General features: G+C 25.3%; 3 protein-coding genes across 3 annotated transcripts; 2 read left to right on the top strand and 1 right to left on the bottom strand.

Moving 5' to 3' along the window:
* The first annotated feature begins 17,293 nt into the window (after positions 1-17,293).
* Positions 17,294-24,130, top strand: LOC145828687 (lysosomal protective protein-like). Its single transcript, XM_082936442.1, has 10 exons — positions 17,294-17,364; positions 17,656-17,764; positions 18,229-18,357; positions 19,034-19,195; positions 19,563-19,745; positions 21,143-21,274; positions 21,468-21,586; positions 22,006-22,075; positions 22,575-22,664; positions 23,924-24,130. The coding sequence occupies exons 1-10, from the start codon at positions 17,294-17,296 to the stop codon at positions 24,128-24,130; spliced, it is 1,272 nt and encodes a 423-aa protein (XP_082792568.1).
* A 1,203-nt stretch (positions 24,131-25,333) lies between these two features.
* Positions 25,334-35,852, top strand: LOC145829270 (heparanase-like). Its single transcript, XM_082937019.1, has 13 exons — positions 25,334-25,520; positions 26,732-26,841; positions 27,335-27,453; positions 27,509-27,658; positions 30,626-30,796; positions 31,218-31,392; positions 31,557-31,604; positions 31,841-31,916; positions 32,329-32,456; positions 32,909-33,020; positions 33,662-33,795; positions 33,954-34,100; positions 35,642-35,852. The coding sequence occupies exons 1-13, from the start codon at positions 25,407-25,409 to the stop codon at positions 35,805-35,807; spliced, it is 1,650 nt and encodes a 549-aa protein (XP_082793145.1). The 5' UTR covers positions 25,334-25,406; the 3' UTR covers positions 35,808-35,852.
* A 3,877-nt stretch (positions 35,853-39,729) lies between these two features.
* On the bottom strand, positions 39,730-44,695 carry LOC145849839 (E3 ubiquitin-protein ligase COP1-like). The gene is made up of 5 exons (XM_082954916.1): positions 44,440-44,695; positions 41,664-42,717; positions 41,158-41,403; positions 40,592-40,758; positions 39,730-40,445 (listed from the first exon to the last, which is right to left on the bottom strand). The coding sequence occupies exons 1-5, from the start codon at positions 44,632-44,634 to the stop codon at positions 40,230-40,232; spliced, it is 1,878 nt and encodes a 625-aa protein (XP_082811042.1). The 5' UTR covers positions 44,635-44,695; the 3' UTR covers positions 39,730-40,229.
* Positions 44,696-72,089: the final 27,394 nt, after the last annotated feature.

Here is a 72,089-nt window from a genome sequence, read left to right on the forward strand (position 1 = left end):
CTGTATTACCACAATCTATGTCATAGTACTGTTGTTATGTAATCACAACTTTATTTTTTAAGTTATTCTAGTTTTGAAATATCTAGATTACGAAAAAAAAAATAGTTTGTACATATGTGCTTTTTGACATTAAAAAACCAGACGCGGTTAATGATAGTAGTTTTTGAACTAGTTTTAAACCAAAAAAATGTGTCATTGCCTTAAGGTTTTCTAATACATTTTGAGTATACTAAATATTTTTCTTATGTACAGCAAAAAAAAAACTAAAAGATAAATTAATAAAAAAAAGAAAAAAAAATTAAATTAAATAATTATTAAAATTAAAAAAAAAAAAAAAAAATTTAACCAGTGCAAAAATGTCTCCGTTCAAAGTTGTCTGCTCGTACAAAAGTGTCTTCGTGCAAATTTATCCCCTCTTGCAAAAGTATCTTCGTGCAATTTTGTGCTCTCGTGCAATTTGGTACGCTCGTGCAAATTTGATAGCTACCCAAACTACCTATACTTAAAATATTTGATTTCCATGTGAGTACATGATAATCAAAAATTACTTTTTTTAAATCTAGTAGTGTAAGCTCAAAAACAAAATACTGATTTCAAAACATAATTTACAAAATATACCTTAATTAATTACAACAAGTGTTTCATTTTATTAAAAAATTGACTTTAATATAGTTTTATTTTTTAGTCTAACTTAGTAACTTTTCAAAAAACAAATGGAATTATCATGAGTAATAGTTTATAATACATAACATAGTTTTTTACAAACAATTTATGATCCCAAATAGCATATATGTCAGGTTATGAAACGGTGAGAGGGGTTCCATTCATCTATGACCTATGTCGTTCTTAAATGAGAAAAGTATGAATAAAAATATGTAATTTACTTAAAAATAGTAATCCTAAGTTTTTTTAAAAGTATATCTTAAGTAAACAAATGGAATTTTTTTGTTTAAGTTTTACGTCAGGGTCAAATATTCAATAGCAAGCTACAATTAGTAAAATAGTAAGCTAAAAAGCAAAAATTTTATGACTGTCCAAAGTTAAATAGTAAGCTGAAATAACTGTTGCAAGCAAACTTATGTTAAAAAAATCTCTTGTGCTAAGAAAACCGAAAAAAGGAAAAAAAAACTTTTTTTTATGAGTGCAAAATTTGTTTGCTTTCTTTTATTACAGTATTACAGACAAGTATTCAAAATAAAAAAAGTATGTTTTAAAATATAAGTAAATGCTTTGTTGTTATTATTATCATTCATTATTATTGTTTTTTTTTTCTTATGAAGTGCACAAATGTTACAGTACTTATTTTTATATTTTCATTTATAAAAGTTAAGTTCACTTATGGTAGAATTCACTTTTTTAAAGTTATTAAACAATTATACAATAGTTGATTTGTCTATTAAAACATAAAAATATCTTTACTGTTCAAGTAAAGTTATTAAATAAATAAGAAAGTTTACACATTTACCACTAAATACTGATAAAACTTTACGTAAAAATATTTCAGCGAATTACATTTTTAATTTCTTTATAGAAGTTAACATGTTTGCTATTAGTAATATTTATCTCTATTTATAAATTAATTTAAAGTTATATATATATATATATATATAAAATTAAGTTATTTAACTTAATAAATTAAATTTTTCACACTGAGCCCACCTTGAGGGCTTTATTAATAAAAAGGTTTATTTAAAGATGCAAAACTCAAATAGTCACGAAACTCGAGTCCTTTGAGTTTTGCATCTTTAAATAAACCTTTTTATTATATAAATATACTTTAGTTCTTATGTTATTCGACAAGCTTTTAAGTAAATTTCAAAACACAAAATTCAGTTAATTTTCGTTCAGCTTTCTTTTTTTTTTTTTTTTCATTTCGTAAAATTGGTTGTTTTATTACTAAAGATTTAAATACTTAGATGATAAAAAAATTATGTGTAATAGCTCGTAAGAAATTTTATAAGCATGTGGTGTACGGCTCGATAAGCGAAAGGTTCCTTTGTCCACCAGGTCCATAGACCAAACTTTTTGAGCGCTTTTTTATCGTTCAATAAACAATATCATCATTAACTAATTAAACTATATGAACTATCGTTATTCATAATAAAGTTTAATATAAATCAAACATTTTATTATTCATTATTAAAAAAAGAGGTATTTGTTGTACTTATAATGGTAAAAAAATACTAGCAGATTACTCATGTTGAATTATTTAAGAACTTTTACAAGCTTTGTTCCTTGAAGTCTCGCACGTTTTTTATTGCTTTTAACGTAGTTTAACAAGACTTTTAATTTATTAAGAAAACTTTCAAGCTATCTCATTCTTTACTTGCTTTTGAATATTACAGAATATTGTAAGTTGTTTTTTTGAACGTTACATAAAACTTAAAATAAATAATGTATTTAAATTTATTAAAAACACAACTAATGTAATAATCAATGATAAAAAAATCATTACTTTAAACAAGGTGCAACTTCATTTTTGTAAGCAAATACTTCAGAGCATAGATGGGATCCGACCTTAAGTTCAAGGCCAAAAATAAGATCAATGAAAAGGGGATTAACCGAAGGAATTTAAAATCTGTCTTCAAAATGCACATGACTTCAGATATTGAAATACATAGTTAAATTTCTATATAAAGGTTTTTTCAGAAATGAGTACAGCCAAAGTAAAAAACATGTAAGATATTCAATGATTAGTTTTTTTGGCTAAAATTGACATATCTTGTTTTAACTATAAAATTTTACTTGAACATGGGTTTAAATTAACATCTTTTTTTTTTTAGTTTGATTATAATAATTAAAAACATGCTTTAAACTTTTGTATATTAATGATTTTTCTTAATTTACTTTAAAATTGTTTTCATCTGACTAAAGTTGTGTGTAAGAGTTTTTTTTTTGTAGTTTATAATTTTTAAATAACAAAATCTCATTTGAATAAATATAACTGCTTAATTATTAGAAATATTACAAATTTCAATAAACTTGTATAAAAAAATTTGTTCAATCAACAACTTGTAATCAAATAAAATAGGTTTATATTAAAATGTTAGTAGTTATATTGCCTAAAGTTTATAAAAATTTAAAAAACATTGTTCTAAAAAATACCTTTACTAAAATGATGACTAAGTTTAGGCATTTTAAACTTAACTTACATTTTATATTTGAGACAAATAATCATAACTAAAAAGCAGATTAAATTTTACAAAGAAATAGATGAATTTTTAGAAAGTTTCATAAAAATAAGTTTATTAAGGTTTAACAACCTTTTTTTTACAATAGTTAAGGCCCAAGAGGGGTAAAATAGTTTTTTTAAAAATTGTTTGATTTTAAGTTTTCAGTTTGGCTAGAAGTTATTTTTACTAGTTTTTAACATTTAAGGGAACTAAGTCAGAGACTTCATTCAGTTCTTATTAAAATCAGTGGCACAAATTAAAAAGAAAATTGAAGTAAACTATTTCATTGAAAATATTAATCGACACAAAGTTTATAAGCAATTATTCTTAAACCAGGGTTGCAGCTTTACCTGGAAAGCTGGAAAAACCTTGAAAAACCTGGAATTCAACAATTTAGGCAAAAATAGCCTGGAGTTTGAGAAATTTTGAAAAAGACCTGGAATTTTGATCAAAAAATCTGAAAAAACCTGGAATTTTTAATAAATTTAATATTTTCAGTACTAAAATTTCAATTTCACACAAAAAATCTATCATATAAATAAGATTTTTTTGTCATCATCAAAACAATTTTTATTAAAAAACACATTTAAAGTAACTAAACAGCATCTTTTAAATGTTTTTGTACTATTTAATACAGTTTCTTTTAATAAAATTAACATAAAACTAAAGATAGACCCAAAAATGTTTACTTTTAAAAACCTGGAAGAAATTTGGAAAACCTGGAAAAATTTTTAAAAAAACGAGTGTCAACCCTGTTAAACATTCTCAGTCTAACATTAACTTATCAACAAACAGCCCTGTTCTGAGCTTAAAAAAATTGAGTAAATTTACTTACAAAAAACCATATAATTTTTTTTTACTTGTTGGTTTTAAAATGTATATTTTTTTAATGTTTTGTATTACTTTTACAATTTATATTTTGATATAAAGGAAGAACTTTTCCTAAAAGTTTGAATTTATTTTCTTGAGAAATAAGTAGAGAAATAATTTTATTACATTTGTTTAATCTAAATTAATTTTTTTTCAATTATTTGACAAATGGAAAAAAAAAACTTCTTCATAACAAGTTTTTACCAGAAACTTTTTACTAAACTAAACCTCAAAGTTATACTTAATTACAATTTAAGTGTTCAATGAAAAATATTTTATATTGTTTAATTTGAGTCTTAATTCAAGAGCTTATGTAAACTTTTGTTTAAAAAGAGTATTGAACCCTTTTTCTTGTCACCTTAACATAAGATCTTATATAAAACCTAAGTATAAAATGCTAGTAAGTTTTCATAAGCCACCAAATATTTAATTAACTTTTGATAAATTATAACAGCATATACAAGTACCTGAAACAAAATTTTACTTCTTTACATATTTTTATAATTTAAAATGTTTTCTTAAAATGATATACCTCAAGTTTTAAGAAACCTTACTTATAAAGTTAAACATTTTTTTAAAACTAGAATTATAAAAATACTAAAAAAAGACTGATAACTAGAAAAGATAAATAGTACATTTTTTTTAACTTTTCTACAAAGGTTTCAATACTATTAATGAAATAGTATTATTTAAAATGACAAAAGGTTTCCTACATATCTTTTTTTTAGTAAATCTGTTTTATTTTCTTTTTTATTTTAGCTTAAATAAATAACCAGTTAGATGGTTAGATAAAAAAATAGTGTAATACATTTAATCAGGCTCAAAAACTCTAAAGGTTACTACTTTTTAAGCTAATTAGCTTAATATGAGACTAGTTAGTTAAGTTTAGAATAAGTAAAAAACTTATTTTTGGGTAATAATAAGTATTTAAAAATTTATATTTATATATTCATATATTTTAAAATTTTTAAATATCCTTTTGAAAACCAAGTATCCAAGTATACCAGTAATGAAATGTACTATTTTTAATTTTGATATATTTCTTTTTCAACCATTAACTATGGAAATATTTGTTGAAGAAGATTTCGAAGAAGAAGGTTTTGTAGAAGAAGATCATGCAGAAACTGAACCTAATAAGAAATACGAGAGGAAATATCGTAAAGAATAAGAAACAGACCCACAACTTAAAAGTAATTTTTGACACAGTTATTTTCTAAATTGTAGTGTTGTTCATACATGTTTATTGGTTCTTAAAATGAAGTATTGTAAAAAACTGATTTGCCTGGCCAATAACCAATAAATTTTCAGGTATAGTTGATCAGAAAAGTTATTAATTCAATAATAGAGTACTGTTTTATCAATTAACTTAGGCCCATATTGTTAAGCTTGAAATATTTTTTAAAAGAAATGCTTTATTGAACTAAAGGTTTCAACTAGTTAATGAAATATAAACATTTTTGTTACCAATTTTAAGTATAAACCTTTTCACATCCAATTTTCTCAAAAGTTTGATCAATGTTTTTTTTCTTCTCTTAAGAATATTTTAAGCAATTTACATCAAATTTTCTAGAAATTTTATTCTAAATTAATTAATTTTACAAAAAACTATCATACATGTTTTTAGTAAATAAAAAAAACTGGTGATTTAAATTAAAGTAAAAGATTTTGCTTTTTTCAAAAATAAAATACTCCTGCATTCAATCTTTTTAGAATTTAATAATTGACTTTTTGTGAAAATTTGAAGAAGATTGCTTCAAAATGAAAGTGGACCCCTTATTCCCTTGATAATCAGTTGCAAGGTCTATTTTTGTGAAGGTAATTAACAAAAACTTTTTAAAAACATACTTAATTTTGTGTTTTAACATATAAACATGACATCTTTTATACTGGATTCAGCCATGGCATGGTGTAAAAAGTGTAAAGTTCAGTTACTCCGAAAGAAATATACACTAAAAATGCACGCAAAAACCAATAAGCACCTATTGCGTGAATTATTACCACAATGTTCTGAAAAAGATGATGATTTCATTACATATGAAAAAATACAGAAACACAAAATAGAAGTAAGACTTGCCTTGTACCAAGCATTGCACAATAACATGAATGCTTCTATCCACTTGCTTGATGTTTTTAAAGCAACTGGTAACACTTCAAACAGTTGTACACTTCGACGTACAAAATGTACCTCTATCACAGTCAATGTACTTGCTCCTATATTTAGAAAATTTATTATAATTGACATGATTTTACAGCAGTGCTCTTTCTACTTAGACGAAAGCACTGATATTTCAGGAAGTAGCTTTTTGGGTAAATAAAAAATTATAAATATAAATTGTATAATATTCAATGTGCTTTAAGTATGAAATGCCTAAGTATTTCTATACTATCACAATTATAATCATAATTAAAATTTTGATTATTTTGTATATGTTATATCATATGTTAAGTTATTTTAATTTTTTTAAATGTACAGACTTAACAAGTATTGTCTTTAAGTATTTGCAAATTTGTTAGCTATTAACTGATGCTAATTTTACTCCAATTAAATTACTCATCACAATGATTTACCAATTTGTACTGCAATAAAAATAAGAATTCAAAATGAACTTGAAAAATATAGACAAACTGTTTTTTGTCAAAGTTTACCTAGAGTTTTGTTAAATCATTTTGTTTGTATGTTTCACAAATTAAAAAAAAAAAGTTTTTTATGTAAAAATTTCTTTGATAAACTTAAAAAGTCTCTAGTTTAACATTACTTTGTTTATTAGAATTAGTTGTTTTTGTTATTCAAGCTGAGTTTTTTAGCACAGTATCAGTTTTCAGTAGTTATTAAAATTTTGAATGTCAAAAATAAAACAGTTTCAGCATTTTTTTTTTCAGTGCAAAATATAAATTTTACTAAACTAATTTAATTGTTTTAAAAATTCTGCTTTTTTTAGTGAGATAAAAAAAAAGATTAAAGAGTTTTAAGTTTCACACTGTTGATTGATAACAAGTGTTAGTGTTTGCTACATAAGTAACACTACCCAAGAAGCTAATTCAACTATTCTACATTTAGAAAAGGTTGAAAACAAAACCGGTGCTTAAATAGCTCAGGGTTTTAAAAATGTTTTAAAGTTTACAACATTAAAATGCAAAATGTAGTTACGATTTGTAAGTTTTTGTAACATACTTCTTTTGTAGTTAAATATTTTTTAACTAAACTTTTAAGTCAAATTATTTATAAACAATTATTTTATATTTCCTATTTAAAAATATGAAGTTGAAGGAGTAGTTATTTAAGTAAGAAAAATATTAAATTTATAACTTTTTGAAAATATTTTAGTTCAGTTTCTTAGTCTTAAAAGTATTTACTAACCAAATTGATAAATTTTTAAAGATATTGCATAACTTTTACTGTACTATACACTTTTTTAAAGTTTTGTAACCATTCTTTCCATTAAAAAACCAGTTGAAGTGTGTTGATTTGTTAACACACAGAAACATATGTTGGTACAATAAAGGAAGATTACTGTATAATTTTTTTTTTTAAATCAATATTGATGATAAATTTTTAAGGTTTTATATATAAATTTTCTATTTCAATATGATTACTTAAAAAAACCACTTAAAACAGTAGAGATTGATAGTACTGTAATTTTTTTTTAATTAGCTCTAGTTTTTTATTACTTAAAATAGTTTTCTAATCAATAAAACTATGTTTTTTTTTTAAGAATTTTTGTACTAGACCATGAATACTGGATGGGTTAATTGAAGAATGAATTGATATTAAGAAATTAATAAAATAAAATTTTAAAGTTAAACCTTTTTTTGTAGACTTTTAAATGAACTATAAATTTTTTTTAACTGTTCTATAACTAAATTTTGACAGATAGATGGTTAAAGTTGGAGAACACAATAATATTCTTAAGGGAAAAGAAATATAAATGACCTACTAAAAAACTCACCATTTTCATTTTCAAGCAAACACAGTCAAGATTCTGAAGAACTTACTTACACAACTGTTGAAAACTTCAATTTAAACCAGTTTAATCACACTAGAATTTACCATTACACAAAGGTGTAAAGCAGGGTTTCCAAAAATGGGCGATATCGCCCCCCTGGGGGCGATTCTGGTATGTCGGGGGGCGATAAATAGTAAAGGGGCGAAAGGGTGGGCGAAAACTAGTAAGGGGGCGAAAAGGGGGCGATTTTAAAATTTTTTACAGACATATAGTTTTCACTTTTTAGCTTGCTTTTTTCTTATTTTAGCCTGCTATCAAATATTTGACCCTGAGGTAAAACTTAAACAAATAAAGTCCATTTCGTTTACGTGAAATTTCTAGAAAAATCAAAAAGTTTAGGACTCCTCTTTTCAAGTAATTTACATATTTTTATTCATATCTTTTCTCATTTATGATCATAACTGCTTTGTAAAAATCTATGTTATCGATTATAAACTTTCACCCTATGATATTTCCAATTGTTTCTTGAAAAGTCACTTGGTTAGAAAAAAAAAACTATATTAAAGTCAATTTTGCAATAGAATAAAAAAGTTGTAATAAATTAAGATAAATTTTGTAAGTTTTGTTTTTGAGCTTGCACTACTAAATTTAAAAAAAGTAGCTTTTGATTATCATGTATTCACATGTTTCTTATTTATGTTTGATAATTCTTAAAGAAGTGAAATGGTTATAAAAAGGAAACTGTCTAGAAAAGTTTTTGGCTGTTTTTAATTCAGTTATTGATTATTTTCTTAAAAGGATAAGGTATTGGCAGACAATCTTGTTAAAAGAAAAATAAAAGAAATGAAAATGCTTATATGTTAGACTTATATGGTAAGTTTTACCATCTGAACAAAAATTTACAAGGTAAAAACTTGAACCTTGTGAAAGTCATAAGTAAGGTAACCAGTTTTAGAAACCAACTTGAACTGTATGGAAAAAATTTCAAAAATAATCAGTTTGCAAGTTTGGAAAACTGAAAACTTTAAATAAGTGAAGGTGATGTAGAAGAGCTTTCATCTCATCTGAAACAGTTTAAAGGTGACATTGATAAACGGTTTAATTACATTTTTTGATTAAATGTCACGAAGTGGATTATGGATCCCTTCGAAGCAGTAAGTCAAAAACTGAAGTCTTTTTGAAGTAAACGTTTACTTATAGGAAACCTTCTCAGACTTACAAACTAACCTTGAACTTAAAGTATATTTTTCGAAAGAACGATAAAAAAGCTTTTTGACTCAACAAAAACTAAGGCAAAATTTTACCATCATTTGGGAGGAAGTTAGATTGCTGTATATAGCTTTTCCTTGTAGGTTGTTGAGAAACCTTACAGTTCAGTTATCAACATCTTTAGCAAAAGATCTTATCTAGATATTTGTAATTTGTGATTTTTTGGGATATTTCTTATTTAACCTCATTTTTATTGTATTTAAGTATGCTTTTTTTAATAAAAATCTATTACTTTATTTATTCTACAACAGGTTTGCTTAATGCCTAATGAATATAAATGATGGTAGACTTCCTCTTTAGTTCGCACTTTTTACCAAAAAAAAGTACTTTCTTAAATTTGACTTAAATAAAGTCTGTTACTAACTAATTAGTATTAAAACAACAATATTTATAATACTTTATTGCTTATACAGATTTATTGTTTTAGATGAATGATTATTTTATGTTTTAGTTGCTTTTATGTTTATTCATAACATTATTGCATTATAATATATTGAAATCTTCCACTTGTATAAAAAATTATCATGTTTTCTTGAGTTCCCACTTTTTGGTTTTGTTCAAAGTGTGAACTTAAGCGGAAGTCTACTGTATTAATTAAGTGGTTTATGATTTTAAAGTTAGTACTAGTTTTGCTTTGACCTGGTTAACTTTGTAGTTTATATTTGTCGTTTTACATCACACAAAAAATATTTAATAAAATAGTGATTTAAACATTTATTTGAAAGTAATTTATTTGACAGATTTTGTTATTACTTGTTGAATCTGCATAAATAAAAAAAAATTGATAACCATTAAAGTTTTTATTTCAAAAAAGATTAATTTGGCTTTAAAAGAGTATAAATATGAGGTCTCTATTTGAAATGACTTCAATTTTTAACTTAAAAGATTTTAAAGTTAGTTTTACTTTCTAAGCTGAGTTGTTATTCTAAAAAAATGTATATTTTAAGGAGATTGAAACAATTATTACAACTATTTTTTGTTTTATCTTAGTTCATAATATTTTGAAAGTTAAAATGTGTTGTTTATTTTAACAATTTAATCCTAGCTTTAAATTTTTCACTATTTTCCTCTGTTAAATTATTAGAGGCTGATAGCTAGATTAAAAATTCATTTCTGAACTGAATTAAATAAGCCATCAAAAAGACCGCTACAGTTACAAAACAAATTTTTAACCTAATAAAAAGTTTTTTAATTGATTATTTTCTATTCACAGAAATAACCGTAAAACCTCTAGTTCGTTTTTTAGTTAGTTTTCTTTAGTTAGAAAATAAAATTGTTAGAGTTAAGGTTTAATTTTTTAAAGGTTATTTCAAATAAAACACTATTTAATGGTATTCTACTATAAAACGTATAGTTAAAAAAGATTAAAATTGAATTTAAACTTTACAACTAACTTGCTTATAATATCTCTAAGTGTTAAAAATAATAATTTTACTGTATTAACAGAAGCTATTAATGAAACCAGTTTTCATGCGAGACAATCGACCAGCAGGTCAATCTTCCTCAAACTAGATCAGCAATGATGTTTTAATACTTATTCCATAATGTGTCAGATAAACTATTTATTCTTTTGTAGTTTTTTTAATCTCTGGTATAGAAATTTTTAAATGTGCTTGTTTATAAAATAGTTTAAGTATATTGTGCGGCTTAAATAAGTAAATGACTTCTAAATTTCCGAAATTCGTTATATGAGAGATTATTATAATGTCAGGTTTCAATTAAGATTTTAGATGGGTAACTTACGGTCCAGATACAGTCAAATTTCGGCCCACTAAATAACTTGAAAACTACTTGTGCAACACAATTAAAATTTAGTTTTTTGATAATTAATATTTTGAAAAACGCTTTCGTTTTGGTTTTTAGTTTACAGTAATACTTCCTTGATCACAATAGTACTAATCAATTTATTACTATTTTGCTCGAGTTTTTTAATTTTCTTGTATGTTAATTTTTAAATTACGCAGCCCGCAAGTACATTTTTTAGCAATTCAAAACTAGAAAGGATTTTTTAGTAAATATGACTTGCTGACTACAAAAGTTGTCTACCACTAACCTATGGATTCATTAGTTTCAAAAATATACATATTTAAAGAGAATTGATTACAGAATACATAGGCTTTTTTATTTAATTAAGTATCTTAATACACTTTACTGGGCTTAAAAAAAAACAACTGTAAATTAATTTCTCAAGCCCTGAAACTACTTTTACCACAGCCCAAAAGTGCATGCATAAAAAGTACCAGACTAAATTACATTTCGAACACAACTTTTTCGGCTAAAAAGTGCGTAGTCTAGAATAAAATAACTTTATTTTATAAAATACTGGGGGGCGATTTATTTTCAAATTTCTCAAAAGGGGGCGATTTCGTAAATTAGTTTGGGAAACCCTGGTGTAAAGCAAGAGGTTTGCAGTTTCTTAATTAAAAAAATATTTTAAATGCTTAAGATTTAGACGAAAAATGTCATGGTTTTATACATGTCTTGTTGCTTATAAAAAATAGTTGTTGCATCCAAAATATTATATATTCTAAATTCAATGCAATTTTAATTATAATGTTAATTGTTAAATAACATTTTTCAAAGCCAGAGTATATTTGAAGCACTATAGTAATTTCTTCTTAATGTTTTTTGAGATGAGTTTTCGAAAAATATAACTTGATAAATCTTTTTTATACTAACATAGTTTAGTAAATATTTATATTTTTATCACATAATTGTTTTTGTAACAACTTTATCATTTAAATAAAATAATTTTTAAGGATAAACTGTTGTGTTTAATCCGTTAAGAAAATGTTGTACTTTTTATCTGGTTTTAAGAGTTATAGTCTCATCAAAAACTTTAGTAAATATAAAAGCTATTTAATTTAAATGTATTAAGAAGAATTTTATTTTTTATTTTATTAGATCGTTTAAATTTATTTTATTTTTGAACAAAGAAGTAGGTTTCTGGTGTTTTTTTTTTATGGTCATGTTTATAAAAAAATCAAACATATAAAAAATTCTTCTGTAGTAGTTAACTTTAAAAAAGTTTTATGTTGAAGGGGTGAAAGTCTCAATCAAAAATTCCTTCTTGTGTTATTTTTCTCAATTTTGAATGCTACTTTTAACTTCTGGAAATAAATTAAGTGTCTTAAAATAAAAGTTACTATTTAAAGCAGTTTTTTTTAATTGCTTTAAAAGTTTCTTTACATTTTAAGTCAACTTTATATCTACAAAAAACTATTACTGATGTTTATGTTTCTCCTTATTTTTAACAAACTATAACTACTTAAATTTTGTTTGTTTAAACATAAATTGATTTTTAAATGTTCAACTTTGATTGATTTTCATAATTAATTAAAATAAACCGATTTCTAACAAGCTTATAGTTAATAAAATGCTTTTAAAAGCTTAGTTTTTTAATTTATTTTGAAACTGGATGGTAGTAAACTATTTATAACATGTAACTTGATTTTTTTTATCTCCGAAAAAAAAGTAATTAACAAAAAAGAACTTATACATACTATATGAAGAAAAATTTTGTGTACCAAATTAAAGATTTATAGGTTTTAGAAACATATATTTGTTTCAATTTGTTTGTAAAAAGTATTTTAGTATTAACTTTGCACAATCATACTTATTTTGTTCTTGAATTTAAGTTATACTTATTCCTAAGAATATTTTCTCAATCTATGATATGTTTTTATTTTATAAGCTGTATGCTTAAAACAATGTTTAGTAGCCTAATAATTTATTTGCTTCATTTGAATACATTTATAAATCTTATGTGTATTGAAATACTTTAAAAAAAAATTGAGCGTATTATTTAAAAATTGTATATAAAGTCATGAAATTTTTTTTCAAAGTATTTATTTGTTTATGTTTCAAGTAAAATGTATTCAATTTAGTATGTTCAAGAAATTTTTGCTTAAAAGCTAAAAATTTTTAATTTCTTTATTAGTTTTTACTTTATACAACTATTATGAGTTTCATCTTAATGTTTTAAACTAGGACATTTTTTACTTTACCATGCCAATCCCCTACAAAAAGACACGCGTCGCCATTGTTTTTAATAGAACGAAACAGTTGATTTTAAATTAAGAAAATTAGATATAAACTGTTTTTTTCATAACTATCCTGTTTTATGTTTAATTTTTTTTTTCATTTGAAAATCAAGCTGTATTTTAATTTTGCACTTCAGTAGTTTATACACAACAAATTTTTTCACCAATTACAACTTTTAAAATTATTCTACTTACTTTGATTAAGTTTGATAATAAAATTACAGTTTAAGAGTTTTTGATTTTTTAAACTGGTTTGTTTTATGAAACCTTTTAAATTTTGTACCCTAAGAAAATTTTTCTATAGTTTAAATTTTAGTTTAAAGTATAAAAAAAGCATGAAATTTTAAAAGCTGTAATGTACATGTTTTTCATTTATATGATAAACAAAACACATTACAAAACTTGGCAAAAAATTAAAATAATGCTTTTATTAAATAATTTTTTTTGGCTATCTAAATAATAGTCTGTATAAGTTTACTTAAAAACTGAAGTTTTCAAAAGTTGAACTATTTAAATTTTTTTCTGTTAATACAAACATCTATAACATTTCTTATTTTTATGTTTACCAAGCTTCTTTTTTTTTATAAATTTTTTTTTAAACTATTTGTAGTACTTAAACAAAAATTCTTTAAGCTTAAATATTTTTTTTTAATTATTGCCATATTTTACATCCAAAATGATTCATATAAAATTTCACTTAATTAATTAAAATAATTCTAAATGATTTCATCTGCATTTTAAAATCTTAGTTTTTTATTAAGCTAAGCATTAAGTTGTAATTAATTTATTAAGACTTTTGAGCTTATTTTAATATTTTTGAAATTAAAAATATGCTATAAAACCTCATAAAACTGTTTCCTTTAAGTGGAAATTTCTACGTGTCTGTTTGTGTTCTGTTCAAAAAAAAATGTACTCAAAAATAAACATATTTTTAAGATTGTTAATAAACATTCTTCACAAATCGTTTACTAAAAAAATTAAAATTAATCACTATATTTACAATAATTTTTTTGTATTTTACTTTATTAAAAAGCTAGTTATGTCATGTAATAAAGAATTAGATAATTTTAGTTTTCTATTTATTAAATCACTGCTTAACACGTCAAAATTTTTTTATAAACTTTTTTTTTGTTTCCTAAAATCAGTAATTTACATGTAGATAGAACTTCTATTCTAATATTTTATTAAAGCTTTATTTGACTACTTTCTCCTTACTCAATTTACTCTAGCAACTTTTGCTTTCTTCAAGCATGACGAGCTTATAGTACTTAAATTATGGCATCTCTGCTTCAGAGTATAAATAAACTAAAAATACTGAAAAGCCTTTACATTTTTAACAAATTTTAGTGATTGTGCTTTTTGTTTATTTTATTCTTTAATTTAATGATTAAAAAACTCATAAACATATTTGTAATTTTTCATGGTTTAGTTAATTACTTAATATTTGCATAGCTCGTAATAATTATAGATATCAATAACAACAACACTTATAGCTGCATAATATTATTGAGTTCGTTTTTATTATTGATAGATTACTGGTGATTACTGTTTTTACTAACTTGTTAAGTTGTTAAACATATTTTACGTATTTAGAATTAAAACATTTATAATAACTTTGTTAGAAATTATCAATAATAAAATACAAGCGGGTTAAGTACATGACTAAAATAACGAGTGTTGTATTTTAGCTACTTGTACAAGAAGTATTTGCTGTGTATAAGTTGTAAAAATTATGTATTATATTTGCCGGCCTGCTCAGACCCTAAAAATCCTCTTTGTTTTTAAAAGCTGGTCTGCTTAAATTGTTAAAAAGTTGCACGATCAATTTTAAAATTTTGTAGAAAATATTCACATAAAAACTTTTTGACAAGTTTTGTTTTAAAGTATTACATAGAACTAGATATAATCAAAGGTTACTTTAAACATAAACTACGTTAATGTCATAACACTTAACTGTTTATTGTGCTTCTAGTATTTTATAGATCTTATTATACTTTTTTATAAAAGCTCTTATGTTACAAAAGATTTTAAAATAATATTTTATCGTAAAAACTCGGCTACTTTCGTTACGCAATTAAAAGCCTCAATAAACAAAACCAATTTTATTTATGATTACAAACTCATTTATACTTTTTCGTCACAAAATAAATGTTGTGTGTTAATATTTTTGAAAATTAGGATTTCCTAGTAGCGAATAAGATCTCTTGTACGTTTATCAAAAAGAACAGCCAAAAGTAAACAGTGAAACGAAAAGAAATAAAACTAACACTTTAGAGTTGTATTGTCTTACATTCTTGATATTCTTTATTTCAAAAAAAGAAGAATATAATGTAGTTATAACGAAGTATATTTGAAACTACTAAACAAATCTTTACTAAAATAAATTATCCATTAGTACATAAACCCAGTCCTATTCTTTAACAAAAACTTATTAAATTATTTATAAAATGAATTTATTTATGGTAAAGAATTAAGAAAAGAACTAAACTTAAAGGCAGGCCTTGCTAATACAAACAATTATTTTACAGTTTAAATTAAAAGAAAATACTTACTTCTTATTATTAATACAAGTTTTTAAATTTTTAATTTTAATTTTTAAACTTATTTTAATTATATCCATTTAAACTAACAAAATTTTATAATAATTAGCGAACTACACCCATGGTATAGTAAACCTCATAAACATTGAGATATTCATTTTGGGGGATTTATAAAACCGTATTTAAACGGAAGACTGCAATACCTGTTTTTCTTAAGAAACATGGCTAGCACTAACAATTTTAAGGTCATGTCTGATTTTATGAAAAATTATAATAATGATTTTGGAATTGTAGAAAATTATAAAGGAGCTTGATAGTTTTTTTTTCCGAATATTTTTACTAAAATAATGTTTTTGTTGCTAACATTTCTTTATTCATTTATAAAGGTCAAATTTTCTTAACGGTTTACTTTTACAAAAGTTGCATAAATCAAGTAGGGAAAAGTTTAATTATTTATTTACTTAAACGCCATGTCAACTCTAAAACAAATAAACTTTAATCACACTAGTTGGTTAAATAAAAACATGTTTATAAAAATAAAGCAAACATTGAGCGCATTTATTTATTAATGTTTTATAACCAACTATCATAAGGTTTAAACTTTATTTCAACAATTTTTAGCTTAGAGTAGTGTTAGAAACTTTGCTTGGTAAAACATCTGTTTTCGAAAATAAGTTTGCATATATTTTTATAATTTAAAAAATACCAAACAGTCTATTTAGAAGTTCTAATGTAATAGTTGAGGTTGTCATTTTTTAATTGTAAAATTTTTTTCTAGCCAGAAGTTTATTGAGCTATACAAACTAATTTACGATATACGTGTTTGTATTATATTGTATTATAAAGTAATTAATATAAATCTGCTGTTTATGCCAAGTTTAGAAGTCTGAAGGTGTTGCCAATTCAAAAAGTTTTGTAATCTGTTATTCAGTTAACCCAAAGTACAACATTATTATTTTACTTTAATATAGTTAAAAAGTAAGTTATCTTAATGCTTTCGGAAATATTTCTTAAATTTTCCGTTGCATATACATTATATGAAACATTTTTTATTAGGAAAATATATATTTGAACACTTTTTTGATAGTTAAAACTTAACGTAGAAAGTTCTGTAGAAACCTATTGTTTTTAGAGTTTAGAAATTTTTGTTTTTAAATTTCAAAGAACATTTAACTTTATCAATTTTACAGCAAAAATTACAAAAAAATGGAACATATAATGACATTAATGCGAATTTTCAAAAACAAGACTGAGTTGTTTTATGAGTAAACTATTTTGCTTTTACCGAAAATATTTTGCAGGTATCTTTAAGCGTTGACATAATGAAAATGTTATATAGAAACTCACTTGCAACGCTACTTTTCTTTTTTCTTTTTGGTCTTTCACATAGTCTTAATTCAAAGCATCAGATCACCAGTTTACCAGGTTTATCAAATTTTCCAACAGAATACAATATGTATTCCGGTCACCTTGGTATCGGTAATTCTAGTTTATCTATCAGTGAAAATGGATCTTTATTTTACTGGTTACTTTATCTGTTTTGGAAGTTTTTAGTAAACATAACTGAAATTACGACTTTAAAAAATGTTTTGGTATACTATTTTCTAAGTTGAACCAATAAATAGAACCTAACAAAACTAGTTAAAAAACAAGTAAAAATAAAACATAATTCAAGTTAAAGTAAAAGGTAAAATTAGTCAAAAAAAAACCATGCTTATTTATAGAGTTTTTTTTTAATATCATTAGTATAACTTTTTGTTTTCAATTAAAATTGGTTGCCACAATTTTCAAACTTATCAATTGATATTTGTTGCAGGTTTGTAGAATGCACAGACAATTCGTCACAGAACCTAATAATTTGGTTCAATGGCGGACCGGGTTGTAGTTCTTTGTTTGGACTTGTTGAAGAGCACGGACCATTTCTCGTTAGACATAAGTTGTAAAACATTTTAAATGTTTATAAATGCATATATAGTAAAAATATAAAAACATTTTTATACTGACACTAAAAAATAAAATACATTGTCTAATTTTAAGTATATTGTAAACTTCAAAATGAATTTCATATAATTTTTTTTTTTTTAAATTGAATAAGTTTTTACTTACAACATTTTGTTACTACTCAAACTTTTTAAATATCAATAGTATTTGAAGCAGCTAGATATTTTCTAAATCCTTTGAATAGTTATGTAACTGTTAGTATTTTATTAGTTTATGGACAAAGTTTGTCATTAACAGTTGTTTAAACTTAATACAGCAATTATACCAAAAATTGCCAGGAAATACTAAAAAAACCTGAAATAAACTTTAAAACTATCTTAAAACAATATTCTTTGCCTTTCAACACATTTGGGTTTCTTCTATTACGGCTTGAACAAACCTGTTACAGTTAGATGAGAACCAAGTGCTTAACGAAAATCCCCACTCATGGAACAAGATCGGTCACGTGTTGTACCTGGAATCTCCCGGAGAAGTCGGATATTCGACATTCACCGGCGGTTATTGGTCAGACGACCAGGTATGAATTTTTAAATGCTCATGAATCTTAAACAACTTTATTTTTATGAAAACGATCATAAATAAATTTCAAAGTGTAATATGTTTAAAAAATAAGTAATAAATGAAAACTATTTTGATATTCAAAACTGAAATAAATGTTTATATTTTAAAAACAACGTTGTTGGAAATTAAATTCTATATATTACTTTGAATGCACTAAACTGCCAAACTTTTTCGGTAAACACCGACCCTAAAAATTGAATGTTGTTGTATCATTAAAACGTAACCAATGAGATATAAAACCTAGTTAATTAAACCAATGATTTTCAACTTACCATTTCTATGCGTCATCTAAAAACGGTTAAATGACAATTCAGTTTTGGACAATTCAAACTCCTAGAAAAATGTCTATAAGGCATAAATTCAAATAGTAATATACATGAAAAATAAATGAAAAACGTATGTAGGTTTAATTAATAGATATATGATAGTAAAATTACTCAGAAATTATTATATTTCAAAATTTGTTTTAGTTAATTAAGTGTTGGTGTAACAAAAAAAAAGTTTAAATAAGAAATTTTGAATTCAAAAGAATTGAGTGTATTAACTTTTATAATTATAAACAATTTTGCTGAAAATATCAAAAGAAAACTCTGTCGATATCAGTTTCACTTTTAAACCTAAAATTTTTAAAGAGTGCAAAAGAGAATCATCTTGCTATAGAAAAGTTTTTAAAGCTGTATCCGCGATTCAAGACATCAAATATCTTCATCACTGGAGAGAGTTATGCGGGTATTTACATTCCGACGCTCATGTCAAGACTTCAAAAAGAGTCTTCGGTTGCCCAAATGGTTAAGGTTATTAAGTGCTAGTAATGATAGTTTATAGGTTAACTTTTTTATTTAATGACTTTTATCGATATTAAGTAAACTTTAAAAAAACATTTTTTTACAAAACAAGTTTTGGTGGTAGTTGTTAATGTTTTAACTTAGTTCTAACAGTACCTACTGAAAACACTAAATATAAATTTACCATATAAACTTTTATCTTTTAGTTGTTTCAATTAAAACAGATTGTATTATAATTAATTATAAAATAAAATTCTATTAAAGTTTCTTTTTAAATTAACATTATCTAAAAACTGTTTCTTGCCTATAAAAAAGTTCACTACTGTAAAGAGTGTTTTAAAATCTCTTAGTTAACCGAGTAAACAAAAACTCTCAGGGCATAGCGTTGCACAACCCACTTTTATCCAAGCCGCTTTCATACAAGTTCGCATTCGATTATGCGTACTTCCACGGGCTGATCAACTACCCGGTTTGGAGGAACCTCACAGTGAATGAGTGCCACGACTACAATGAATTTTTTTACAACTTTAAAGAATGGGCGCTCAAATGTTCGAAGGATGTTAGTAGTTTTTAGTTTGTATTGTTTTAAGACACACAGTTTAGGTTTAAAATTTGGAAAATTGCTGAAAAAAAAAAGCGTTATACTACCGTGATAAGTCAGGTATAAAAATAGGAGGATGCCTATTAAAATAGTTCAACATTAAAAAAAAAAAGGAAAAGGATTGAAAAAATTGAACGAACATTATGTAAATAATTAATGTTATTAGTTTATATAGTTTATACTGGTGTTTCTCAAAGTTTTTACAATAACGCTATATTTTTTTGTTCGCAAAAAGTATTTCTATTTGGTGTAGTGTTTTAAGCATATAAACTTATGTAGATTTTCAATCTGTAATATTTATGTAAACAGACCTATTTATTAGCTTTTAGATTTTTCATATGAAATATTAAACCTAACTATATAACTTTTTTTACAATGAAAATGTGTTTAATAATCTTATGTAACTTAATTTTTACACTCGTTAACTTAAGACATATTTTCAAGCAGAAAAAAAATATTTACTAAAAAAGAAAACAGTTTTACTAATGATACTCTAATACCTTTTAAAAAATCGTAGGTTATTTTAAAGAAAAAACAAATTATACTGTTTAATGAGTTTGTAGTTTTAGCTTTCTCCTTAATGCTCAAACTTGTAAAAATAAGTACTTTCTAGCACTTTAAACATTGCATTTAGAGATAACTTTCGTCGTTTATTTAGATAAAAAATTATATAATCTTATTTATTGAGAACTATAAATAATATAATCAAAATCCTAACGTATAGTAAGACCTTTCCGTCATTAAGTTATAACTTTTGTACTTAAGCTATTTTGAGCTATATACAAAAATAAATAAAATATATGTTTCCAAAAAATGTAGGCTATCAAATTTTCACAATTGTAAAAATGTACCTGTACCATGTGTCGGCAGCATTTTATTAGTGACGGGGTAGTTTATATAAAAAAAACAGCTCGCGTGCCGCAGTGTATAGAAAAATTCTTCCAAGGGTGGCAGTTATTTAAAATAGTTGTAGTAATCAACTAAAAAGTACTATCTCAATACAGTATTGTGATAAAGCATGCAATAATAAAGTACTAATAATTTCTATTTATCAAAACTTTTTTTTAGTTGAGAAAAAAGTTTGTTTTTAGCTGAAATTTTGGATTTGCGGGCTGAATATGGCCGCAGTTTGCCGATCCCTTGCTATAGATTTGTTTCTAACACGATGAATCGTATGAACAGAAAAAAAAAATTAAAGCTGTAGTTAACTTATGGGCAATATTATTTTTTTATCAGTAGAATCTAAGAAATACTTATAAATACATTAAATAAGCGTTATACAACTTTAAAAAAAATGTATTAGTTATACAGCTTTAGAGTATACAACTTAAATCTACTTATAAAATTTTTTACAGGTAAATATCTATATTGATAAAGTATATCAGTCAGGAATAAATATGTACAACTATCTTGATAAGTGCACCGGAATAAGTCATGAATTTGATGCTAATTTTGATTATGGATCATTTCTTTTTGAATCAGTTTTAGTAAGTTTTTAAACACTCTACTTAGTTTAAAAGTTTTTTTTTTCATATTAGAAAAAATTATTCAGTTTTTTAAATATCTAGTACAAACTAAAAAAATCTCAAAGGCAAGCCTACTTTCATATTATTAAAAAAGCTTAGGAATCGTTTACAAACTATGTTAATAAAAATTAAAAAATAAAACAATACTTTTCAGAAATCAAGCGTTCCTTGCGTTGAACTGTTACATATGGAAGAATATTTTAACCGCTTGGATGTGCGAAGAGCACTTGGTGTAGAAGGATTGCCTAGCAACCACACTTGGGAGGGATGCAGGTTGAAAATTGTTTAAACTATTTGCGATTAAGTGAACAAACTGAAATGCTATTAAGTTATGAATTTTATAGGCATTGAAAAACCCTAAATAGTTGCCAAGAGTCAACTTTTTACTTTGTTTACTTTTTGTTCTACTTGTAAAATGGTCGGTAATGATAACTAGTTAGAAAAAAAGGTGTTATTGGTGTTGTTTAATAGTATACTTATACTTATCTGTTTATTAGTACAACTTGTAACATTTAGCTTTTATTTAATTACAATTTTTAACTATAATTAAAGTTTTCGAATAGAATTTAATCGAAAAAACTAAATTTTAAAACTTATTGAATCTCTTTAGTATGCTTATACTAATGTAAAGCTTTGGGAAAAGAAAAAAAACTGCACATCATCTAATACCTTTAAAAATTTCTTTTTAACAGTGATATTAATTATGAAAGAAACTATGATAGGGCTGTTACTAAAGAAGTTAAAGAAACTATTACTAATACGGTTAGTAAAAAACTATTTATTAGTATATAAAAACAGTCAATTGTTGAAATTGTAAATATATAGTTTTTATTTAAAATTTTGAGTAGTTTGTTACAGCTCAGAGCTCTTATAATTCATTGATTGTAACAAAAGCTCAACTTCAGTTGGATCGTAAACCTCAATAAAATGATAACTACAAATATCTTAGCTTTAGCTTTTTTTACAATATTGAATACATAATAGTTGTTTTTCTAAACTTTACATTTAACAATTAAAAACAAAGAATTCTGCTACATATAACTTTACTTCAGTTCTTTTCAAATAGTTTGAAAACTTTAAAGTTTGTTGTATTTTTTTACTAAGAAAAATATTAATAAGTCGTAAAACTTTTTAAATCTGGAAAGCATCTCTAAACTTTGTCTTATGCGCATATAACAAGTAAAATTTATACTAATAGCATTTACTGGTTATATAATATTACAATCGAAAAGTTTTCTTACAAAATTTCAATTTGATACAGGATACTAATGTTCTTTTACTATTCGGAGAGTTGGATTTAGTTTGCGATTTTCTTCACGGTGAAGGTTTCATAGAAGAACTAAATTTAAAGGTAAGTCTAGTAAGTTACACAAACTAACAGTGGATCCCGAACTGAATATAAAAAAGAACTTATTGTAAAAAAAATCTTTGAGAGCTTATGGCAAAAAAGCTAATATTTTAGCGCATTTAGATTTTCAGAACAAGTAAAAATTTCTACCTACAAAAAAATTTATCCTAGTTAGCGTAAGGCAGTTTAAAGGGTTTTTGCTTAGATCAAACTTCAGTATATTTAAAAATAAAAAGTCTCCATATACAAAAACTCGTTACACACAGTCAAAGAAAAAACTATTTAAAACCTTATTTCAAATAAAATTACTTTAGTTTTCTAACTTTGAAAAAAAATAATTAGAATTTTGTTATAAAAGTTTAATCAATAGTTTTAGCAAAATTTTTCCTTTTCAATTTGGAATAAAATGTATTTATTGTATGTTTGTTGTCTTAATTTAGTAAATTTTCAAAGGCTATGATATTTTTCGCATTCATAACAACATGTAATACACATCCTTTAAACCTAGGATTTAGTTTATTCCAATAAGTTTAAAAATTGTGCTGAAATATGCAGAAAATAAAAATTCTGTAAGTCTTGAGACAGTTTTAGGCGAAGTATCTTTATAAAACAACATTTACAACATAACTTTAAAAACATTAATTAATCAGTTTCAGTAAAATGGTTCTTTTTTAGTATCAAAACTTTATCTTTAACATTTACAACCTGCTACATCTGAAAAATTATTAAAATATGAGTTTAACTTGCCTCCTATTATATTTTAAAGTTTACCTGATTTTTTATAATAAAATATTAAAGTAAAATATAAATAAAAAGCTACTACTTTAACTTGATAGTTTTGTTTTAAAGAATTTTGTATTTTGTTTCAACAGTTCATTTGATATATTCTTAGGCAAAATTAATGTTTAAAATTAAAAAAAAATACAAACATAAATATTAAACTAAAGTGTTTTCTAACTCCAGTTTAACACAATTCGTGTCCGCTATGAAATTTTTGTTTATTGAACGAAAAAAAAGTGCTCAACTATTTGGTCCAAGGACCTGGTGTACGAAAAAACTTTTCGGTTATCGAGTCATACAGGATACAGTTTAAAGTCATGTCCAGGACAAAATTTATACATACTGTTGAAATAACCATTCAACAGTATGAAAAGTATAAACAAGTAACATTTTTTAATAATTTTCTGGAAAAAATGTTTTTCATGGTCTTTGATAATTGTAATTTACAACAATTTAAGTTTATTAAATTTTCTATGCTACAGATAACAACTAAAAGACATCCGTGGTATAGCAAACCCGATGAAAACAGAGACTTTCACCTCGGGGGATTTACAAAATCGTATTTAGACGGAAGACTGCAATACTTTTTATTCTTAGGGTCAGGTCACATGGTTAGCATTGACAAGCCGGCTGAAACTTTTAAGGTCATGTCTGACTTTATTGAGGAAACTAACAAAAAGAATTTATGAACCGTTTCAGTTACAGGAATATTTTGTTTACGTTCAAGAAGCTTAAGAGAAGAAACTTTCGTATACTTTGAACTAGAGCTTTTCATAAAATAAAAGTTTTATACTAAATTAATTTTCTACCCAATTTATCTCACTAAAGTAATTTTTGTTTACTTTTCTTTCCTTAAAAGTACTGTTTTATTTGACGTAAAATAAATAAAACATGTTAACTTCTTATCTTATAAGTAATTAACATTTGTATATAGTTTATTGAACGACGAAAAATACGCTCAAAATATTTGGTCTTAGGACCTGGTGCACAAAAAAACCTTTTGGTTATCGAGTCGCACACCACAGATACCTTTTAACATCTTGTCTAGAAAAGGTATAAAGGTTTTAAGCTGTAAAAAATTAAAAATTCCTTCTGTAGGTCTTTTGATATAAACATATATATGCTGTAGTTTAAATATTTAATAAGTTTTTCATTGATTTTAATTATTTAGAAATAAACTATCATTTTAGATATTGTCTAATAAACCAACTTTAAATGATAAATTTACTAGCTTAAAATTTTTGTTACGCGTTGTTTGTTATAAATTTTATTGTTATACTTTTGGCGAATATAATGTAAATCACTTAAGTATTAAATACAGTTTGTTATTGTTTAACTATCTATGAGTTCTTTTAAACAATGTTTTGTTTTGTATAAATTTGTATTACAATGCTCTATACTTAAAAGCAACATATATTTATGGTATAAACAAAACAACAGTTTACATATGTTTAGAACTTAAAACTTTATGCTTCAAATCTTCGTTAAAATAAGTTTATTAAAGCGTAAATTTATGCTTCAATTTGTACCATAACAGCATGAGTACATTCTTTTTTACTAATTCAAAAGTATGTTAGCTATAACTTAACTTTAGCTCGGTTTATTTTAATTTACAATTGATAGCTTTAACATAAAAGGTCGAAACAAAACAAAACTAAGAAAGAAACTAAGAAAGGTGAAATAGTGAATTTTAATTTGTTTGTTTTTAGGTAAAAAAAAACGGTTGTTTTCATTTTTGCATCATACAAACTAAAAATACCTACAAAATTTAAATAGTCAGCTTTATTGTGCTAAAACTTTGCACAAATGAAGCATAATGAGAGAAGGAAAAAATAAGTTTTAAAGAATTGTATGTTCACAGAAAACTACTTAGTCTTATGACTTATAATTTTTAAAATTTCTATCGACTATACTAGATAGTTTATAATTAAAAGAAAAAGTATTATATCAGCTTTTTTAAGAACTATGTACCAGCTTAAGGTTGCTTTAAAAGCAATACTTATTTTGTTTTTATTGTGTACAAAATGTAGTGCTAAAGATAATAGAGGAACAAGAAAAACAAAGAAAAGAGCATCTATTGTGAGTTTAAAATACATCGGTTTTTGATTATATAAAATTTAGTAGTTTAGTTTCCAACGTTATTAATATAATTAACAGTTTTGATTATTTGGAGCGTCTGTGTACTAAATAGAATAACCAAAAAATGAACTTAAGTATAACTAATACACTGTTTTTGCTGGTTTTTATCATTCTATATTGAGTTTAAGAAAATTAAACTTTAAGTTAAAAAAGTTTTTATTTAAGTTATAACCACTTTATTAAATACTTTTATTTATTAAAACGCATTTTTAAGTACTAGAGTAGAATCAGAATTGAAAAAATAATTTATTATGTTAATCTATAGCACACATTTAGATAAAAAATAGTCTTAAATAGAGAACTTTCGCGCAATATAACAAAAACTAAGGTTTTTCAGAAAGCATAGTTCATGAAAAGTAGTTGTATCTTTTACAAAACTGCTTTTTATTTTATTCTGTGTGTGGTAGACACTAGATAAAAAACTTATGTTATAAGCCTGAAATACTTGTCCAAAACTTTAAAGCTGTATATTTATTGCTTTCTTGCCTTCACACCGTTTTTAATCGTTTTATGACTCATTTACTTATTGCAACATTGTATCACATGATTATGTGCATTGCACCAAAACTAAGTACTAAATTTAGTGAAAAAAAACCTCACTAAACAGTCACAATTTGTCTTCACACTTTAACTGTTTCACGTGCTAATAAAGTTATAATTTTTGTAATTACTATTTTTTTGATTGTTTTTCGGAAACTAAGTTTTGTTTTTATAATTAACATGTCATCGTCATCCAAACTTCTAGCTTTAATACTACTTTGTCATGAATTATTTATGTTTATTAAATATTTTCAATTAAAGATGAAAATTTTATAAATATACTCTATTCATATAGAAACATTAATGTTTTAAAATCAGTGACAATGGAAAATTAAGCTAAGAAACTAAGCTATAAAAAATTAATATTAAATAAAAATATAGTTCAAAGTTTAAGAACGTTTATAAAAAGTATAAATAGCTACAAAACTAATCTTTAGAGTGTAAGTCTATAACAATGTGTTTTTTTTATGACTAAGAAATCAAAGACAGCTTAAATTACAACATTATTAACAAAAACGAAAAAAATGTGTGAAAACATATCATAATTAAAGTTTTTGTCTTTTATTTCACACGAAACAGCATACTAAAATTCCACAAAAACTTACAATCAGGTGCGTGTGTCGATCAGTACGAAAGAAATTCTCTTTCAAACAAACGAGCAGTCCCCCTCGGTTGCAATAGACTCATCAGTGTTCGATTACAACCTACTTCCTCTTTTTAAGTAATAATTTCCTTATCAATATTTTAATAACTTAATTTATTTGCATAAAAGCTTGATTATATTAAAAGAAACAGAAGTTTTTTGCCACCATCAAACAATTGTATAAAAATATATTACAATGCACAGCACTTGCTTTAAACATAAGTACTTTCCATCGACTCGTTTAACTTTATACAGAGCTATGGAAAAAACATACTTTTTTTTATATGTTTAGATAACATAAAGTGAAATTTTACTATATGTTTTTAGTAAAACAGAATAAAAAAAAAAGTACACATTTAAAATCATTACCTTCAAACAAAAAGTTTAACTTAAACTTAAAAATGATATTTATTTATTTGTTTTCAGTATTTAGTTATTGTGCACTAAGTAATCAAAGAGTTAAATAAATTTTCATGATCTTAAGTATACACTTTTTTCAAAAAGCTAATATCAGTAGACAAAAAATTCAACGAATGTTGAAAAATATTAAAATTATGAATACCAAATGCAGTGATTCCCGCCTCATCAAACTAGCCAATGAGCTCGGAAGCACAACTCTCAGAATCGGTGGAACGAAACAGGATATTACCACTTTCGATTTAAACGGAGCTTTCGAAAAACCTGCGGAAGGTATTTTTAAGTCAATGTAAAAGTCTGAAAAATACTTAAAAGTAATCAAAAACAGAGTTTAGCGAGCAAGAGCTGAATAGTGAGTGGGAGCAAGTGAAAAACTTAACGGTTGAAAAAGCGTTGGCTGAAGCGGAAAACTTCACAAACAATCTTCAGTTGGCAAACATTGGTTGGGAGAACGCTGCAGATCCTATTGTTTTAACCAGTTAGAAATATTTTTCTACAGAAATTTGTGTTTTGAACTTAATATTCGGTGGTAGTTATATTAAAATACTCAACTTAACAACTAAAATTTTTTTATACTATATATAGATAATCTTTAGTATTTAATAAACCCATTAGTACTCTATATTTTTAGTTTTGTCTTAAGGCTAGAGCGGAGTTCTTTTTAGCATTGAAAATTAACTATTACTTAGTGAAAAAGTAAATTTTTTTTGAATAAACAATAGCTTCAGATTCTGTCCAGTATTTCCTAGTTGTCGTATTTAAGTTGATACATATTTTACTGACAAGTTAAATTTTTTGAAAATAGCCTTCAAAAATGCAAACTAGGGTTGGATCTATTTATACTTCTTTCCACCTTAATTTTTTACTTTTAATTAAAAATAATACAGCAATACTTTATAAATTGTTTATTTTATACAAGAAACAAAAGAGCGGCGAAACAAAAACATCCAAAAATTTTTACACAAGAAACGAAAAACTTCACATTAAAACACAAGAGATGAAATTCACGAATGACACGAACGATCATTAGCGAGCGTTTACTTCTAACATTTACTTCTCTGGTTTGACATTTCCTCCTTCAACATTTCCTCCGACGCAGGCTCCCTGGTAAAGAACGCGCTGAGGCTGCGGAGGAGCAACAGAGCAATCAACAGTCATCTTGTGCGTCTCTTGAGGAGGACAGCGAGCCGCGGAATCATCAGCTGCCGGAGTCATCTTGTGGGTCTCGTCGGCAGCAAACTTGGACTCGCGAGTGTGGCCGGCGGAGCAGGTCGACGACACGGATCCTCTGTTCGCCGGGATGGGGGCGCACGGGGTGCAGGGTGAGAAGCACGGGGGCGGGTTGCACGGAGGGGTCATCACGGAGCAGTTGTCGAAATTGAAGTGGCCGTTGCTTGGAAACGACGGGGTGGGAAACTGGGTGCACTTGTGGTTCGAGCATGGGGGAGTCATGGTGACGCCGCTAGGGTGCGCCATGCTCTTGCTGATGCAGTCTCTCGCCGCCTGGTTTATGACGTTTCCGTTCACCCGCATATCTCTAGCCTGTTGATAAAAAATTTAAATTGTTATTCTAGTGGTTTCTAACAGTTCAGATTAATTATTAAACCGGTGGTTTTGTAGTTAGAAGTAAAACACACAACATTTTGTAAAACAACTTTTTATTACCTTCAGACTGTAGTTTGCGCTATCAGACTGTTCCGCTGTTCTCTTTTCGTATTTAGGTGCAAATGAAGCGTAGTTGATGTACAACGGAAGTCCATGAATAAAAATTGCTGCTATATGATCCTGAAATTAGGATTTTATATAACTCAATCAGGAATTAAATAAAACTTAAATATCACAAAAAATTCTAACTTTGCCAATAATATAATTAATAAACTTTTACCAACATGAAAAAAACGGGCCTGCATACAACTGGACGGATTTTCAAACGTGATGAAAGCATAAGGTGGTCTGAAAAGATAAATTTTTGGTAATTAAAAATATGAAAAATTTGCTAATTTAAAAAAACATACTTCTTTGGATCTTTTCTAACTTTGACGTACAAAACTTTTCCAAACTGTTCAAACGCTTCTTTTAACTCATACCACATTGTCTGTTGAAATTTAACATTTTTTATTCTCATATCCACTGCACTTAAACAGCATGTCAAATTATGTATTAACGTCTATACATATATAAGTTCAAAAAAATTATAAGAATACCAACCTTATCGTCGAAGTTAGTAACAAAGAGCCTATTCAACACGAAGTTTCTCTTCCCCGGCAAGGCATCCATTGAGAAATTTTTAGAAATGGAAAAACTGAACTGTTCGTATGACGGCTCGTGACAATACCAAGGCATTCTGAAGTACGACATCTTTGCAGGAAAAATTTAGTATAAACTGAACAAATGAAATAAGCTGGGATTTATTTTAATTTATGTTAGTCGAAATAAGGTTTACCCGTTTGTTTTGACAGTTTAATCAATATTTTTACATAAAGTTTAAAGTTTCATGCTTAATGTATTAAACTATATATTAATTAAAATTAAATATTTAAAAAATAAAAATTACTGCAATATAAGATTACTATACTTTGTTTGCTTTATTAAACAACCCTGAAATTGAGTATCAGACTAAGTAAATTTCTAAATTAACATATTAACTTATTAGTTAGTTAAAAAATATTTCTTAAGTTAGAACGATAAAACTAGGTGACTACATAAAAGTTTTACAGATAAAAAACAACAATTGAAAGTAAATTTTAAATTATTCAATAGTTGCACCTGCAATATTTATTTCGTACTGATAAATATTATACTTAAACAGTTTAATATATGGTACAAATAGTTTCATTATGTAAAAAAAACTTGATTAGCAAATGCAATGTGAAATAAATCTATAAACTACTCAATCATATAAGTGGCTTATTAATTAAACTAAATTTTGAGTATTTAATACTTAGTTTTACAAATGAAAGTTTTAACAATATAAGTCTTTTATACTTATTTTTAATATATATTACTTTAACTTTTGCTTTTAATTATACTTCAAGGCAGACAAAAGCAATATTTAAAATTAAAAATATTGTTATTGGAAGCAACACCTAAAAACAGCACAAATGACAGTGTCCTTTAAATATTGTTAACGTCAAAACAAAACATTAAAGTTCTGTACAGTTTCTAATATTTTTTAATAATAAAGAATGTTTAAACAATTTTGCGTTGAATTTTTTTTTGGCTGTAAAAAATGTTGTCTTTATACATATACTTATGTAAAACATTTGCTCTCTTCATTTGAATACTAAGTAAACCTAACGCTTGCCAAAAAATCAAACAATTTAAAATGCTAAACTCGAGTTTGGTCAGAATAATGAATTGATTTAACTTACTAAAAACTTACTTTAAGTTTGTTTTAATTTTGAGCAAAAACATAGTTCAACCAACTTCTAAAACTCGAACTTAGGCGCGGACTGGGACAGACTCAATTCATTTTGCAAGGCAGCGGGATGGCGGCTGCTGTTTGGATTGAACTTGCTTCTCAGGAATGGCAGCGACTGGGACTCGTCGAACGCCGAGCAAGTTATTAAGTTTTCAGAACACAGAAAGTACAGTCTCGACTGGCAGCTTGGTAATGGTAGGATATAGTAATTTTTATTCTTAAAATTTTCGATAAGTTATGTTGTAAGTCAAATAAAATAGCATAAAAAAATTTAATAATTTAAGCATTTTAAGGTTTTTAAACATTATCAAGTAAACAAACAACTTTATAAGTTTTAAAACAATAAATAAAAGTTAATTATAGGGTACAATTTATATTTTTATTGAATAGTTTTTCTTGTAACTAACCTTAGATACATTTAAACTTTATTTTTTATAAATTCTCAAGGTTTAGAAAGCATATCGTTAAAAAAAATATTATAAAAAAGTTGCTTCATTTCCAAAAGTAATTTTTAACTCATAGTATATAAACAAACCGTCATTAAAAAATTACAACAAACAGCTGCGCTTTATTAAAACAACAACAGGCGTCTAATTAATTTTATTTTTTTTTTTAGAGCCAAACTCGTTTAACCACAAATTCGGAGTGAAATTGTTGCCGGAGCAAATCGGAAAAGATTTCAAGCAGCTGTCCTCGATTTTAAGCCAGTCTAATTATTGGGACAACTCGATAATTGTCGGCCCCGATTCAAACAGAATGTACAAGAAGGGAGCGAGAAAATTCTTAAAAGAGTTTGTTTAAAATATTTTGTATGTTTTAAACTAAACATATTTTATCTGGTTTTAAATTTTTACATAACCTTCAATGGGTGAAATGATAGCTAAATGTTTAATAAACGATATGTTTGAAAACAACCTTGCTTGAAAGCATTGCTTAAAGTTTGTTAAAATTTCAGGTTTATAAACACAGCAGACGATTCAATTCAAGTAGCAAGCTTTCATCAGTGAGTTAAAAATAATTTACAAGTTCGATTAAAACTTATAAAAACCGTTTAAAATTAAGTTGACATCTGGTTAACGACTGCAATATAAAAATTTTGCAATGTTAATTACAAATTTATAATTATAATTAAGGTTGTAGCATTAATAATTTAAACAAAATTTAGTTTAAAACACAAATTTGTATATAGATTAAAAAACGAGTTTGAATAAACTTATTTTTATAAACTCATATTTACAGATATTTTTTAAACGGAAGAATAGCAACCGTTAACGACTTTCTTAACACTACTGTTATGGACACATTAAAAAAATTGGTAAGAAAAAATATCAATTAGTTTTGACGAAAACATTAGTGAGATAAACAAATTCAAGCTTTTATAAGCATTTTTTTAGTTTTGCATCGTGATTAAATAACTTAATTTTCCAAACATATTTTTACAATACTTAAAAAAATTATACAGATAAATATTTTGATACTTTGAAAGTAAAAATTTGATATTGTTAAGAAACTATTTAGTTTTTAATTACTTAATCTCCTGTTAAATCTCCCATCAAAACTTTATACGTATAAGTTGTCTACAATTTCAAATGTGGTACATACATTTTATTTATATTATTAAATGTTATTCCGTTTTAATTAACTTGAACTTTTGTTATATTCAAAAAAAAAAAAAAAAAACAAATTTTATAAATGAAGTTAGTTTAAGTGTTGAAAATGCGAAACAGCTACGAAACGTTAAACAAGCTCGAAGAAAGTCTGATCAGAAAAACATTCCCTTATGGCTGAGTGAAACTTCATCAGCTTACGGGGGTGGATCGCAAAATTTGACTGACACATTTGCTAATGGATTTTTGTTAGTTTGTTGAATTTTAATTGCTAATGTTTTTATAAATGGTATTTGTTAAAGAATTATTTTTTATGAGCAGTTCATAAACTTAACTAAGTACAATGACAAAGATTTTTTATTTAAAAACAGTTAAATTGCTTTTTTAAACTCATATTTAATTTTTTTTAAATATTTATACGCTATTTAGATTTTCATGATAGAATAAAACTTCATCATTTTCATTATATTTACTTTTTATTTAAATTACTTGGTTAGTATAAACCATGATGTGGTATTGTTGTTTAAAAAAACATTAATGTTTTCGTAAAACATAGAAAACAAAATCGTTAAAAATTTGAATAAATCATTAAAATTCACAATCAAACCAATATATTTCACTGTACTAGCTTTAAATAGATAAAACTTAGTACACATTGTTTAACATCGTATTCCTATACCTACTGAAACAAACAATTTAGATGGTTGGACAAGCTGGGAACTTCAGCTCGGCTAGGAATAGATCTTGTCGTGAGACAAACTTTCTATTGGGGTCATTATGCGTTGCTTGATACTGACTTCACTCCAAGACCTGTAAGTGTGTCTGTAATGTTATTAGAATCAAATAAAGACGTGTCGATATGCTATGATTAAAAAAACTTAAGTCCAACTGTTTTATAAACCTGCAATGTAGTTAAGTATAGAAGTTTTTTATAAGTTTTTATCATGCGTTGAAAATAATATTTGGTTGTTTTACAATAACTTTATGAATTTAAAATTAATGTTTTATAAAACTTAGATTATAAAAAAGCTACAAGCTTTATGTTGCTTTGTTGAAAAGAAGGTTTGATTCAGTTAAAAGTATAACTGTTGTATGATGTACAGTTTTATCTAAAGCTTGCATTTAAAAAAAAACAGCATTTAAAAATATCTATATTTATTCACAAAGTTAAAAAATATGTATAATTTATTTTTAATAAAGATTAACACTTTGACATTTAAGGTGTAAACGTTTAAAAAGTAACCAAAAAAAAAAGCTACAACTATTATTAGAAGTTTAATGATATCAGCTGAATTATTTTTATCTTTAAAATTAGTCAATTAACTTGAGTTTAACAAGTTAAAGTCAATAAATAGAGCTATATAACAAAAAACACTCCTTAACTTATATATTGCCTTATCTAGTGGTAAGATAAAACTTATACATGAACTAACTTATGTAATACAAATAACAGGACTATTGGCTCACTTTGCTTTATAAACGATTGGTTGGAAGAAAAGTTCTGAAAACCAAATTTTTAAAGTCAAAACGAAGTAAAAGTTCTAACTCAAATGTTCGTATCTATGCGCACTGTGCAAAAATACAAAGGTAAGTACTTAATAGCAAAATAAATTTCTTAAAAAAAATGATTTTAAGTTTACAAAAAAAAAGCGTATTATAATGTATCCTTTAAAACTTTTTGTAAGAGTTTCAGTTTTGTTAATTTATAGCATACACTTTTTTCTTAAAATTTTGTCAATTTTAAGAAAACAGAACGGCAAAGGAAAAGTAGCAGTTTATTTCATTAATCCAGACGAAACCAGTCAAAAACTAAAGTTTTCTCGTAAAGAATTTGACGTATCTGCAAATTTGTATCTTCTACAGAGTGGATCTAATGAGACTTTGTTAAGCAAGTAAGTTGATTGTATAAGTTTCACAATAAAATCGTTTGTTTGTTTACTAAAGATAAAACCGAAGTACGACTACCGTATTTAATTATTGCAGAGACTTGAAGTTAAAGTACCATACTATTTTAAACTTAATTAAGCTTTATTATGCATTTTGTAGTAGGAGAGCCTATGGCTCATTAAGCAAAAATATGTTTTGCCATCGACGTTTTATTTAGGTTGATAAGAATTTCAAAAAAAAAAAAAATATTTTTTTATAAACAAGTATTTTAAATTTGTTACTAGTTTGATGTTTTTACACATTAACGCTTCTAAGTTATCCTTTAATTAGATTTCGCCGTTAAAGAATTCCTTAGCAACTTTTTCATTAAAATTTTTAAAATTACAAACCACGTGGTTTTAGCTTTTAACTAATAAATTGTAAAAGTTGCTGACCTTTAATTAAGGTAATAAAAGTTATGGAATCAAAGTAAAAAAAAAAGAATTTGATGCAAATTATGATTTTACTATGTGCTTTTCAAATTTATAAAGAGAGCAAACTAATTAAAAACTGATAAGAATACTCTTTATTTATTATTTATTATAATTTATAATTACCTTTCAGTTTATTGAATTATATCAACTTTTTAGAAAAAGATTTAAAAAACTTTAAAATTGTTAACTAAGTTCAGTCTGCCATGAGCTTTAATATTTTACGCTTAGAAGATGTAATAAGTTGTTCAATAACGTTTATTTTTATAGCAGATAATTATGTTATTTAAATCAGGGTTTCCCTAACTCACCCACCAAAACGCTTACGCTTAAAAAGAAATAAAATTGCTTCCGTGATCGTGTAGATTTTTTATGAAAATTTCAAACCTAAAAATATCTTATCCAGTTATATTATAATTATCAATATAATTAAATACATCAATTTATTACATAGAGCAATGTAAACCGTTTTAAGTAATTAAAATGATTTACAAAGCTACTATAAAATACTCAGATTTTTTTTCTACAAAGAAAATAGTTTTCATACAAGTTTTATTATTAGAAACTAATATTTATGTTAATTGGATAAATTTTCGTTATAAAAGCATTGAAAAGTTCAACTACTAAGGACTTGTTTAAACAAAAACCAAAAAAAATCAAAGCTTCAAGTTTAAATTATCTGAATGAAATTACTATGATTAAAAACTTTCTTAAAGTAGTTTAGTTTGTTTTATAAAAGAAAACCCGTACTTAAGTATTAAAAAAAAAATTTGTTTTAAACTTTTATATAATATTATGTTTAAAAACAATATTTATTTGAATTATGTGTCTTTACCTTTTTTACTTCAAAGAAATTTACTTTTTCCTCATGAATTAAAATTGATTGTTAAAATTAAAGTTTTATAATTCTGTGCAAAAAAAGTCCTAGTCACTTAAAATTGCACTCTGATCTATGCCAATATAAAATTTACTGAGCTTTAAAAATTCCTTAATTAGGGAAACTCTGTTCTTGATTAAAAAATATCAGTTTCCGCCTTTTTGAATCTTTCAAATTAATATTTTTTTGAATTATTCAGAATAGTTAAGCTAAACGGAATGGAAGTAAAAATGAAAGATTACACAACATTGCCGGAGTTGAATCCAGTCAATGTTAAGGCTGATGAGATAAAAAAAGGACTCAAAGTTCCCGGCCATTCTATGGGGTTTATTGTACTTAACACTAACTTTGATGTTTGTAAATAAAGTTGATAGGTGTGATTTTTGTTGCAGTGAAAGTTTCTTACTTCGTATTTAAATAAAGTTTGAAATAAATGGTGTTTAAAAAAAGTACTTAAACAACTATGATGTTTTAAATAAGTTTGTACAGTTGTTGTTATTCATGTACATTAAAACATATTTAACGACATCTTAGTATTTTTTCAACTAATAGATGTATAAATTATTTATATAAAAAACTCGCTGCGAAATTGAAAAAACCTTCAAAAATCACCATGTTTTGTATAAATCATTTGACACAAATTATTCTTTGCTTAGAGTTAGGGTCAAGTAAAGGTTAAAGTTTAAAAAATATAAAGAACATTAATATATATTTGATAATAGTACAGTCACCTGCCGGCTGAGTTCGCAACTTGTTGAAAAACTTTTTGTTCATGATAAAGTACTTTTTAATATCAACATTTAGCAACATTTTACCTGTAAACTGGTTATAAAAGTATCATGATAAGTTAATGCTGATGTTACAAACTATATACACCAAAATAATAATTACAAACAAAAAATATATAAAATGAGACGAAGGATAGTAAAAAAACTAATAAACTTTTTAACGTTAAGTACAATACGGTTCAATATTATATATCCGAATGATTACGTCCACACAAAGTACCGGAGAAAAAAAAAAACAAAATCATGTGAATAATGGCTATATTTTAATTATTTAACGAACATGAAAATCGATAAAACTTACTTTTAGTTAATCGCGCATTGAAAACGTATTTGACTGCATAGATTCTAGTTTAATGTGTCAACAGTTTAAATCATGACAAGTACGTACATACCTGCTAGTTGAGTTCTGTATTGAAATGTCGATTTAAAAAGGCAACTCAAAGCAATTAAGTATTTTAATTTTTCTAAGTTTTCTTTATACAGCAGTTGTAATCTTAAAAAAAAACAAGCTGTTCAATAATCAATAAAAAGTGTTGACTAAAACAAGTAATCTCAAGTTTGATACATGTTTATATATACATATTTATTTTTAATAGTTTTACCATTCTTTTTCATAATATGATTTTACATTACTCTACCATGCTCGAACTTCTCAACTGTAAAAGAAAACGATTGTTTTTTGCTAAAATGTTTGAAATTTTCTGTTAAGATTATGTATAAAAACCAGCTTTCTTTAAACAGATAAATTAGTTAAAATATTTTTAACTAAGATCAATGAGCTTTAAAGCTTTATATAAGTTTAATAACAGTAAAAAGGTATATACACTTTTTTGAACACAATAAAGTTTTTAATTTGGTAAAAGTATCTATTTTTAAAGTGTAGTACTATTTTTTGAATGTTAGTGAAATAGTTGAAATGAAGCTGCTACTAAAGTCAAAGTATTAATTTTTTATGTTTTGTCTCAGTTTTATCTACTAAAAGTTATATAATTTAAAACTATGAAGCTTAGTTAGAAAAAACATTTTAAAGTACTAAAACAGGTTTTAAATTAATTTTATTATAACTAGTTACATTTGCGGTTATATTTGAGAAATAAATATTTCTAAATTAAGCAAACGATACTAATTTGCAACAAATATTTTGATAAAAAAACTTTATGAAAAGTCTTTGTACAATTCTTTATCGACTAAAACAACTATAATATTTTCCAATTATTCTTGCTTTTAATTCTATTTGCATTAGCAAATTTCTAAAAATATTAGTTTCTACATTGCTACTACAGCCTGTATTGAAGGTAGTTTTAGAACTTTAGGTAAATGTTATCGCTATATAGTAAAAGTTGTTAGCATTTGTATAAAACTTCTGTAGTGTGTTTTTAGTAGCAACTCTTACACAAAAGTAACTAACTTGTATGAGTTATATACAGTAAGCTGCTTCTTGAGTTCCTGTTTGGAGTTAAAACAAAATAAAAAAGTTTGATATAGGTAATATAAAACTATTAAAAGTACAAAAAAAAGAGCACAAAAACTATTGATGACACAAACTCAGACTTCAGTATCATTTTTCTATGGTTTAGCTTTTTTTCTGGAAAACATGGTTTCAATTTATTAACATACTAATGTGAGTGTTTACAATATAAAGAAATATTATACAGACAAACATGTTAGTTTTAATTAATTTTTAATAAGAACTGACTCACACTAAAATAACAAAAATCCGCAGAGAATTTCACTGATTATATAGTATATACACATATGAAAGCTTATAGCTTTGATACGCATTCGGTTTAATGAACAATTTTTATCATAACAAATAATTCTTCAATTTTCTGCACATAACAGTGTCAAAATATTAAACTTTTTTTTTGTGATTTTCAACAAATTTAAAGCTATAAGTAAAACTTAAACGATTGGTCATAAGTATAATGAAGCTCACTGAATTAATAAAGTTATAAAAGTTTGTTAGTAAACTAATTACAAACATATTTGACAAAAGGAGAGTGTAAAACCAAACTCTTATTTAGTTTGCTAGCATATAAATTCAGTGAAAAATTTTAAACAGATTATCAAGCAGCTTTTGAAAATATTTCATGACTATACTAATATACCTACATAAAACAGATGCAGTAAGCTGTCGAATTGTATATAAGCCTAATGCATTCTTGTCAAACAAATACAGTACAAACATAACAGACTATGAAAAACTATATTTTGTAAAAATAACAAAGCTCTATTATTTTGAGCAAAACAAGACCGTTTAATAATTAGTAAGTAAAACTGCACTAAGAGGATAATGAATAAATTTATAAAAAATAACTTTTGCCTTAAATCAAGAAAACTACATTTTGACGATAAAAAATTTCCAAAAAAAAATAAAACTTTCTGACTTTTTCATAAAACTATGTGGTTATCATATTTTCAGGAATTGAAAATATTATAATTAAAAAAAAAATGATTACAGAAGAGTTCAAAAACAAAAAAAAAAAGAGTCGAGTAATAAGTTCTTAGAGTTCTGAAATTTTGAGTGGTTTTAAATTATCTCTTTCAAATTAATTTTTATCATTATAAATGATTACCAAGTGCAGCTTCTAATGAAGTTTTATTCTTCATCTATATACTACTTTTAATTCATAGGCCTTAAAAAACTTTCAACTTGAATTGTAGTGTAACCCTGACAAAGAAAAGTTTTTTTTAGATATATAATAAAGCTTTTCCCTAAATTTCTTTTAGGGTTGCTAAATTTTTTTGAGAAATTTTTCCAGGTTTTCAAAAATTTAAGTTTTTGGGTCTAATTTAAGTATATAATTAAGTTTAAGGTAAATACTGTCTTAAATAGTCTAATAACATTGAAAACATACAGTTAAGCTAATTCTAATGCGTGTTTTATTACTTTTTGTATATAATAATAAAAAAATATCTATATGATAGATTTTTTCTTTCAAATCGAAATTTTCTTACTTTACACTTTAAAACTTTTTAAAATTCCAAATTTTTTAGTAATTTTTGTTGAAAATTTCAGGTTTTTTTAAGCCTAAACTTTCAAATTCCAGATTTTTCGAGCATTCCAAGTTTTTTAGCAACCCTGATTTAAGGAATGTAAAGTACTTTATAATCCCCAAAAGTAACAATTTGGGTAATATTTGTAAGTTCTATTTCTAAATTACACTAATATATGACTTCGACATAAAAGTGTAATATTAAAAAAAAAGGATGTCTAGATATTTAGTGAAACAAGCGTTTTAAAACTTAAGACTATCAAACGTATAAACCTTAACTTTGTTATAACAGACTCTTTAACCAAAAACAAAAAAACTAAAACTAGTAAGGTGGAAAAGTTTAATCAGCAAAAACTTGTTAAAAAACTTATTTCACAAGTGTCACAAATTAGAATAAAAAATTAAAGAGCTTCTGAAAATTTAATCTGTTTTAAGATTCTTGAGTTTTAAATTAAATTTTAACATTCTATAACATACAAAAAAGTGGTTAATTTCATAGACAGATTAAACACTTTATTTTGCATAGCAAAAGAAGTTTATTGAACAATAACTTAAAGTATTTTTATATGAAATTATATGTAATAATTTGAAAAATGCACAAATATTATTTTGAATATAACTTAACTTACAAACTCAAAGTCTTAATACGAATTAATAGTTTTAATAAATATAAATAAACTTTTTGCAATAACGCAACTCATATTTGTATTAGTAAAACTTAGCAACTAAAATCACTAGAGTACGAAAATAAGTGCTTCTGTCATCAAAATAGGTAAAAAATGCTATACTTGTGATCTTGAAAATAAATGAAAACTTTTATTTTTTAAACATCAACTAATGAAAAAATTTAAATAAATACAGACCGGACGTATTTAAAAGCAAATAAATAAAACAGCTGATTGTAACAAGCAAGCTTCTATTTGTGTACCCACTATACACGTTTATTCAATTAATTAATTTATTTTTTCTTATTTTTTATTTATTTTATCAACCAATCGTGATTTCACACCAGCTTGAGCACTTTTATGGTGCCCTGGCTGTTTGCGGCCACTATGACGTCACAATCGTCACCCTGCTTCCTGAACGTCACCGCGCTGACAAACTCCTTGCTCCTTGCGGGAGGTTGGGGCCCCTCCTGGTGGTACGCTGAACCTTCCTCCTTCTCAAATAAGGACTTGTTGACGGCAAAGCGGTGGCTGAACAGCTTGTCGTCGAAGTGCTAATGTTATATAATTTAATTTATTTTATATCAGAACAATATTGTAAATCATTTATCGGTTATTTATTGTCATTTTAGTTGATTAAAAGGGTACAATTGTAAGTTTTTATTAATCAAGATATTGAGTTGAATTTAAATTTTCCTACCTTGTGGTACACGTACAGATGGTTGTCCTCGCTGCCACAAGCGATGAACTCCCCAGTGGCGTCCATGCCCACAAAGTTCTTGTCGTTGACGTGGCCCTTGAACGTCCTGACCGCCTGATGACCGTCCACCTGCCACATCTTCAGGTGGCTGTCCGTGGAAGCTGACACTGTTTGGAGTGGTGTTTGGTTTTGAAAATCAGTTCAAATTGAAGCAACATGAATAAATTGGTATAAACTAATAATTGATTTAGCTTTGAAAAAGCAAGTAATGCAAGTTTTCAACTAACACACAACAAAAAAAAATAAACTTCGCACAGCTTTTAACATGCAAACTTAATGTTAGTAGAAAAGACACAAAACTTTAATGCATATTATTTTTTTACTAGAAAAACACAATACTTAAAAGTGACTAGGTTGTTAAATACATTTATCTTATTCTTAAGAAAATAACCAATTAAGTCGCAAAACACTTAACTAGTAAACTGTAAAGCACTTGAACATAATATGCAACATTGACCTTACATCTCACACACATCTGAGTATCAAACCAATCAAAACAAACTGACCGAAATGGTGCTTGTCCACAAACTTGCAGTACGAAACGGCCTTCTTGTGCCCCTTGAAAACGTTCAGCGGCTGCTTGGGGTTCCTCAAATCGTAGTAATGCAGGTCGTGGTCCGCACCACCGAACGCGACATGCATGGACGACTTCGGGTTGAACTGGACGCAGCAGACGTTGGCGCGAGCTTCTATGGTGGTGATGGACTTCTGTGAGTTTGTCGACCAAATTTTCACTTTCGCATCGTCAGAACCTGTGAAAGATTGTTTAGTGAATTTATGAGACATTGTTAAATGTTAGTACGATAAGTTTGATAAAACACTGAAAAATTATTCAAAACACTTTACAGAAATTTTTGATTACTTTTTTCTGATTTTTTTCAAATAAATTATAACTATCTAATGCAATAACAATTAAGAAAAGCTTATGTTTTAAAATAGAAATATTAAAAAGTTATTAAAACAAGAAACACTTTATTTACAGTGATAAACATTAACACAAAAAAAGTCTAACCTGATGCAACTAATTTTGGATCAACCGAATTAAAATCAACGCTCCAACATCTTTTTTCATGCTCAATGAACGTGTGCAATTTTTCATGACGGAAAGCATCCCAAATTAAAACATTTCCTTGATAATCGCAACTGCACAGCCAGTTTTGGTGGTAAGGGCTCCACCTGATGCAGGATATTTTAGAGTCACACGTCATTTGCACTACAGGACAGTGGCCACTGTTCGGATTCAAAATGACATTGTCATAGTCGTAGAGTTTTATTTCTTTAGTAACTCCGGCCACGGCAAAATGAGAACCAGTCTTGTCAAAGTCAATGCTTGAAACAATGTTGGAGTGATTGTTGTTTCCGGTCACGTAATCTATGTGCGCAAGCTCCTTTATTTTGTTGTACTTCATGAAGTTATTAAACTTTGAGCTGAAAGACCCCAACTTTTCAATGGTGCTTTCTGGAGATACATAGTAATGAACTCTGTCACCCACATAACAATTTTTGATCAAGTCAAAATTACTGTGCAAGCGGGCTTTCCGCTTTGCCATTGATTTGGCAAACTTGCTGTCAGGAGAAAGCCACGAAAGAGAGGTAGACGGTTTTGGTACCAGCTGGTTGTTACTGTCAGTGTTGTTAGATGGCACAACAGAAAGAGAGTTCCACTTGTTGTCCGCAGATGCAATTGCTTCGCGCATGTACTGAATGTCAGCAGACAAAAACTCCTGCTCTAAGTTTATCTTTTTTATCTTTAACTTGTTTTGGTTGTTGGACTCCACAAGGAAATCTAACAATAATTTATTGCTGTTCAGATTACTGTTTTTGATTATGCTTTTTCTCTTTTTTTCTAATGTTTTTATGTATTCATCAATTTCGTGTACCTGTAAACCTTCCAGTAGGGCTTTTTGTTCTACATCTTTCCATTCTTTTGAATTTTCATCAAACTTTGCTCTTTTGCTAGTCATATATGTATCAGATAATACTTTCTTTTGTTCTTTGATTAGCAGGTCTATAGAGTGATTTGGATAAATTTCATCTAGTTCAATTACTGCATTGCAGTGAACACACTAAAAAATAAATTTTGTATAAAAATTTTAAGAATAAACCAATATATTAAAACACTACTGACCATTTACTATAGAAAAAAATAACAAGATACACAAAATATATTTAGTTTGCTGAACTGTGTGTCTTGTTTGTTTTATTGTATAATAAATCAAAACTTGCAAATACTTAAAAAATAACAGTTGCAATGTTATCATGTTTGCTGCTGAAGTCTAAAAAATACAACGCAAAGATATTTTTACTTTTGAAAAAGATGTAAATAAAGTTTTTTTATCATTTATATTTGTTAAGGCCTTAAATGATTGATTTCATCTAAACCAGGGTTTCCCAAACTGGGCCAAGTGGCCTCGAGAACCATTACAGAAATTTAGGGGGACATGAAGTCATAATTTAAAACTTACACTAGATATTCTGGAGTTGATGGTGAAGAGCAAAAAAAAGTCTTATGCGTTTATAATGGTAGTTTTAAAACTTATACTTACTAGATATTATGGAAAGTAATTAGGAAATTTGGAGGGGGGGCAAAAGGCCGTAAAAGGGGGAGCCACAAGGCCATAATTTGAAGCTTATACTAGATATTCTGAAGTTGATGATGAAAGAGCAAAAAATAAAAATCAAGGTCTTAAGAGGTTTTAATGGTAGATTTTTTATTAAATCTTGTTGGAAGGGACCATAGCGTTTTTAACTTCTTTAAAGGGGGCCTTTTGAAAAAAAGTTTGGGAAACCCTGATCTATACAAAGCTTAGAAATATTGTTAAGAAATACAAAACTTTAAAAATCTACTTGTGAATTATAACAGAGTTATTATTAAAGCTACTTAAAATTAATCAAGATCGTATAAGGAGCTAAAAATTTAACTACATTTTTAATAAATAAAAAACTTTTTACATAATTTAAACATCTTTTACTTTTCTAATTTAAAATTTAATTAATAAAAGAAGAATAAAACTTAAATGTTATTATTTTAAAAATTAAGCAAACTCAGTAAGTTCTAAAATTAAAAGTAAAGTTAAAAAGAAGCATCAACCAGCTAAAACCACTTATATTTGTTTACTAGATCAAAGGCTATCATTTACCAGTTAAACAAAATCATGATGCATAAAATTAAGTTCAAATAAAAAAACATAGAAAGTAACATTTAATCTAATTTCAGTCAGCCAAGTAACTCAAAAAAATAATAATAATACTTATATATGTTTAGAAGTAGAACAAATTAACAGAACACCAAATAACAATTTTAATGATCATAATAAAAAATAGACCAATCCATTAAAAGGACCTTTTACTGAAAATTATTTTTGAAGAGACAGACTACCTGACCACTTCCTAAATATACTGACAAAACAACAACCATATACTACATTTGATTTAATTAAATTAAAAGTCTATATTTTTTGACTTTTACCATATTGATTTTAATTACTGTTTTTATATTTAAGTATCAAATAGTTTTAGTTATAAAAAAGTTTTAATATAAGTTAAACACAAATAGTGTAGAAATAAATAACATCTAAAAATATTAGCTGTACCACACTAGTATGTAAAGTATTTGCCTGGCTATAATTGTAGATTTATGTCAATAATAAATTCATTATGTTTGGTTTTATTTCATATTTGATCATTTCTGTAGTTTATTCATCAATATAAGTTAACCAAGAAATATTTTTATTTATAGTATATTTATACTGAAAAGTCGCATTAAATGCTAGATTTAAAAAAAATACCTTTTTTGTTCCTTTTGATATTTTAAACCAGCATATATAGCAGCACGTGTGTCCACACTTTGACATGTACGGGTCTTCTAATAAAGATTGGCATGCGAGGCATTTGAACAGTTCACTCGGAAATGACATGGAGGATGATTGACTACTCAGCGCATTTTTGACATGTTCAGGTTGAGAAATTGCTACCCTTTTCATTTCATAAACCTCTTTTACTTAAGGGTTTAATGTATAGCATTAAAACAATTTTTAAACTTGTTGATCTAAAAGTACCAGAAAAACTATAGGTAAGTAGGAAAGTTATTTTTTTATTTTAGAAAAAGAGGTTTAAAGCTTTGAGTTTCTTAATAAAACCCAAATTAAAAAAAAATAAGTTAAAATTAACACAACAACTATAAATACCAAGTATAAATGCACTTTTACATTATTAGACATTTAAAAAATATAAGTTATTAATAACATTAATAAATCAAAAATGTTGTTTTAAGAGATCACAATAGCTACATGTGAATTTTTATATTCTAAATATTGAAATTCTCTTTACTTAAATGAATAACTAACAATGTTTTTTTAGAATCTAATCAACTCAAACTTTAAAAAATTATAAAAATAGCATTTTTCAAAAAATTTCAAACTAGTTAAGTGTGTGGCAGCCCTGATACAAGAAATAAGTATATTTAAAATTCTAATCATAAAACCTATAACTTAAAAACTAGATAATATTTAACAATAAAAAAAAAACACCAGAAATTACTCATTAACACAAATTTCAGAAAATGAAAACTACATTATAAATAACAATTTTAATAGTTGTTCCAGAATTTAAAAATAAATGATTAAAATATTAAAACACATTAGCAAGTAATGCTTTTTATAAACTTTATAAAAAAATCTTTATTTTATTTACTATAAATGTAAAAAATAAACATAATATACATTTTGTACACAACCTGTAAAAGAGAGATTTGCAACAAAAACTTCATGTTTGGGTATAGCTAGGGGCAGGGAGTACAGCACATTTTTTGGTCATATTGTAAAATAAAAATTTTAATATATGATTTGGATGTGTTTTGGCTTCATTAAGAAGAAATTAAAGAAAAAAATTTAAATCAAAAAAAACCTTGCACCCTAAATAACTTGATTGAATCCCAAAAAATACATATTTTTTGATTTTTCTACTTAAATAGTAATAAAGTCACTTAAACGTGTCCTTGACTTATAACTTATCACGTACACTTTGTTAAAGTGATCATATACTGCTGTTAACAAGTCTTGTTTAACTTGGGTAATTGATAGAATATACCTTTCACAGTATGCTTTGGTCCACTTTACTATTAATATCTTAAGCATTTGTTGTACGCCAAAATCAAAAAAAAGGTACAAGATTGTATTTCTGCATATTCAGAAGCCCTCAACTAACAGTGGACTAAAGAATTTGGTGAAAGATAACCCAAGTAAAACGAAACATGTTAAGGCCATAGGGGGGGGGGGGGGGGGGGTCCACTTTATTTTTACAACTTGATCTTATTTTGTAGAATTTAATCTGAGCTATCAGACACTTTTAACCGTTTAAAAAAACTCAAAGTAACTTTTGAGATATAAGCGATCAAAGAAAGGGCGTTCAATAGGTTCCTTATGGAAGGCAAAAACTAAAAATGCGAAAAAAGACTATTTCACTAAAAATCTATCTCCTCCTTCATTTTTTGAGTAATCTTTCTCAAATTTTTACAGAATGTGTATCATTAAACTTTAAAGAGATCTATTGTAGGAATTTTTTTAATTTTAAGTAAATATAATTTAAGTTTAATTATTTATAAAAATATAATTTTAGCTTTCCTGCTATATGTTTTCTAGCGTATAATTAAAAAAAAGATTTTTTTTTTGATATTTGAGTTATATGATCTTCAATATACCCAAAAAGTTACCTAAAATACCATTGAATGTTTATAAAAGTAATCAATTTCAAAATAAAAAACTATTAAAAACTTTGAGTTTGCAAAAAAAAAATCATTTTCTAGAAACTCTACCAAAGGATTTCTCAAAGTGGGCAATATCACTCCCGTAGGCCAGTTTTAAATTTCATATGGCAGCAACTTAGTAAGGGGGAAATAAGTAATTGGGTAATTAACTAGAAAAGGGGCAGTATCTAATAAAAAGAGGCAATCATTTTTTAAAATTTCTGCCAAGTAGGAAGTTATGAAAATGAGTTTAAGAAATCCTGCTCTAAACCATATCTAATAAAATTTCTAAATTTATAAATTAAAATTTTTAAAACCAAAAAGTTAGAATAAGTACTTTAGTCATTTTTGTGTATTTTAATAGGATAACAACTTTAAGGCTAAAATATGCAATATTTTGACTTCAAAAATTCAAAAATTGGCTGTACTTCAACTTACCTAACTTATCAAATACTTTGAGCAATATAAAACAAGTCGGTTTTCAAAACAAGTATTTCAGTTCAATTTAATTATGTGTAACACTTTATTTAATTTTTTAGATATCAAAAAATCCAATGTCTAATTGCCAGTCTATTGTGTATAGGTAGGTTACTTGAGTATATATTTCAAATGTTTACAAAACTGAAATCTACACTCTATTTTCTTTATATTTTTCTTAACAACACTCAAAGCTATATTATTTAAGTAGGAATTTATTTAGTTATAAAACAAAACACAGTTTATTACAAATGTTTTACATATTTTGTTATATAATATCACCAGAAAAAGATTTGTTTATAAGCAATTTTTATAAAATATTAGATTTTTATAATTTATTAAAATATATGTTAAAAATATTATGTTTTGTTAAAAATATTATGACATAGTAAGAAATTTGATTTTAAAAAATTATTAGTTACCTGAGATTGAATAAAGACTGTATTTTCTTTTTTTTTTAATTTTACAATTTATGCATTTTTAAAATGTTTGTTTTAGTAACTAGCATTAAAAAAATTGAAGAATATAGTAAACAAACTTTTTCTTAATGTAAAAATTTAAATTGCTTAACTATAAATATTTATACATATTTATTTATGTAAACCTCAAACAGGTATGAGTTTGCCTGAGTGTCAGGTAAATAGTCTCAATAGTCTTCTTATTGGAAAAATTTTCAATATATATAAACAGTAAGCTAATATTAAGATCATCAATCTTACAAATAAATTTTTTATTGCTATACATATAGTAACTTTACCAACAGAAACTTTTTAAGCTTGTACAAAAATAAAAAAGTTTAACATTATTATATTGTTGATTGTGCAATGTTAAACTCAGGCATCAAAACCTGAGCTACTTAAACAGGACACACAATGAGAAAAAGAAAATACATTTATATTCAACAAAAAATAAAAATAAACAAACATTAAACAAAGTTAATAAAAAAAAACTCATTAAGGCCATAGGGGATCCGACATTTTTCTTTTTACAAAATTTAACTTTGGTCTTTATATGAAAGCTTTAAATAAAAACTACAAGCCTGTTTTTATAGAATTCAAAAATATCATTTAACTTTTGAGATACTTTATTTTTTGTAAAAAAAATTTCGAATACAAACGTATGAACCGCAAATATTTTGGTGTCAATTTTCTCAAAAATTTAAAAATTCACTAAAAATCCATCTACTCTTTTATTTTTCAAGTAATCTTCTTCAAATTTTCAGGAAATGTTCCTTATATTAAAATAAAAAAATGTTACTTTAGAATATTAATAATGTGGAAAAATAAAAATTTTATCAAAAAATTTATAAAAAAAAAATGTTTTTTTTTTCAAAAAAAAAGTGTTTACAATTTTTTTTTTTTTAATTCCAAAGTAAGGTTTTTTTGTTATTGTATAAAGATTAGACTGTGAAAGTTTGAAGAAGACTGAGTTACTCTAAATGTGTTTTTTAATAAAAAAAAATTTGATGATGACAAAAAAATCTTATTTATATGATGGATTTTTTGTCTCAAATTGAAATAATACTACTGAAGTTGTTAAAATTATGAAAAATTCCAGGTTTTTCCAGTTTTTTTTTCAAAATTTCTCAAATTCCAAGTTTTTCCAGGTTATTTTTGCCTAAATTGTCCAATTCTAGGTTATTCCAGGTAAAGTGGCAACCCTGTAAATACTATATTATAAAAACAAGTTTAAAGATATTTTATTTAGTTTTAGACATTTTTTTTGCTTCAAACAAAAATAAAACTACTGTAAGTTAGTCTTTCAGAAAATAAAACACATCAAAGTTATTTAAAAAGGAGTGCAACTGTGTAACATGTATGCTGATTTCATCACCTGTAGGCATAGCTAAAAATTATATTTTTTATCAATCTTGAGTATCATTTATATTTAGTATTATAAGCTATTAAGGGCATAGGGAGGGGTCCAACATTTTTTTTTTACTAAAAATAACATTGGCTTTTATATGAAAGCTTAAAGTACAAACAAGAAGCTGGTTTTTATAGAATTTAAAAATATATTAAAAAATAAAAATGTTATATAATAAACCAAAAAAATAGGTGGTTTTATTTTTTTAAATGTTATTTTTCAAAAAATAAAAAATTCCTACATTCAATTGTTTTTGAATTTAATAATGGACTTTCTGTAAAAATTTGTTGAATATTGTTTAAAAATGAAGGAGAAGATAATTTTTTAATGAAATAGTGTTTTTTTTGTGTTTCTGGTTTGTGCCTTCCATTAGGAACCTATTGAGGTTACCGACTTAGATCAATTTCTATAGTTAGCCTCATATTTGCATCCTTATATTCATATTTATATCCTAGGGCACCAAACCTTTAATTGAGGTTGTTTAGTTTTAATACTTCATATATGTGTTCTTGTGAGTCGTCTGAACCTTAACTTGAAATTAAAAATAATAAAAAAACATTTCTGACGTCGTAATTGACACTTGAAGACGAAAAACCCGTAAAAACCGTCTAGTTACGTATACCCTAGGGCACCAAACCATATATGATTAATAAATAAAAGGCCTGAGTTGTATTAAATTTACGTAATTAAGTCTAAAAGATAAAATTCTGTTGTCATATAAATACTTATGAAAAATAATAAACATTTCTAGCATAAATCAAGCATATAAATTTGAAAACTAAGTCAGCAAAAATAAATTATTTTTGTTTTTTTAAATTTTAACTATAAAAACGTATTTATTTTTTATTATTTTTCAATTTGTTTCAGTTACGTAGATTAGGAATAAGGATAAAAATGAGTAAAAAAATAACTGAACCTATAAAAATAATTCTTGACTCAGCAAATCAGGCTGAGTATTATCTACATTTTACTTATTTAGGTATAATCTAATATAAAACATCAACACCATTTTAAATGTTTGTATACGTGCTTTTTAAAAATAAATGTACAGTATATTTTTTATTTCTATCTAAACACCAACAAACACACCATATAAATGCTGAAATAGAAGTTTTATTGTAGTATAAATAAAGTTAAGATAAAAACATGCAACTCTAATACAAAGTAACTTTCATGTATTTAAAAACTTTGAGGAGAGACTTAAAACTAATGTTTTTTATGTTTAAAATAACCACGACTTAACAATGTTAAAAGTTGGTTACGCAAATGTGCAATGATAAAAACACCAATGTTTAGTAAAAATTAGTATAAAGTTGATTAAACTCATGGAAAAGACCGTGATATGCGACACGATAACCAAAAGGTTTGCCGTACTACGTAACTTGACAGTCAATACGGGTTTTTTGTCTTCAAGTGTCGATTATGACGTCAGAAATGTTTTTTTTTTTAATTTTTAAATTCAAGTTAAGGTTCAGACGACTCACAAGAACACATATATGAAGTATAAAAACTATACAACCTCAATTTAAGGTTTGGTGCCCTAGGGTATACAGGGTCAATACGGGTTTTTTGTCTTCAAGTGTCGATTATGACGTCAGAAATGTTTTTTTTTTAATTTTTAATTTCAAGTTAACGTTCAGACGACTTACAAGAACACATATATAAAGTATTAAAACTAAACAACCTCAATTAAAGGTTTGGTGCCCTAGGATATAAATATGAATATAAGGATGCAAATATGAAGCTAACTATAGAAACGTCTTAGATCACTTATATCTCAAAAACTACTATGCTATTTAAAATATCTGACAGCTCAGACAAAACTATAAAATTTAAGATCAACTTGTAAAAATCAATGTTACAAATGGTTAAATGGTTGATGCTTAAAAAAGACATCAAATACAATATAATTTCAGCTTGATATTGGTGCAACATCATCCTAGGTAATTACCACTTTGCGTTCATTCATTTGATTCATTTACTTTGCGGCAAATACTTACTTGGGGATTTGAGCTTCATGATTTTCCCATACTTTGTGGTTTTTGTGTAGAGATTTTAACCTTGTGAGTGTTTGCCAAATAACGTGTCACCAGAGGTTTTTTCAATAAAGGGTTAGGATTAGTTTTTATTTCAGTTAGCTAAATTTTTTTTTTATTACATAGACATTTTTAGTTTTGTTTTTAGTTAAAAGGTAATTTTTTTCTTAGTAAATTTAAAGATAGGGCAGGTGGAATAACATGTGATGAGCTCAAAATCACTTGCTTGACCTTCAAGAACGTTTATTGTTACAGAGGGGAGAGTGAATATTTTCTGATGTTTTTCTACCTTGAAAAAAAAAAAAAAAAACTTTTTTTAGTATTTATAACAATACTCACATGTTCAGAATCAAAATGTTTATAACTCAAGCAATGACTATTTGCAATCAATCTCCTCAACTTAATTTTTGTAACTAAATATGACATAATACAGAAAAGAAAAAGCTGACCCAAAGTGTTTCAAAAATAGTACGAAAAAAAAGGTAAGAACTTTTCTGGGGCCCAATATGGTATTATAAAATACAATCAGAGTCTATGTGAGCACTATAGATTTCAATATTTCTTATTATTATACTATGAAAAGAATTACCGATGACACTCAAAAATAGGAAAATCTACGGATGAGTTCGAGAATAGTATTTTAACAAATGATAGAGTATGAAAACACTAGATATTTTTGAGTAAAAAATATTACAACAAACTATTTTTAGTTATAGTGCAGGTTGTCTTTAAAAACTAAACTGAATACATTATAAACTAACTAATAACAATATTTAAGTCTCAAGCTGAACTCTGACTCTATATTCAATGGTACAGTTTGATATATTTAATTTGTAGTTGCTATGCAGATGTGTATTGAGTTTATCTATGTATAAGAACTTCTTTGATCTATTCTGAACTGAAGTATGCATTACTTATCGCTTGAATGAGTAATGGTTAATTCAAAACATAAGTATAATACTTAATTTTCAATATAGTAAATACGAAACTATTTGTCACTGAATTTATTTTATTTTAAGAAATGAATTTATATATTGGTTTTTTAAAGTATGTTAAGTGTTAGAGAGTAAAGTTTTAAATTTCTAATAAGTTTAGAAAGAGTTAAACTATTTATTTACTTAAGTATTGCTCATTATTTTTATTTTGATATTAGCATTAAACAATCGCAACAAGAAATAATTATTGCTTGAAAATCGTAAAAGACAATTAGCTTCAAAAAAATTTGTTATGTTATTTTTTTTCCGAATATCATTTTTAGAATATAGTTTTTACGTTGTTTTTGTTCTTTAAAAAAGTAAATATGTTTCCAAAAAATTAAATAAAGCTTATACTTCTTTTTCGATTTTTTTTTTCTTTCAAGTTTTAAAATTGTCTTAAACGGTTTAAAATGCTTTGTAGGTATCATATTTTTCTAGATCAAATCTAAAAAGTGTTTACTAACGGGTCGGCTGCAGTTGTAAGGTTTAAGAGATTTTTCATTCATAGCATTATGCAAGCAATTTAAAAGTAGTATATTTTTAACATCTAAAACCCTATCCCTAGCCGTTTTTACTTAAAAACTTTTTAGCCATACCCTCCTCAACTCTAACCCACCTTACAAAATACTTGAAAATTAATAAAAAACAAATAAAAAACTAAAAATAAGTAAAATATTATTCAATCAAAAGCGCCTTAGTAGGTTTACAGCATAGTTGCCAGAATTTTTCTGCTATTTTTGCCCTCATTCAACTTGTATTGGAAAATTGACATATACAGATTTTTAACCGTTAAGTATCGCCCAAGAGCTAAGTTTGGCTTTTTTTGAATTTCAGTAAATAAATTAGTCTACAACTAAAACACTATACTATAGTGCTATTCTTATTAACTTTCAGTTTACGGAAAATAACTTCTTTATACTAAAATACTAAAAGAATAATTCTTGCAAACTTAAAGTACAAATTCCGGTATCATTCTTTAGCTTATTTGAAAGTTGCTTGCAGTTTTTTGTTCATACTTAAAATTTTCAAATGCAGAAGTCTATCAGTTAGGTTCGTGTTTTTTGAGTTCGCACAGTCGCTTAAATTTGCAAAATTTGAGTTCGCAATACTGTTTAAGTTTGGATTTTAAATTTAAAATATTTGCTTAGTATGTAACTTTTTCAATTTTAAGTTAAGTGAATTTGAGTTTAACATAAGCTTCAAAATATTATTTTTAATTGAGTAATTTTTTTCTAATGTATTTAAATAAATATATAAAAACTTTAGAAAAAAAACAAAACGTAAAACTTTTAAATGCACTTTAGGTTCTAATCAAGGAAATAAATTTAATTCAAAACTTAAATTTTATATTTCTGTAAACTCAGTCTCAAAATAACAGTAACAAACACTTTTATTTGAAAAAAAGTAAATTATAAGATTGTTTTTCAATTTTTACTATAAGACGATTCTTTTAAAAATCTTAAAATGAAATTGTACTTAATGTTTAGACTATGATTTTTTTTATAATTCACAGTAACTTCAAAATATGTAAACTTTTTGTAATAAATGTTGGTTTAAAATTTAACGATAACAATGGATAAAAGCATTTTATATTATTAATAGATTAATTTATAAAATACAGTAATTAAGTATTGAACTCTAATATTTATTAACCTTAAACTTTTACACTGAACACAAAGTGAAATTTAGTAAGTGTATTTAAAAAAAAGGTTATTTATCAGTTTTATAATAAGTATTATAAAAAAAAAACTCTTTAGTTTATTTAGTTTGCATATATTCCTACAGTGAACAGGATTTTTGGATAACCTTAGAAAAACAAATGATATCATTTCTAATAATTGGACGTGTACAAATTCGGTGCATTTACCTATAGGATACAGAAAACTTTTAAATGTAAAAAAATCATTAGTTTAAAGTTTAGTTTTTAAAGCTAATTTAAGTATTTTTCCAATACTTGAAATATATTAAGTTATTTGTTGAATAAATTTGCGATAATTAGCTAAAAAGAATATATTAAAAACTAAAGCTTTATCATAGTCAACATATAAAAATTACAAACAATAAAAACAAATCAAAGCAATTGCAGAAATTATTAATTGCAGAAATTGTAAATAGTTCACTGTCTAAAATCCAGCAAAACTATTTACATAACTAAAAAACACCTTAAAAAACATCTTATAAACAGTAAAACTTATTTTACAATAACTTTACAATATAAAACACCTAGAAGAACCTATTTCAAATTTTATGCTGGTCTTTTAATCTTTTTTGTTCATCATAATAATGAAAAACAAATGGATTAAAGCTATTAGAATTAAATTGCTTCTATTGGTACTTCTTAAAACTAAATTATAAAAATAATAGGTAATAATTTAAGCTTCATAATTAACTCTTTTTTTTTTATGTTATTATTTTAGGTATTAATTTGAAAAATTAATAAGAAATAGGTCAAAAAACATCATATAATCTACTGTGAAATTAAAAAGACTATACAAATAGATTTAAGATATTTTCTACACTATTTATTCTTAAAAGGTAGTTTTCACATAAAAAGTAGAGCTTACTTTTGTAGTTTCAAAATTTCATTTCTATAAAAGCTTTTGTGATAAAATAATTATGAAAAACTTTAAATTTGGTATAAAGAAAATTGATAAAAAGATACAGCTTAAAGTGCATTTTAAGATCAAAAATACTGAATATCAAAATGTTCTATTAAAAACAAAACTTCCAAGGTACGAGGTAAAAATTTCACTTAGTTTTAAGCATCCGAACGAAAATATCGGTTTAATAAAAACACAAATTAAATTTAAAAATATTTTGAAATGTTACATAAGCTTGATTTATACAACTAATTTGTTTAAGCATTTCTAAAAAACTAGTAAATCAGTAAATCAACAAGACAAATAAGTTTTAACAAAACCAACAATTCATAAGTTGACACACTGAATAAAAAACTGTTTACTATTTCTAAAATTTTAAATAAAGTTAGTATACTCAACTAGTAAATTTTTACATTAAAGTAAAAAAATAGACTAAATAGACTAAAACTAAATAAACTCTTATTTAATAAAAATAATCAGAAAAAAACATCAGTAATAATATTGTAGATTGTAAAGTTGGCTTAAAACATAAAGAAACTCTAAAGCAATTAAAACAAATTGCTTTAAACAGTAACTGTTTTTATTTTTAAGCCACGTAATTATTTATTTCTGATTGAAAAATAACACTAATATGGAACAAAACTACACAAAGGAGGAATTTTCTAGTGAAACCATTAATTTTTAACATACATCACTTTAAAAAGTCAATTGCTACAGTATATAACTTTTAAAATGTTTGTTCTTTTAATAAACATGACTATAAATAATAACCAGAAAATTATGTTTTTGTTCAAAATTAAATAAATTTAAAAGATCGAATAAAACAAAAAATATTTTTTGAACACATTTTAATTAAAAAACAAGCAGTTTATATCATTACTAAAGTTGTTTTACAAAACAGTTAGTGATAAAACTATTAGTTCTATAACTTCAAAAAACACAAGAACAACATTTTGTGAACATACTTAACACAACTAAACTTACTTAAGTGCTAAATTTGTTACATAAAACTGTTAGTAATAAAATAATAAATATACACTGAACTAATTAAAAATTAAAAGAGTTATATTTTTTTTTATTAATCTGAAAAAACATTTAGAACAAATTACTTCAAGTTACCCTAGCAGTGAAGTATGTTATTTTTAATGTATAATAATTAAAATTGCAAACAATTAGGAAATTAAATAACTGGCATATAACACACTTTTATTTATTTATAGTTACAGAACATATACCTTTATATATATTTATTTAAAACTTTTCTTCTAGTTCAAATGTTTATCTAAATCATTTAATTTTTTATCATTGTAAATTTAAAATTTTTAAATATTTTAAAAATTATTGTGCTCTCAATTTTAAACAGTTATATTTCAAAATTTGTTTAATAAATTAAATAAACAGTAAATAAACAACATAAAATTTAGTTAAAAATCTACAAAGTAAGATCGAGCTATACATTGTTTTAAAATTCTTTAGAATCTATTAAACTTCAATTCAACTGATACAGTATTCATGAAGTAATACTTAAGTTAACCAAAAATAAAAATTACAGTTCTTTTGATCAGAAAGTTGTATTACATGACACAAAGCAAGAGCAAACTATAACAAAAATAAAGCACTTTGAGTATTTTTAATCTCTAATGTTTACTTAAACTTGGATTAGCATTCTAATAAAAATCTTTATACAAAAGTTTTAAAATTTGTTGATTTTTGAGTAAATTTATATCTAAGTTTAATTGATAATTTTATGTTTTTCTTCATTGCAAAAAAAAAAAAATTAATTCAAGGTTTTTTGCTTAAGAACATAAGAAAAATTGTGTAAATTAGTTAAAACTTTTAAATATAACTACAAAAGCTTTGTTTTACATATGTTTGTATTTGAAACTTTTTATAGAGAAGTAGAATTTCAAAAACTAGTTTATCACTCAAAAATATTTTTTTAAATATTTGAAAATCCATTGTAGTTAAATATAATATTATTATACATTTCAAAACGAAGAGTTAGAAAAACAATATAGATATTATGAAGTGGAAAAATTGGAATCATACTTTTATTTAAGTTGAAAAAAAACTTTAGAAAGGTAAAAATCTTTTTTTTAACTAACTTAAAGACCAAAGTATCTTTTTAATTAGGGAAGATGGTCTGAAAATAAATAAATAGATAAATTACAAACACTGATGAGTTATATAGAATAAATGAAATATTAAAACAAAAACTAACTTAAAGAGATGAGTGCTCCTGGGACAATTAAAATCCTACTTGTTTTACAACTTTGACAGGCACTATCAAATTGAAAAATTCTCTTGAAATCTTAACTAACTTTTTGCGGTTGGCTTTACTAAAATCAGTGCTTCAAGTGATATAAATTCCTGTTTAGTCAAAAAAATTTTCTAAAATAGGTTGAACTAGAACAAACACATTTAATACTAAACAAAAAATGTAATTAAAAGTAGAAAGCTATAAAATTTATTCAAGTATAAAACATTAAAAATTGATTAATTTGTACAAATATTTCAATTAAAAAGTTAAACAAAAAATAAAAAACAACTTTCATACAAATACACTTTATCAAACTTAATAGATTACTAGAAATAATTGTATATTTACTGATAATACTTTTATCATGTTTATAAAATGTTCGAATATAATTTAATTAGATTTAAATTGCTTTTATACGCAAAAAAATGTACGTGTAGTATATTATTGTTAGTTATTTTTAATAATAAATTTTAAATTAAATTAAAAACTTAATAGTAAACATTCTTATTAAATGAAAACTGTGGACTTAAATACTTTGAAAGAAACAATATCTCAGTAAAAAAAAATATAAAAGTATTGAATATATAAATATCTCATTTGTGGCCTGTGAATAAAATTAAATTATGTAAGCTTAAATGTAGCAAATTTTTCCTTTTTAAAAAAAGAAAAATAAGTTGAAAAAACCTAACATTTTTATCAAAATTAAGGCCAACATCAACTGCTAAAAAATACTTTAGAAGCTTTTATATAAAAACTTTTTTAGGTTTTTCGATTTCTTTGGTTTAGTGTTAAAAAAATTCAGAATTCTTTAAAAAATTGAAAAAAAAGTGTATATTTTCTCAATTTAAAACTTATAATCTTTTGTAAATTTCATTGATGATTTATGGTAATATACTACAAAGTATTTTTAAAAGAGAAAATTTCAAATGCTTGGTGCTGATCTATCTTCATTTTTTTATGTTTAAGCAAATGTTATAAAAATTCTATGTACAATTTTACGAAATAAAACAATCATTAGGAAATTAACTAATTTTAGGTTTATACAAGCAACATCCTGATGCCTATTTGCAATTTTTTTTTGAAAAAATATCAAATAAAAAAAATTAAGTTAAAAATTTTAAGTTTTTAAATAACTTATTGTATTTTCCAATACTATTTCAACAAAGTTTAAGAAAAATGCTAAAAAAGTTTCTCTAAATTAGTCTTACAGAAATTTTTCTCTAACATTCTGCAAGAAAATTTTGTCAAAACTATTAAGAATTCGGAGTAGTTTTCAAACTGTATAGGCAAAAACTAGTTTGATATAAACTTACATAACTTCTTAAATACTTCAAGCAAAAAATCAACAAAACCAATTTTAAAACAAAAAGAATCAAACTTTGTTAAACTATGTTTAAAACTTTGTAGAATTTTTTTTTAGCAAGATTATTTTATTATAACCAATGGCCGCTTTAACCCGTTCTCAGCTTACTGTGTTCCGGTAAAGTTTATACAAAATGATAATATTTTAGAAAACAAGCATGCATAATCTAGCCCATTCTATGAAAAAAATAATGGATAAAACCTGTTATTGAAGTTTTAATCATGAATATCTATGAAAACTACATGCTAATAGTAGAGCAGTATGAAAATTAATTTAGTTATTTTTAAAATCAAGAAATGCAAACAAATTTTAATAAAAGTATCAAGGGCATAGGAGGGTTAACACTTTTTTCACATTTTGATCTTATTTTATTGAGTTTTTAAGCTACAAGATGGTTTTTACTGGTTTTAATAATAAATAAAAAAAATTGAGATATATCAGGTCAAAGTGGGAGGCAACAATAGGTTCCTTTAGGGAGGGGCAAACTAAAACAGCAAAAAAAAAGACTACTTCACTAAAAATCTATATTCTCCTACGTTTTTTGAGATAAATACCTCAAACTTTCAGGATATGTTGTTTAAAGTACTTCAAAACTTTGTCAGAAAGAATGTTTTAAAAATTAAAAAATTAAAATTATAAAAAAATAAAAAAAAAAACAAACAGCTTTTTTTTTGTTTTTTTGTCACAAATTATCTATTTTTATTTGTTTAAATTCTCTTCCGACACAATTTTTTTTAAATTGCAAGGAGCATATTCTGAAAGTTTGTGGCATTTATCTCGAAATACGTGAACATAGATTTTTAGTGATGTAGTCTTTTTTTGCTGTTTTACTTTGCCCCTCTCAAAAGGAACCTATTGTTGCTGTCCAATACGACCTGCTATATCTCAAAAAGTAATTTTATTTTTTTTAAATTGGTAAAAAGCAACTTGGAGCTAAGTTAAAATTCAATATTATAAGACTAAATTGTAAAAATTAAAACTAATTTAAATTAATTAATTTAAAATTTAAATTTTTTTTCAAATGTTGGCTAGTATTAGCATGGTATTTAAGACTTAAACCTCTTCATAAAATATCTACACCATTACGTGGTATGAACTAGAAACATCAGGCTTAATCCAGTCTATTAGTAAAATCATATTCTATATTTAATAGATAAGTCTTATTTATGTAAAGCAATAATCAACTACTTTACCTTTAAACTCAGGAACAGATTTCCATTTAGAAGTGTATTTTTGTTTATTCTTCCTAGTAGGTGCTTCAATTTTGACAGTTATCACTTTTAACCAGCTGTGACAAATAAATGTTTTAGTGCTTTATATTAAATAGGCTGTTATAAAGTTAACTATCATAAAATAACAAATAATATTTTTTTAGTATTTTGGATTAAATAAATATTGGGAATCATAATTGTACATATTTTTTTAGTAATATTGTTACTTTTTTTAAATTAATCAATTTAAAGTTCTTGACTTAAATGCCAATTTCAATATTTTGTTTTTAATTTTATTTTACTTCCATTTATTTGGTCAAACTTTTTTTTTCAAATTTGTTAACAACAACTGAGGATCTCCTGTATGCAAATATAGGAGTAAAACATTGTTTTGTTAGTAATAAGCTACTAAAATAAATATTATTATTTTTTCTTTACTTAATACTTAATAAAAATACGTTAGTTAGTTAGAAAGATGTTTTTCCTACTTTTTAAACAACTTACAAATGTATACTTTGCTTTTAACTATTCTAACTACTAAGTTATTGTAATTATAATTTAGCTGAGTTAATAATAATCAGAATTGACACTCTTTGAGACAAAATAGTCAGTCTGTGTTACCTCAGACTAGTTAGAGTTTATAATTAAATAGAAACAAAACGTTTTTGTTATAAAATTTTTGATTAAAAATAATACTAATTAAGTTTAAATACAAAAAGATACCTAAATAATTACAGAAGAATTTAAAAAATCAATATTTGTAAGAAATAAGAAATAATTAAGGCATAAAAACTGGTATGAGATACTTAAAGGATATCAGCACTAGCATGAGATTTCAAAAAAAGTTCATACTAGCCTAAGAGTGCCACACACAGTATGTATCTGAAACTTTTTTTTAACTGAATATATCTTAAAAGTTAATTGAAACTGTTTTTAGTTGTATAAAATATCTTAGTATAGACTTGATGGATGATACTATAAAAAAAACTAATCTACTGATGTTAAATTTTTACATGATACAAACAAACTTTAAAACTGAAACATTAATTTTTAGCACAAACATTTTATCTAAAGTCCACCACAAAAATTAAAGTACATTTTCATTGACTATTTGAATGCTTTAAAAGCAATAACTTTACTTGTTTGCTCATATATTGTAGGATATGAGAAATGTGAGCTGAAAACTTTTTTAATGAAGCAAATCCATCAAATTTTATAATGAATATTTTATTAAAACTGTTCTTCATGATTCTTTTTTATAACAATTAGATGATTAAGATCAATTATTTAACTATTATTTTGTTATACTTATTACACAAAACTTATTTTTAATTTTTTCAGGATTATTTTGCATAATACTTGATTAATTGTTTTTAGTGAATTAAAGACATTGTTTAGTTTTTATTTAAACACAGCTGTTTTTAGAAAAATTTGTACACTTCTAAACTTAAGCTATAAAATCATAACTTCTAGAATTCTTGAAAAACACAACTTATCAAAACCAAAATTGAAACAAAAATATTTATCAAATAACAGAAGAACTTATTTTAGAAATCAAAGAAGAGCTAAAAAGAGTAAATAAAATGATAAATATTAAAAAGAAAACATTATATAACTGTTAAGTTCTAAAATAATAAGTAAAGTGTTTTTTACTAGTCAGTCATTTAGATAATTCTTGAATAATTAATAAGTATACAGTTAAAATATTTAGTTGTTACAAAAGGAGAGTCTTCAAAGATATTTTTAATAAGAGTTAGCTTATAAAACTGGACTAATTTAATAACACAGGTTAACCAATTTCATCATTTCAATGGTTAACACAATTATGCACATTTGTAGGCTACTTTGTATATGGCTACTATACAAACAGTCCTAGACTTTATAATGCAAGACATAATTAAATTAAAATTTGCAGATAGATTGTTACAAGAAATCTTATTTACCAATTTCATTAAGACTCAATCTGTTGTTTTTTTTTGAGTAAAGAGTGACCAGCAAAAATGTGCAAAAATTAAGTCAAAGAGACATTTCTAAAAACTAAATAAAAATGTTAAACCTTATTTTTGTTTTTGAAAAAATGATAAACTTATGTTTGAATAAATAGTAATTTGAATATAGTAATGTTTTGGTTATAAACTATATTACTTGAATGAAATCATAAAATTTGAAATTTAAGTAAGGCATATGAAAATTCAATATAACATTCAAACATATAAAATAGAAGACAAAAATTTAAATAAAAAGAAAACTTTTTGATAAAAATCTTTAAGTATTCTAAGACTTTAATCACAATTTATTATTTTATTTCTAGGATATTTTAATTTTTTATGGTAGACAACCATCAGATTTACTCCACCCTCCTCTATTTTGCTTCTTAACATTAAATTGAACACTTTGTAAATTTAAAAATTTCTATTTTTAGTGTAATTAAGGATTTGGCAATGTTTCATAAACAACTTACTAAGCTTACTATTTTGCTGAAAGTCTTATTTCGTCTTATTTTCGTAAAACAATATAAAAAAGTTTAAATAAGTTTAAATTAACATTTAAATAAGTTATTTAATTTTCTATCTGAAAAAATGAAAAATATATATAAGTAATTAAAATTATAAAACATACTAAAAATTGGCTTTTTAATACTGAGGATTTTTTTTATAAAAGTTATGAGCATGAGCATTTTTTAAATATTTCCAAATTTACTTTATTTGAAGAGCAGTGTTCCTTTAGAACCTTTTACAATGATTTAACTTGTCACAGTTTAAATTTATCATTTTAAACCTTACAACTTGTACTTACAAGCATTGTTACTACAGTTTATAAACTTTGATAAATTATTTTTCAAAATGTTTTGTATAACGAGATTCCCCTTTACGTTTACGTGACGCCCCTTAAGGCCGTTCTGCTACAAAAATAAAAATTTAGGTTAAAAGAGGTTTATGCTAAGCTAACAGCTATTGTGGAAAATAGCTCATTTTTTAACCAATTTTCGGCGTTTCAGCTACATTTGGCTTCTATGGGTGTTTCTATTAGACCTAAATAGAAAATGTAATAACAACAAAGGGGCTGAATATTCTACACATGTGTCGCTGATTGGCTGATCTATTTTCATAGAGATAAAAGTATCCAACCGTAAATTTTGATGCTATTTATCATATTTTGGAGCCACAAGTTGTTACAAGTTAGCAAAAGACTTAGTTTAAAATTCAAAAGTCTGTTCTCAAATATTAAACCTTACTAGTTTCAGAAATTTGTATACAATTTAAATGTAATACATCTGTAGGATGAGAAAAAATTTTTAAATAACAATTTAACTTAGGATTATTTATTTTTACTTCTAATATAAGGTTATGAGTGGTGGGGTTCATTATTTTGGTTTAGAAATTCACAGTAGTTACCTAGGATGAAGTTGCACCAATTTCAAGCTTAAATTATATTGAATTTAATGTCTTCCTAACCATTATTTTAGGCTAAAAATCAATGTTTTATGCTAACTATGTTTAGCCTGAAATATATATTGTTTTAAACAAGGTTTAAATACATAGTGAGAATAAAATTTATTTATGACAAACTAAAGTATTGGATTGATTATGTTTTACAATATCATAATCAATGAAAAAAAATTGAAAACATTTAATTGCTTTATATTGTTTAATAAAAGCAATTATATATTTAAGTTTTATTAATTTATGATGTATAAATCAATTTATGTACTTATAAATATAAATTTTTAGCCAAAAATTATAGTTAAGAATACATCAAATACAACATAATTTCAGTTAGATATTGGTGCAACATCATACTAGATAATTATCAAATTCACATTGGCTTTTATGTAATAAAATATATATAGGATTGCCACACACTAATGAGCTCACAGAAATTTCAAATAATAGAAATTCTCAAGGAAACTCACGAAATTTTTAATTTTTTTTAACTCTAGGAACTTCAAAGCAGTTTTAAGATTTTTAAGAAAACCTCAGGAAATTTTTTTTCAATAGTTTATTAAAAGTATCTAAGGATTCTAAAAAAACTCCGGGAAGGCCAAGGTTACTCACAGAAGATTTTATGACTCAAAGAGTGGCAAACAAGTATATATTAAGATATAATTTATATTATTTCTTGAAGTATTAGCTTATAATATTTACAGTTATAGTTAGTTTTAATTAAGTTCAGTTTAAATGTATAAAATAAAGTTCACAGGGTAACTTAGGCCTCTGATTGTTTTTATAACTTTGTTTTGGATCTAAAACATTGCTTGAACAACAGATATCTAATTTGCCACAAGAACTTTTTTAAGGGTATAGGGGGTTAAAAGCCAATCACTTCCATGTTTTTGTTTATTTATATAACTATGATTCTTCCATTTTATAAGCATAAGGAAATTACAGTTGAGTCCAGGGGGTTACATCCATGTAAGATACTCACTAAATTTTTAAAACATACATGTTATATATTTAAAGGGTATCTTTAAGAAGTACGCATCCGTGTAAAGTACGCTTAAACTTTTCTAAATATTTATCTATTACATTCAAAGAGTATCTTTAAGAAGTATGCATTTGTGTAAGGTAAGAATAAACTTAGGGGCATAGGGGAATTAAAACACTTTTTTTAGAAATAAATATTAGTTAAAGGTTAGCTAAAGGTCAGTTATTCATTAATAGAAAGTGTAACCCACCTGTAAAAATAAATTTAGGGGCATAGGGGGGTTAAAACACTTTTTTCGTATGTGATCTTGATTTGTATAGTTTTTAATATGCTACAAGTTGCTTTTTACAGACTTTAAAAATTCAAAATAACTTTTGAGATATAGCCGGTCAAATTCGGAGGCAACAATAGGTTCCATATGGGAGGCACAACTAAAACAGCAAATAACTAGAATTCACTAAAGATATATCTCCTAGCATTTTTGAAATTACCCTCACAAATTTTTAGGATATGTTCCTTGCAATATTTAAAAATACTGGTGCAAGGAATTATTAAAATTATTAGAAAAATATATATAAAAAATCAAACATTTTTTTTTGTTTTTTTGTTATAAAATTTTTATTTGTTTTTGCAAAAGACTTTTCTAAACATTGCAAGGAACATTTCTTAAAATTTTGAGGTAGTTATCTCAAAAAACCAAGGTGAAGATATATTCTTAGTGATTTGTAGTTATTTACTGTTTTAGTTGTGCATCCCATAAAGAACCTATTGTTGCCTCCGACTTTGACCGGCTATATCTCAAAGATTGTTTTGAATTTTTGAAATCTGTAAATAGCACCTTGTAGCTCATTAAAACTATATAAAATAAGATCACATTCTAAAAAAAGTGTTTTAACCCTCCTATGCCCTTAAACTTATACTTATCTTACACGGATGCGTACTTGAATGTAATAAATAAATAATAATTGGCTTACTTAAACTAAATAAAAGTAAAAGTTATATTAATTTAAACTGTTATGCCTAAGTATAAACTTAATATTTAACCTATAATTAATAAACTTTTTTGAATCCTACGCCTACCCCTCACACTCATTTTATTTCTAAACCAAATGGATCTTATAAAATTTACTCCTTTATTAAACTAACTCTTAATTATTTTTAGAGTTTTGTTTTTCAATAATTTTAAAACTTTTTCATTTATACTTTTATGTTTATTTTCGCCAAAAACAAACTATTTTAAGTTTATATTAAAAACTTGCTTGAATATTTTTTTTACTATTTTTTGTTTATATGTGATAAAAATCTCGAATCAAGATGTTTTGTAAGCGTTTTGTCTTATTTTTTATTTAAAATTTTGTTTTCTCTGAGTGTTTTTAATGAAAATAGCTTAAATACAAATGAAAAATGTTGTTTTAAAGTACAAAGAATTAATAAAATTCATTACTAAACGGGTTATTAACCAATGAGAATTTGAAATAAAGTTTTTGATTGTACGAATCTTGATTTAATTACTTTGGTAAACCTGTTTTGACCATATATTTAATATTCTGTCATTTATGCATTAAAGGGTTATAAGTAGAATTCAAAATGTTTTTAAAGTGTATTCTTGTCTCTTAAAACGTGAAATCTTAATTATACTTAATTTTTCTATAAACTTCTCATCAAACCATCTTTTAATAATATTTTGATATTTACATACAAAAAATTGATCTATACATGACGTTTAAACGACGTTTTATTATTTATTTTATATACAAAATGTACTAAATACCATTGTTTTTATTGAAACTGATTAAGTTATAACATTTTTTGGTTTTCTTATTTTTTTCTGAGTTTTAACATAAAAATTTAATCACTATTGATTGTTTTATATTTTTTTACCCAAAAGTACGTTTCTTTTAGTTGTTTATTTTAAAATTTATGTAAATTTGGTTTTTTATAGGTAATTATTAAAAAAGTTATTAATATTTAGTGGTTTATAAAAACACTATGTAAACACTACTTATGTTCGATGTCATATTTAACCATAATTAAATTTTTTTTTTTATAAATTATTAAAAATAAACTGTTTTATGTTATATTACTTAAATAAGTTATTTTTCAAGTTAACTTAATACATCTAAGTTTAAAATATTAGAATTGTTTTAGATTTTTTATTAACAATATGTTTGCTTTTTAATGTTATCGCATCATTTTGTCCCTGGTTTCGTAATAATTTAAAACTTTTTTATGCTCTTTAGCGCTACAAATTTTAAACAAATCAGCGACGCATTGGTGAAATATTCAGCAGACAACAAAGCAAGACATTTTGTCAAGAAGTTTAATTAAATAAGAAAGGTAAGCGTTGTTATTAAAAAATGTGCGAAAATGTTTAGAATATACGAACATCAGATTTTGAACATCTGAAAAACTTTACGATTAAGTTAGATTTGTTTTAAATAATTTGCAAATAATCTATGCCAAAGTTGCCACGAAAGTTTCAAAAAATTCAACGGTGGTAAAGGTTAAGTTACGCAGATATTAAAATACGATTTGGCGCAATATAAAAATGAGATATAAGCGAAGTAAGATGAACTGTTTAAGATATTTTTTGTTTAAATTGTTAAGAGTTGTGTGCTCCAATAAATTAAGTAGGAACGTATTTACTTTTTTTAAATAATAAACACGTAAAAATTTATTTTGACTCTTAAGTCATAATCTTTTTATTGTTTATTTTAACCTTAATCAAAAATGTGTATCTAAAAAGCAAGTGAAATATTTTAGATATTTTTCGTTTGAATCGAATAACAATTGTAAGCTCTATAGAATTTATTAGAAATTAAAATAAATAAACACTTTAAATTTTAATTTATTTGTAAAGTTCATAATACATACTTTTTGTGTTTTGGTTTGATCTAAATTAAAAATTGTAATCTATAAAGCAAGTCGAGTTTTTTACGATGTTTATGGTGTTATTAAAAAAGAATACTTTTTAGTGTATAATAGTTTAAATTAAAATTAGGAAAAACTGTAAAAAAAGTGCTCAAAATATATGAATATCTTATTTTGAATACCTGTGAAGCTTAAGTTATTTATATATTACTGATGTAAAAAATTAAATAAAATTTTTACAGTACAATTGAAGCTTAATACTAGCTAACATTTCTTAGTACATACTTTCAGATAGCTAAGGGGTCAAAAGACTAAGGGCCAAATGTAGACGTTAAATCAAAAGTATACGGCCAGGATCTAATTATCAGCTAAAAGTATACTCTTTTTAAAAACAATAATATTTTTGTGGTAACAACTTAAAATTTCAATCTGAATTAATTACACAATAACTATTAGTGGTTTACTTTTGCTTTTTTGTTACATTTTTTTTCGAAGAAATATTTTTAATAACTGCAGCCCTCTAAAGACTTTATTTTACACACTGCGGACCGCGAATATTTTATTAGGAAAAATTGGCTCTTTATTTAAAACAGACTAGCGGTCCCTCCATTGCATTAACTTAAATGAAGCGTTTTATGTTTAAAATTATCAATTAAAAAGTGATTGAGTGTGATCGAAACTATAGTAAACCCAAGTAAGAATAGCACAGTTCAAATAGAAAGAATAAGGAAAAAATTTGTGGTAGAAAAGTATAAATTACATTATTTAAAATTTTCTATGTTATTTTTTCATAAACCTTTAAAAACTTTTAAAACATAATAAAACAAGATTCAGTAATTAAATTGCTTATACTAAATAGTCAGTATGCATAGAAAATAATTTCAAATAGTCTATTCTGCGTATTTTTTGAAGATTCGATTGCCTCTGCTAAAGTAAAGTATCATATGTGTATCTAAGGTTGAAACAAAATGATTTGAAAATTAAAACTAAATTATTAAAATTATAAAACCAAGCCGTCTTTATTGTAAAAAATCTAAGTATGCTTGCGCCGACGTACTTATTACATAACAATGAGTAAACTCGAAGTTTTTATTAGGCCAAAAATTATTCAAGCAGCATGTAATCACAACAAGCTTCTTACTAATTTTTACGTATACAAAGCTGATTGAACAGATAAAAAAGTTACGGCCATGTTTAGCATAAACACACTGGTATGATGTGAGAAGTTTATTAAAATAAAACGTTATGAACTAATTTGCTAACAAAATACTTTAGCGCTTGAGAACACAAACTGCTAATTCTTTTTGAAAGAGTGTATCAAGTGTAAAAAACTACGGAAAGCAAATAGCAAAATACTTTCAAGCTAAGAGTATTAGTTAACTTAAGACTTTGAATAGAACAGCGTCCTGCACAACATAACTACAAACGGGCATTCATTTAGATTTCTGCTTCAACCTTGTACATAATGCAGAGTTCTTATTTAATAACTTCTCAAATCCTTGCGGTTCAAATTATTTTTTGCTAAGGGTATGCCAAACTAAATTAAAAAAGCCATTCCTCTTACATTTGCTAGATTTAGATGAACAAATTTTGAGACAAGCATCCTGCAAAGTATAAGTTATATCATACATTTTCTTAGTATGAAGAGTTGCTAAACAGGTTTATCATGTACAAAATTTTGTTTTACTTAAAGTATTTTCAATATATTTCATTTTAATTTATAAGTTTACTGCATGACATACAAAACTTTTTTAAAACTTTATACTGCATAATATTTTATTACGAAGCTACTCTAATTTTTTCAAGAAATGAATTTCAAAAAGTGAAATAAATAACTTTATATATAATTAATAAAGTTAGCATTTAGATAGTTTTTTCGACATACCAAACTTATAAAATTCTAAATACGTTATAATTAATTAAAACGAACAATCTTTTTGCGTTTGTTAGCAGTTTTTGTCAAATTAATACTTGTAAGAATTTTTTTACTTTTGTTTATGAGCGTCAAATAACAGGTTTAGTTTTCTGTAAGTATTTGTATAAAAATAGTTTGAAAAAGTTTAGTTTTTAATCAATTTTTCTTTATATATTTTATTGGACTTTTTTAACTTTACTAAGTTACATATATTTGTTTCGTAATAAAAATTTATATCGATACTTCTCATTACATGCATGGTTTTATTATACCATACTTTTTAAAGTTTATTTGTTTAGTAAAACTACAAGTGTTATCAATTATTTTTGATATTAAAGTTTCATATAAAACCTGCTTTTTTTGAAACTAACTGTTGTTATCATATTACAATATATTCACTAAGTAAAGTATTTGAATAAAGTTTAATTTTTTGTTATTATCATATACCAATAATCATTGATCAAATTTTATCCAACTTGAACTATATACTTTATTCTTTGCTCTTTGTTTTAGAATTTAAACGGTAATCAAAATAAAATTAACTTAAAAGTAGTCATCGAAATGTATTTAAATAATTTTAAGTAAATAGAGACCTTCACGATGGCAAGAGTTACAAAGTTTGTAAAACAACTTACACTGTTAAACAATAGTCGTTATTTGAAAAATTTTCTAATGAAAATAAATTATATTGCCTAATATCTTGTAATCCTTCTAAAATTGTCGATGAATTTTAGGTACAATGCAATACTAGTTAATTTAGATTGAAAAATATTGTTTTTTTACGTACAAAAACTTTATTGTTAAAACTACGACTGTTTTATATTTAAAGTTTTTACTAATGTGTGTTTAAACTAGTGATGTACCGGACCCACATTTTCGGGTCCGGCCGGACCCGGATCCGGACTTTTTTTTCAAATTAGAGTCCGGCCGGAACCGGATCCGGACTTTTTTTTCAAATTAGAATCTGGCCAGATCCGGATATTAGACAAAAATGGCAATATCCGGCCGGACCCGGACCCGGATAATGAGTCCGGTACATCACTAGAATAAACTAGCCTAAGTCAGAATGAGGTTTTTAAAAACTGAAAAAAAAGAACTTTAATATAGTGATAAGTAGAACAGCTAGCCACAAGGTTTACAAATTTAGGTCTTATATACAATTAAAAATCTGAAATCAAGTTCTGGAACAAAATACACTAGAAAAATACAAAGTGTTGAAAACTGGATCAGCTCAAACTCATTCAAAATCTAAAAGAAAACTAGCCTAAGTTTTTATAAAAAACTTAACTAGCTCGAGGCAGTCCAAGATTTTCTAAAATTCCCAAAAATTTTCAAAATAGCAGGGTTGCCACTGTTTAAGTCAATTAAAGAAGCTAGAGTGAGTATAAACGAGCCGGAGTCAGAATGAGGTTTTTAAAAACTGAAAAAAATATTTTAATCTAACAATCAGACAGATAGCAAAGGTTGACAATTTGGTAGTAAAGTTGTGGACTGATTGTGGTAGACTTAACTTCTTAGTACTACCCATCACAATTAAATCCTACCTTAATTAATTAATATCTAACCAATACTAAATTCTAACTGAGACTACTTTCTATAATCAGACACGACAGTTTTGAGTGATGAATCTTTTATATAAAACACAACTAGAAATACTAGCATATACAAAATTATTAATTACTTTGGTAACACTTTATAACTGGAAGCTATTTAAATCTATATCAAAAGACTTAAAACAACAAACTAAAAATTAAATAAAACTTTTAGTAAACAAGAAACTTTTAAAATTTTAATAAACTATTAAACTTTAAACCTGGCTTAAATATTTAAACAATTAAACACCAGTTGAAATATTCACTTTAAAACAAAACACTACTTACAATAAGTATTCACAAAAAAGTTCAAGATATTTTGTTGCTTCAAGCTGCACACTAAACTAACTAACTGCTTACATATAAACTGCCTGTCATGTTCTGATGTTTTGTTGCATCAGTATTTAGTTTGAAACATTTTGTCATATGATTCTCAATTGCTCGTACATTCAACGTATTAACTCTAAATATTCTCTGAGCACAACTTAAAACAATAAATAATGCAAGTATTCATTCCAAAGCTTTTAATTTTACAAGATATGTAAAGAGTTGCATTTATGAAATGTTTATTTCATAGTTCAAATGTAAACAAATGTAAATTAGTCTTGGTACAGAATGAGCCAATCACGGTAGGTGCTTAATTTTAACTGACGAAAATGAATCTTGTTAATTTTCACAGGGTTTGTTTTTGAAAAAATACTTTTCAGTATGCTTTTTTTTACTAACTAGATCCGGGTCCGGCCGGATATCTGTTAGGATCCGGCCGGACCCGGATCCGGACTTTTTTTTTCAAATTAGTATCCGGCCGGAACCGGACCCGGACTTTTTTTTCAAATTAGAGTCCGGCCGGAACCGGATCCGGACTTTTTTTTCAAATTAGAATCCGGCCGGATCCGGATATCAGACAAAAATGGCAATATCCGGCCGGACCCGGACCCGGATAGTGAGTCCGGTGCATCACTAGTTTAAACTGAAAACGGTACATCATAAATATTTTTGTAGAATTTCCACAAATGGCACAAAAAAAATATTTTTTAGTCTTAGTTATGAATATGATATGTCCAGATTATAAACTATCATAAAAATTGTTCTTTCAAACAATAAGAAAAATAAATAATAAGTTTTGACATAAATTTCCAGTGTCAATAAAAACTAAATCCGTTTATGTAGTTATCAGCTAGTATTTTTTTTTTGTAAAAAGGGCAATGCAGCGCGCAATGTGCAAGCAACGGGCATATGTATTTCTTTTAGTTCGGAAAAATATTCAAATATTAACAATAATTATTCGAAGAGGTTGTATTAAAAATAATTAAAAAAAAACTTTACTTCATTGGTAATTTTTTATAAGTTTAGGCGTGTTTTTTATAAATCTGAAAAACTATAAATAATCAGACTATTTTTTATGCTAACTGATTGTTACTAGTGTGCTGCGCACCAAAATACAATTGTCATCACGAATCCAGTTGATTTTTATAAAAACAAATATTTAGTGCAATAAACAGTTTCCAGAATTCTTCATTTCTAGCAACCCTGTTGTGCGCCATAGTTACCACCAATTTCACTGTTAAGATTCAATTAGCGTTCACAAAACAATTGTTATAAATTAAGCGCTTTTTAATCTTGCGGTTCTAAAAAGTATAGTTTTTGAACTTTACTTGTCAAGACTAAATGCATGACGATCTAAGTGTAAAAAAGCAAAGCAATTACAAACGCTAGGTTTATAAAAAGCTACATTTATGTCAACCATGCTATGCACAGTTAATTTCAAAGTTTAAAAACCATAATAAATTAAAAGTTTATACATTACTATATTTATAGCATAAAAATGACAACATAAGTGTAACAAAAAGTTTTCAATGAAATTTAAATTTCTAGGGTCGTTTAATTACGGCTATCTGGCCAAATAAGAACGGCAAAGCAAAAGCTTGCAACCCGCGATGAACTTGTCAACTAAAAGTATGTACTTTTTAAAAATAATACAAACTTTTGCGATAAAAACTTATAACTAAGCTCTTAATTTAATAAATATTAGTGCTTTAATATTGTTTATCACAGTTTTTTTTTCTATTTTACTATCACTGTTACACTAACCCTAACCCTCG

Source organism: Thalia democratica, chromosome 2 (assembly GCF_965202585.1).
Source record: "Thalia democratica chromosome 2, ktThaDemo2.hap1.1, whole genome shotgun sequence".
Taxonomy (NCBI): Eukaryota; Metazoa; Chordata; class Thaliacea; order Salpida; family Salpidae; genus Thalia; species Thalia democratica.

Coding starts and splice junctions, on each gene's coding strand:
- LOC145829270 (XM_082937019.1), top strand. CDS start 25,407: ATGTACCAGCTTAAGGTTGCTTTAAAAGCAATACTTATTTTGTTTTTA. Junction 31,393..31,556: donor GCGAGAAAATTCTTAAAAGA/GTTTGTTTAAAA, acceptor TTAAAATTTCAG/GTTTATAAACACAGCAGACG. Junction 34,101..35,641: donor AATGAGACTTTGTTAAGCAA/GTAAGTTGATTG, acceptor TGAATTATTCAG/AATAGTTAAGCTAAACGGAA.
- LOC145828687 (XM_082936442.1), top strand. CDS start 17,294: ATGTATTCCGGTCACCTTGGTATCGGTAATTCTAGTTTATCTATCAGT. Junction 17,765..18,228: donor AAGAGCACGGACCATTTCTC/GTTAGACATAAG, acceptor AACCTGTTACAG/TTAGATGAGAACCAAGTGCT. Junction 18,358..19,033: donor GTTATTGGTCAGACGACCAG/GTATGAATTTTT, acceptor AAATTTTTAAAG/AGTGCAAAAGAGAATCATCT.
- LOC145849839 (XM_082954916.1), bottom strand. CDS start 44,634: ATGAAAAGGGTAGCAATTTCTCAACCTGAACATGTCAAAAATGCGCTG. Junction 42,718..44,439: donor TATCAAAAGGAACAAAAAAG/GTATTTTTTTTA, acceptor TTTATTTTTTAG/TGTGTTCACTGCAATGCAGT. Junction 40,446..40,591: donor ATCTGTACGTGTACCACAAG/GTAGGAAAATTT, acceptor ATATAACATTAG/CACTTCGACGACAAGCTGTT.